Source organism: Microtus oregoni, unplaced genomic scaffold (assembly GCF_018167655.1).
Source record: "Microtus oregoni isolate MIOR12 unplaced genomic scaffold, Mior012 000016F_ref0000370, whole genome shotgun sequence".
Classification (NCBI taxonomy): Eukaryota; Metazoa; Chordata; class Mammalia; order Rodentia; family Cricetidae; genus Microtus; species Microtus oregoni.
Window position 1 is genome coordinate 42,780,807 of NW_024543075.1, and position 72,089 is coordinate 42,852,895.

Consider the following 72,089-nt stretch of genomic DNA (forward strand, 5'->3'; position numbering starts at 1 on the left):
CAGTATTTTACTATGAAATATGTTCCCTAGGCTTTTCATAATTTCATCAATTCTTCTTCTATTCATAATAAAATAATCTAAAAGATCATATGCCAAATTTCATAAGCCTACTTTGTAACTATTGGGTTCATGGTTATACGATCATAGTGATTCCCTTTGTTATTCAGTTAGTGTGACTAGTGGTAAGATTTGATCTGGTGATATTAGTTTAGAAATGGTTGCATCATTATTTTTCAGTGAGAATGGCCTGAATGGATTCTTTAAGGGCTAGAGCAAAGGCTGAGTGAGCAAGAGACTGGCCTGAGACATTTCTTTCCTTCCGTGCATATTAGTCATTTGTCTCGTTGCTGTGACCAAGGCCTAACAAACCTACTTGACAAAAGGAGGATTCCCTTAGGCTCACAGTTTAAAAGGAGCTACACAGTCCATCATGGCAGGCAGAAACATGATGGCAGGAGAGGTCAGGTGACTAAGCACCTCTCACACACAGTCAGAGCACAGAGTGATGGAAAAGTGGAGCCAAACTGCAGGACCTCAAGGCTCACCCCCAGTGACCTACTCCGCTAACAAGGCTCCACCTCCTAAAAATTCTGCAATTCTCCCAAGCAACGCTATCAGCAAGAGATAAAGTGTTTAAACATGGAAACCACAGAGAGCATTTTTCATTCAAAATGCACCACTATCTTGCTATGTTCTGTTTTAAATCACATTGAGCTCAAAATAATTTAGGAGGCATTTTTAGCCCCAGATCACAATATATTACACATATTTTGTGGCTTCTTTATTACACATCTGAAATATTTTCACTCTAAGTTTTATATTTAATCATTACACATAAACCATGTTTCCTTTTTGTCAGTTTTCAAACTATTTATAGAAAGACATATTTAAAATTGTAATTTAAACATGTCTAGGACAATTTGGATGTCAGTTTATGGCCTTGCTTCTTTTTAACTTCCTGCTGTCTAGGAATATATGTTTGTATATTCATTTTAGTATTTATTTGACACCCTCAAGATTTTACTATCCAAAGTAGTATCAACATATCTTCTTTTTCCATAACAAAAGGTTTTTATGTGCATTCTGTTTTTAATATAATATATAAAATGTATGTGTGTGTTTATATACTTTGAGAATTTTGTTCATGTCCACAACATTTTTTATCCTATTCATTTCTAATTCCCACCAATCCAAATCCTCCCAGGCCTACCCATGTACCATGCCAGCATCATGTTTGTTCCTTTTTTTTCACTTTTATTTATAACCCACTGAGTCTAATTAGTGCCATATATATATATATATATATATATATATATATATATATATATATATATATACAGGTTTGGAGTGCTGTCAGAATACCATGGCACACACCCCTGGAGAAAACTAGCTGCTCATCTGTAGCAGCCATCAAAAGTTAATAGTTCTTCAGTAGGAATAGAAGCTAATGAGCCATCTTCCTCCATGCTAGAATTCCTACTGAATCATGTACAGATCTTGGAGCGACAAACACAGCTTGTATGAGCACCTGAGTACAAAGGTCTTAAAGACAAACTTACCTTTGCCTTCCTCTTCCTTGATGCTGTCTGAGCTCACAGAGGGAGGATATGTGAGAAAAAATAACTTATTCTTGGCTGAGAACCGTATGAACACTTATTCCCAGTACCTTGACTAGTTGTGTGTCTATTAACCACAACTAATTGTAGTGACTGTAACATGAAGTCCTTGGGAAAGAAATCCTAAGAAGGACATAGGTTGACTTGATAGACTGTGAAATTGCATCATTTCCAGAACTGAGGAAAATAAATAAGGGCCAATTCCTACTACTGAGTTTGGGAAGACAAAAAGCCTTCCATTAGGAGTTTTCTCTCATATATCAGAAGCCCAGATTTTCCTTCCTGAGACCCAGGTCTTGGCAGAATAAACTTGTTTTGTCTATTGTAGACATTTACCCATATCTACAATTCAGCCTCTCTGGCAATAGAAATATTGGCTTTATTAGTTATATACTATTTCTAGCCTCTGGAATGAAGTGGGAACATGTGCATTCACAAACCAACACAGGCTTTCACGCATGCTGTGTAACTGTAAGTTACTCATACCTAACTGTCAGTTACCTATCCATGAAGCATCACTGAAGCTCACATGTTATTCCACATAGCATCAAATCTCAGCAGGGCTTCTAAGTTCCAGCAAAGAAAGTATAATTGATGGATGCTACTAGTTTTCGCTTGCTCTTACCTAGAACAGAAAGCCTCAGAGCTTCTACTTGAAACTTCATTTAACCTGAGAAGCTTTAATGTGATGCTGTGTGTATAGGAATATAAAATAAGTATAAAAATTAGAAATTTACTGATGAGTAAAATATAAAGAAATTTATCTTTAAAATATATATACAAGTTTGCTGTGTATCAAAAAATGAAAGTTTACATGTAAGGAGATCATTATTTATATAAATAATTAATGTTTGAGTGACTGAGGCTGTAAGAAATGGAGAATACTCAATATTATTCATAGTTGATGAGTATTTTGCTTCATAATCATTAATTCTGAGCATATCATTTTACATAAATGTACAGTAAAAAATAGAAATATAGTTAAAATAATTTTTAAATTTTGAAATTATGTATTAATATGAAGCCAAAATTTATCAGAAAAATATTTAAACTCATTAGAAATCTTTGCTGTTCCCATTGTTTCCAGACCTCACAGGCAGCTGTGTAGCATGACCAGAGTCCTAGAGCTGAGTAACTGGGACCTAGATGCCTCTGGTCTGACAGGGCAATCTAATGTGATGCTAAAACAGAATCATTGCTTCAGTGATGCTTCCTGAAAGGACAATACGATATTTTCCAGAGTACAATATCCAACTTAAATAAAACTCCATTGTACTCTGTGATGGAACCCCTGCTGTCCTTGCTAAGCGTCACCTCCAGTGTCCATGTGTGGGATATATGTTTTCATTCCAATTTTGCCTGCCACTGTGTGTTTAGAGGTTCTAGCTGCAGGGATATAAAAATTTCACCAGAGGTCAAATATTCCTTTTAAACTTTGAGATAGAGATCAGATTGTGTCTTTCTGATATGTTAGCAAACAAACAAATAAAAATAGTTAAATGTTTCTAAACCTAGATTCCACTAAAGCCAGTGATACTAATACTGGCAATGCAAACAAGTCCGGATATGTTGTTGCTACAGAAATCTTATGACCTAATGCCCTAATACCCTAATACCCTTACTCAGTAGTGTCAGTAAATGGACAAAGGCAAAGCCTCAGTTTGCAAATTGCTGTTTAAGTCTGTGTAAAATTCCGAGAAGATTCAGGTGGTGGTGATAAAGTCAAAACAACTGAAGCACACAGCAGTGTAGTGTCCTCCTGTCACCCTCACTGCAGGGACCTTGTGTGTGAATCCTGGAGAAGCTGCCTGTAATTTATCACTGACCCATGCACTAGGTGGTGAATAGCAACCAGTGTAGAACCCATCTATCGCCCTGGCATAGATGTCACTTCTCCAGTGTGGATTATAGGAGACAAGTCTTAACTCAAAACGTTGATGAGGGCTTCTTTTATCTACACTGCACCACCAAAACCAAGGCTAAATGCCTTTTCAGAAGGAGAAACAAATCCAATGACTTGTCAATGGTCATTAAAAATTCCCAGGGCTTTTCTTCACTTCCAGACTATGCTGAGGGGGGGTCTTATTAGCACCAAAGTGCTCTGCAGCATTGACTGTGACTTTGCTGTAACTGAGTGAATTCAGATAGTCAGGTATCTCTATTTCATTCTTACTCTCATAGACTGTTAACTTCAAAGAGCACTCCAAATCAGCTTCTGCACTCAGTAATTCCACTGTTCAATTAACGGGGAGTCAGACCTGGAATAAGAATATCATTACCAAGGTATCACAGGAAAAAAACCTCTGATAATCAAGTCATGATAAAAGGTTAATTTATTAAATATGTATAATACTGAACACAAAATTTAAGAAGTATTTTTAAAATGAAGACTAGAAAGATGGCTCAGTGATTAAGAATAATTGCTGCTACAGCAGAGGACTAGAGTTTGGCTCACAGCACCCAAGTGGGGAAGCTCACAAGGCTACCAGTTATTCTAGCCCTAGAGGAGATAAGTCCCTCTTCCAGTCTCAGTGGACACACATATGCACACACACACACACACACAAACACACACACACACACACACACACACACAGGGGGGGGGGCAGGTGCACACCCACATACACATACATAAGATTTTTTAATGCACTCCTGTAAACATATAAAATATAATTGGACAATGGTGTATATTGACTGGTCTCCAAAAAGTAATTAAAGGGCTCTTTTGGATTTAAAGAAAGCCAGTATTTGGTACTTTAAAGAGAAAGTTACATTAATCATAAAGAAGCAAAAATGAGTGCTCTTAATTATAGTCACACATACAAAACTGTTTGTGGCCAGCTCTCCAGAAGCATCTGAACGTAAAGACAAAAAATAAATAATTTTGTTTAATGAGGCAGAGGTGGCTTCAAAGATATTTAATCATAAACATTGAAATCACAATCACACTGGGAAATGAACTGAGACTTTCTACTGTATGAGGGACTGATGGGCATTTCAGTCCCTCTGAGTATAGAGTAGGGTGACATTATCCCTAGGGCCTTAAATCTACTAAAGGACATCAGAGAGAAAGAGGTACAGTCAGAATTTAAGAATGTGACTGATATCAAGACTGGGGAAACTTTATCATGGCTCAACACTGTTTGGTCTTGAAGTGCAGGCCAGGCGGTTCACACTTTGGTAAGTGCCTGAAAACTATAAGGTTCTTTTTGCAGACCTCAGCAGTCGGGAGTGCCAAGAAGAGCAGCTTACCCTTATCCAACTATAAGTTTTACCATTTAATCCTCACTTCCATATGGAAGCAAGTACACAAAAGATTTGAAAAACTTCTCATGATACAGAATTGACTTCATTAACATCATTCCACTATTAGTATAAAGAATATAGTAGGTTTTCTCATGTTTAACTTCAATTTAATGCTGCCCTTCAGGCTAACCCCACTCTCTGAAAACCTTCTCTGTCTCTTACTGTCGCTGTTTTCCCTAGAGCTCTATGAACAAGAGTTAATTCTGAAAGCTCTTCTGAAGTAAGATAGAGTTAGTAGCATTCTAGCTTCCAATAGAATCTCTAAAATTTATGCTTTTTACTGCAAAATAAATAGACGTTCTGGAAACATAAAATATATTCTAATGAAATTCAGAATTTTAACTGTGTGAATCTTAGCCATATGGACCAAGTAAGCAGAAATTGGGGATTTTTGTCTTTTGTAATAAAAGGATGTTGATAATGACAAGTAAAAATGTTCTCGCACTATATTTCTTGATTGGTTATTAAACATGTAGTTTTATTGTATTAAGAGAACTGATATAAACTAAAAGATTCTAGTTGGGTTTGTTGTAAAAGAATTTAAAACCAGACCTCAAACAGCATTAAAAGACCTAAAGGTTAGAAACTTAAGACCTTGCAAGTCAGTCACTGAATGCCCCAAAGATTACCAAGACTAACTAGGTTAACTATTAACTTTGGGAGTACCGTTTCTGGAGAACAATAAAAGTTATTGGACAAGGAACAAGATCTCTTTTTCAGCAGGAAACACAGGTACAGTCAGGGGGGAAGAAAAAACCTACATCCCTGGATGTATTTCATTTACCTCAACAAAATTAGCATTAAACAACCTTGGAGGGCTCTATCCTGCAGAAAATAAACAACTCAAAGCAACAATTATAAACCAAAATTTCAAGTAATTCTACTTAGCCCTGTGAAGCAAGTAAGCAGAAAACATCTCCACAGGCTCCTTTTGCAGCACATCATCAGTGTTAGTGCTTTCCACTCACGTTCTTCTTTTTCATATCAGCATTAGAAGAATGTCTTGGTAGTTGGAGTACACCAGCCACACAACAGACATAAGCACTGAGACTCTTAATAGATCTGGGTCATTGAATAAGGGAGACACAAAACATTAATTACAACAACTAAATTTCTTTGAAGAAACAATAATTTCACATTGCATATGTACACCAAATATCATATTGTCCCATAAATGTATATGGCTATTATCTAACAATAAATATTAAAATGTTATAAATAGCATGAGAGGATGACAACAAATTGAATGGAAAATAATAAATAGATTGGTAAATGTAAACAAAAACGCATGGTGATTTCAAATGATTCACTTTTAAAGGAAAACAAGAGTAAGTATACTGCTTAATAACTGTGATAAATTAGAAATCAAACACAAATTTTAAAAGAATTGGTAAATATGACAAACTATCAAAATGTATATATGTATGTAATAATAATTAGTGAAAATAAGAGCCATGAATTTTGAAGTAAGAAAGTGTTAGAAGGGAAGAAAGGAAATGAAGATATGTTATAACTATATTATAGTAACACACATTTTAAAATAAACTTTAAAATGTAACGAAAAATTCAGCATGAATAAATGAGAAGTTACAAATGTGCATTGTAATATTCCAATGAAACTAAATGTTTCATGTAGTTAATATACAGAAATACATACTCCTTAAAAAGAAAAAATATAATTAGGAATTAAAATGAAATGTTTAACAAAATTCAATTAAGAAGGCATTCTAAAAGAGTGTTTAATGTGATGACTGACAATATTAAAAATTGAAGAACACAAGACCAATCATTTAAAATGTTCAACATCAAAAAGAATTCATTGAGTTATACATCTCCAACTGAGCACTGCACATTGAAGTGCAGAATACCAATGGTGAAGAGACTATGCTAACCCAGGCTACTAGCACCCAATATAACAGCAAAGGAACACAAGTACCCAATGAATCAATTGAGACATGCCTGTTGGAAGATTGCTTTGTAACCTGCATGTGTGTAATAGACAACATTAAGCACAGAAGCACTAAAGAATCGATCTATCTTAGAAAGTAATGATGTATAAGAGAAAAGAATAGAGGGAAATAATGGGCTTAAATCAGAAAAAATTAAGAGCATTTCTTCATTAAGATTTGCCACCTGACTTGTTCTGCTATGTTTATGTAGATGCTGATATGTACTGCATATTTGGATACTGATACATACTCCTATAGTTTTTCTGAGCTATTTCCCTTCATGTTGGATACATTTCTAAGGATATCTTCTTTTGTCTCTTGGTTAAACAGCACCTTAAAAGTTTCAATACGACAAAGTCAGGCATTTAAGCGCCAAAACACACATCTTTGGAGTTGCTCATCTTGATTCCTACACATGCCACGCTGGCATGTCTATTCTCAACATCTCTGTTACTGAAATTCCTGCTTTCTACTTGGTTGGGTTCCCAGGAATGGAATCTGCACACATTTGGATCTCCATCCCCATATGCCTCCTGTACACTGTAGCCATCCTCGGCAACTGCACTATCCTCTTTTTTATAAGATCAGAGCCTTCTCTGCATGAACCCATGTATTATTTCCTCTCCATGTTAGCTCTCTCTGACCTAGGACTATCCATTTCCTCTCTCCCTACCATGCTCAAGGTTTTCTTGTTCGGTTCTCCAGAAATTTCTCCCAATGTATGTTTTGCCCAGGAGTTTTTCATTCATGAATTTTCGGCTATGGAGTCATCTGTACTTCTCATTATGTCCTTTGACCGCTTTGTGGCCATCTGTAACCCTCTGAGATACACTTCCATCCTTACCAGTGCCAGGGTTCTTCAAATCGGGCTTGCTTTTGCTCTCAAGAATGTTTTGCTGATCCTGCCTTTTCCTGTAACTCTAAAGCGTCTAAGATACTGCAAGAAGAATCTGCTGTCACATTCCTACTGCCTCCACCAGGATGTGATGAAGCTGGCCTGCTTAGACAACAAGTTTAATGCCATCTATGGTTTATTTGTGGCTCTCTCGGGTATCCTGGACATAACATGTATTTTCTTGTCCTACGGACTGATCCTGAGAGCAGTGTTGGGCATTGCATCCCAAAGGGAAAGGCTCAAGGTCCTCAGCACCTGTGTCTCCCACATCTGTGCTGTGCTTGTCTTCTACGTCCCTGTCATCTCCCTCTCTGTTGTCTCCCGTTTTGCCAAACACAGTTCTCCTATAACCAAGATCCTCATGGCTGACATTTTCCTGCTTGTGCCTCCATTGATGAATCCCGTTATATACTGTGTGAAGAGCCAACAGATAAGAAATGTGATACTAGAGAAACTGTGTCAAAAACAAAAATGACAAATATGTTTAATCTCATGTAAATTCAATCAGTGATGTCAGAAAACCAAGAAGAATGAATTAGTAAGGATTCACACTGTATGTTAACTCTTCAGAATCATCTTTCCATGTCTTTACCAGTATCAAAGAATCAGTCTTGTAAATTTCTTGATTCAATATTTAAGACTGAGACATTAATATAAGCATAGAATTTATTTCTACTATTATAAAAATAGAATTATCTGTCTTAATTATGGTATCTCAAAAGTTTTGATCCTTAAAGGAATATTAAATATGTTTACTTGAAAACTGACAATACACATTTGCAAGTAAAATGAGTTGGTGATAAAATATGATGAAGATAGTTTCTTCATTTAAACTAGTCATCCTCAAGATATTGTCTTGAGAATTAAAAATTTAGCTATACAGCTCATAAACCAAAATTAACTGGAAAATGACAAATTTACATATGAAATCACTAAAGCAAACATTAAGAATAAATATTTTGACAGGAGAAGTTATTTTTATTCACTCATTTAACTTTCTTAAACACTTCCTTTCTGAACATTCAAATATAATCATCTGGTCCAAACTCTAGAGACAGACAGCTGTTTGTGTTTAGATATCTATGACATTTACACACAATGAAGAAGACCCTTGAGCAGATTGCTCAGCTTCACTTAAACTCTCTTTCCAACTGTGCCCCTGCTTTCCACTTCCGTTCTCATCTTTACATTGTATAATTTTAATAAGAATTTAAGTTGTTTTAACCAAATCTTTTCATTGCTTATATTTCCTTAGATACATAAGTGAATTACTTATATACTACAAAGTTTCATGATGCCAAGACTCAACAACTAAATAATTGGACTGATAACCACACCCACCAATGGTTCTATGTTCACATTTTTGAGCCCTTTGTTTCAACTCTTGACTAGAGATCCATTGACAAGTCAAATGTCTGAACCACTGTACTTAGGAAAAATCAGTTGAATCACAGGAATGACAGCTCTTCGTTGTTTAGATTTGAGTACAGTGTATAAGTTGTACTAACATCCTAGGCACTCACAGTTGGGCTAAAATCACAAGCTTCCTTTTGAGAGGCTCCATACAGAGCTGGAGGTCCTCCTTTCTGACTCTGGTTTGAGCAAGAATGTCTTCCTCCATGATGGATATTCTTGCTGAATCCTGGTTTTGAGTGGGATCTGTTCTCTGACCATGGGGATGGGAATTGTTGCCCCTGGATTTTGGAAGGATTTTCCTTTCTTTCCAATTGACTCAGATCCTTCCAAGGAAAGTCTAGATAGGCTCTGTTTACACATCATCTTGACCCTTTGTTGACAATGTATCCATAAACTCTGCTGACTTTTCATTTTCATACACTTGTGGGGAATAATCCGAACCTTCAGTGGCCTCCTTAGGGATCTCACCACTACCTACACTGTCACCCTTGCGACACTCCTTCTCACTTTTCTGTTCTTCCTTCCTCCTTTAACTATAAATTTTCCTTCAATTCCCCTTTTCCTTCCACTGCTGCTCCTGATCTGACACCATCCTCCCTTTGTCCATCTCGGACACATTTTCCTCCCCACCTTGGCCCATCAGCTGTCACTACTAGAATATTATAACACTAAGCTCTCTGGAACCCACGAGAGGCTCATGCCTCTCTACAACCAAAACAAAAGTGTCAATCTGATCATTAAAGACACCAGCTAATTGAAACTGAGTACTCATCCGCATTAGCTTTGGAAGCAATCAAACAGTTGCTGGATGTCTTCTCAAACATCACCTAAAAGGTAGTTCAAATCTCCATTTGATTATGCATAGAGACAAAACCTTAAAAGTATTCTCCACAAATTTGGTTAAACAGTATCATTACAGTCAAGCACGATGGTATACCTCTCTAATCTCAGCAGAGATAATCTCTATAACACTCAGGAGAAAAAGAATCAAGAATTCAAGGTTATCCTGTCTCTACAGTATCTTTAAAGTCAGGCTAGGTTACTTAAAACCCTGTCTCAAAATTATATATCATATTTATAAAATTAAAATCTGTATTTTGCTCTTTTAAAAGTCAGTAAAATCATTTTGTCCCATTTTCTCAAAAATGCAATTTGAATTCAAGTATAAAGTATAGTAAATTTAAGATATAACATTTATATAAACAAGTAAGGTTTATACTACATTTTTTACTCAGGATAAAAATTTATAAAATTCCTTTCTGTGTCTATATAAATGTATATATGTATTTATGTATGTTATACATGAGTAATATTTTCTACCACTAGCCATCATTACAAAATTAGTCCAAATACAATAAATGAATTCTATTCCTTTTTACTTATACACAAATAAAGGCATATACAAATTGAATAAGACATTAATGTACATAGCACTAGCAGTTCGGCCTAAAGGGAATGCATGAATATAAGAGGAATAAAGAGGTTACTTAATACTAACTCTTGCCTAATATTAAATAAGCACCCAAGCTTCATACCCAGACAAATCCTTTGCACTTAACTACTTTTGGATTATAATGTTTGCCTAACATGTGTGTACAATAAAAGCAGATAACAGGGAATTACCTGAGAGCATGGCTAAAATTAGTGTCATAATTTGCATGACTCAGTTTACACTTGGTGTCTTACAACTTTCAAATTCTATTATCAAATAAACAGATGTTTACTAAATATCTAGATAGGAACACATACCACAGTGAATTACTTTAATTTTATGTACTTTTACAAACTTATTTTTCATATGATAGACAAAACTAAATAGGTAAAATATGTCTATGTCTCACTTAAAAGTTAAGAAGAATCAGATGTCTCTATCAATTATAAAATTATCAGGTGAATTTTCTAAGGTATTATAAACTGATTCACGACAATTCCTAATTGTCTTATTCCTATGTTTCTCTGTAAAAGAGTGTCTCTGATGGTTAAGAAGTGTAATCAATATATATAAATGGAGATAGTAATATGATAACTCTATATCATAGGTATACAAAGAGTCTGTGCATGTATCTCACATTTATTGTTCTTGTGTAGCCTATAAGAAGCCCTGAGTTTGATCCCCTGTCCCATGTTACCCTGGTGTGGTGGTATACACCTGGAGTCCCAGTACTTCCACTCAGGAGGCAGAAACAAGAAATCAGGAGTTCAAGGTGATCCTGGTCTGCACAGCGAGTGCAAGGTCAGCATGAGTGGATACAGGAGACCCTGCCACAAAGTCCGAAATAAATAGGGTGTGACAGTTGTAGAAAGGATTCAAGGGATGATACCTGGGAGATTCTGGACTGAGGAAAGGAAGGTGGGAGTGATGTAATTCTATTGTAATTAAATGCATTTTTTTAAACTTTTTTTTATTGAGAAAAGAAAAAAAAACAAATTTCCTCCTTCTCCCAGCCTCCAATTTCCCTCCCCCTCCTCCCACCCTTCTCCCCCTCCTCCTACCCTTCTCCCCCTCCCCCCACTCCTCTCCCCCTCCCTCTCCAGCCCAAAGAGCAGTCAGATTTCACTGCTCTGTGGTAAGTCCTAGGTCCTCCCCCCTCCGTCCATTTCTAGGAAGGTGAACATCCAAACTGGCTAGGCTCCCACAAAGCCAGCACATTACGTAGGTTCAAAACCCCGTGCCATTGTCCTTGGCTTCTCATCAGCCCTCATTGTTTGCCATGCTCAGAGAGTCCAGTTTTATCCCATGCTTTTTCAGTCACAGTTCAGCTGGCCTTGGTGAGCTCCCAATAGATCAGTTCCACTGTCTCAGTGGGTGGGTGCTCCCCTCGTGGTCCCGACTTCTTTGCTCATGTTCTCCCTCCTTCTGCTCCTCATCGGGACCTTGGGAGCTCAGTCCAGTGCTCCAGTGTGGGTCTCTGTCTCTGTCTCCATCCATCACCAGATGAAGGTTCTATGATGATATGCAAGATATTTGTCAGTATTGCTCTAGGATAGGATCATTTCAGGTTCCCCATCCTCAGCTGGGAGCCACTCTAGGTTCAAGTCTCTTGCCAACCCTAAGGTGGCTCCCTTAACTAAGAACCGTGCTTCCGTGCTCCCCCATCCAACCTTCCTTCATCCCAATCCTCCCCCTTCCCCAAGCTCCCCCCATTTTCCCCCTCTCCCCCCTCTCTCCCCATCTCCCCTTACCCCCATCCCACCCCACCCACAAGATCTCAATTTTCTCCCCGGCAATTTTGTCTACTTCCCATAGCCAAGAGGACAACTATATGCTTTTCCTTTGGTTCACCTTCTTACTTAGCTTCTTTGGGATCACCAATTGTAGACTCCGTGACCCTTGTTTATGGCTAGAAACCAATTATGAGTGAGTACATCCCATGTTCATCTTTTTGGGTCTGGGTTACCTCACTCAGGATAGTGTTTTCTATTTCCATCCATTTGCATGCAAAATTTGAGAAGTCATTGTTTTTTACCGCAGCATAGTACTCTAATGTGTAGATATTCCACACTTTCTTCATCCAGTCGCCCTCTTATACACAAAGGATATGGAAGCAGAGAGGGAAATCAGAGAAGCTTCACCTTTCACAATAGCCACAAACAGCATAAAATATCTTGAGGTAACGCTAACCAAGGAAGTGAAAGATCTATTTGACAAGAACTTTAAGGCATTGAAGAAAGAAATTGAGGAGTATACCAGAAAATGGAAGGACCTCCCTTGCTCTTGGATTGGGAGGATCAACATAGTAAAAATGGCAATTCTACCAAAGGCAATTTATAGATTCAATGCAATCCCCATCAGGGTCCCATCAAAATTCTTCACAGATCTGGAGAGGACAATAATCAACTTTATATGGAAAAACAAAAAACCCAGGATAGCCAAAACAATCCTATACAATAAAGGATTGTCTGGAGGCATTACCATCCCTGACTTCAAACTCTATTACAGAGCTACAGTGATGAAAACAGTCTAGTACTGGCATAAAAACAGAGAAGTCGACCAATGGAATCGTATAGAAGACCCGAATTTTAACCCACAAACCTATGAACACCTCATTTTTGATAAAGGAGCCAAAAGTATACAATGGAAGAAAGAAAGCATCTTTAACAAATGGTGCTGGCACAACTGGATGTCAACCTGTAGAAGAATGAAAATAGACCCATATCTATCACCATGCACAAAACTCAAGTCCAAATGGATTAAAGACCTCAATATCAGTCAGAACACATTGAACCTGATAGAAGAGAAAGTGGGAAGTACCCTACAGGAGATGGGCACAGGAGATCGCTTCCTATGTGTAACCCCAACAGCACAGACTTTAAGGGCAACATTGAATAAATGGGACCTACTAAAACTGAGAAGCTTCTGTAAAGCAAAGGACACTGTCACCAAGACAAAAAGGCAACCTACTAACTGGGAGAAGATCTTCACCAACCCCACAACAGACAAAGGTCTGATCTCCAAAATATATAGAGAACTCAGGAAACTAGACTTTAAAATGCTAATTAACCCAATTAAAAAATGGGGCACTGAACTGAACAGAGAATTCTCAGCAGAGGAAGTTCAAATGGCCAAAAGACACTTAAGGTCATGCTCAACCTCCTTAGCAATCAGGGAAATGCAAATCAAAACAACTTTGAGATATCATCTTACACCTGTCAGAATGGCTAAAATAAAAAACTCCAATGATAGCCTTTGCTGGAGAGGCTGTGGAGGAAGGGGAAACCTCATCCATTGCTGGTGGGAATGCAATCTTGTGCAACCACTTTGGAAATTGGTGTTTCGGTTTCTCAGGAAATTCGGGATCAACTTACCCCTGGACCCAGCAATACCACTCCTGGGAATATACCCAAGAGATGCCCTATCATATGACAAGAGCATTTGTTCAACTATGTTCATAGCAGTATTATTTGTAATAGCCAGAACCTGGAAACAACCTAGATGCCCTTCAATGGAAGAATTAAATGCATTTTAAAGTAAAGCAAAAACATGCAAGGTGAGTGTGAGGTCTTCTGAAGGAAGAAAAGTATGAGGTGTGAAAGACATGGCTTTGTTAAGGGAAGAAGAAAAGGAAATTTTATTTTAAATTGTAATACTTTTTGAGTGTTCCAGAAAAGGAAGAGAAGAATAAAGTGAAACTTTGATGGGAACTTTTAAAATATAATAGATCTGTAAAAACAAACCTTAAGAAAGAAAATTTACATACTGTCAAGCTGGCTCTATGTTTCTATGAATGACTTGATTAAAACTTAACTGTTGGAAATGGTGCTGGCATTACTGTAACAGTCCCGTAGGTGTCTGCTTAAATACTGACAAATATGGTAACAAATTAAGAGCATGTTTCTACCTCTGTTCACGCCTCTGCTGGTCACATTTCTCTGCCACTTTGCTGCAACCGTGACACCTGATGGCCAATAAAGATTATTACATCTAAAACAATTTACTGAAATCTTATAACAAAGGAAAGTTTATTTGATTAATAAATAAATCAATAAATTTGAAAGTTATATAATTACGGACAATATTACCATCCAGGAATTTAGTAACCTTTTGCTTATATTATGAATAATATTCTGCAAGGCTTATATGGTTTTTCTGATACATCAATTTATTGGATATTGGGACTTACCTTTGGTTTCCTTAAGAAAATGGTTTGATAACAGAGCTAAGAATCAGGCACTTTTAGAAATTGTATAGTTTTTACAGACTAATAATGAACAGCTAGCTGACAGGATTAATACCATCAAAATCAAAAATTAGATGAAAAATTAATACTATTAAAAAGGACAACATTAATTTGACAAACAAAATACAATCCATGTCAAAGGGTGCTGAGAAATTATCTGAAAAATTTCATACTGTTGAATTTGACAATCAAAATCTGTTAGAAAGTTACAATAACTTAGCAAATCGAGTATCTCTTCAGGATGGCAATCTGCATGCCATCCAAATAACATCCAAGGACAAGAAGTTATCCTTAATTGAAAAATTTTATACCTTGGAATCATACGTGCAGAATGAGGACAAGAGGTTATGTGAGCCAAAGAAATCATTAGAAATATTCACAGGTCAAGAGAGTCAGGCTTTATTAAAAAACAGCGGTATGAGAGAAGTTACAAAGGCAGGATTTAGCATCACCAATACCTGTCAGAGTCAGAGATGACTTACCAAGGGTTTTAGCTCCTTACCCTGAAATCACCTCTGACAAATCATAAAGTACTAAGTACTCAAAAGGATCTGAAGAATATAGATGGAAACCTACAGGTATGAACAATCTAAAAGATATTAAGTAGGCAGTAGTATCTTATATCTTGCATTCACCATTTGTTATGAAGATGGTGAAAATGTGGACTACAAGAAATACGGCTACCACACAAGATTGACTTGGTTAGTTTCAGCAGTCCTGGAAGACAAGCCACAACTTCTGTGGAAATGCTTCAAGTGAGAAGAGGCAAAATTTTAGAACAACCTCTCCAAAGGCACCCCACAGGTTGTTTGGGAAAACAACCTAGGCTGTTGCCAAGAGTGTGGCTCACTCTCCACAAACTGACCCAAGGCCCCAGTGCTGAAGATAACACAGCTGTGCCGAAGGCCTGCTTCTGTGGGGGTGGGGTAGCTTGAAATCAAGGATTGAGGAAACCAGCCTTGACCTAGACAATAGGCACTAGTCATGTGTTAATGAAGGGTCACAAATTCCTTTTGTTAGGGATAAGAAGAGTGACACTTTATCAAGCAGAAACTTTCCTCAAACCCCCAAGGAACTGGAGAGCCTCACTCAAATGCCTGATCTTGGAAAAGGAATCCTGAGGAGCAGACTTGGTGTCTTAGTCTTACTATGCAAGCCTGTTCACCTAATAAAGCTCCCTAAAGGGAAGGTCCTGAAGTCTTACTCTTTTCCCATTATACCATACCATTCTGATTTCTCTGTGTTTGTTAACGAGCTCTTGCCCTTAGTGGGCTCAGGCTGAGGATCTGAAATGTAGGCATTTCTTCTTTGGGATCAGGTGTGTCTATGAAATCTCTAACTTTCCTGTTCTTGGTGTAAGTAGGGGATATATTGGAATTTCTGATTTCACAGTGGCAGGGATTTTTTTTTTTTCAAAAGAATTATTTTGTTCAGGGAAGCCAACGTTGTACACATTTCTGTCCTTTACCAAAGCCCACACACAATTCCCCAAAAGGAAAGGCATTGATACTGTGAACCACTAAAAATGAAAGTAAAAAGGTGCTGGAGAAGTGTGGGCTGGAATATTGAAATGCTGGGACTTTGTAAAGCAGCAATGGTCGCCATATGGTCCACACCACTTGTACCTATACAACTCCCTGAACATGGAAATGTCTAGCCGGTGCTTTCACCACTATATTCCTGCCTATTCAGTATAGAAAAGTACTCTGTACACTATCAAAAGAGAAAGTAAACACCAAGTGAACCACACACCTTTTATCTATAACGGTGTTCTACCTGCAAGATATGCTAGGGCCATGACGGCACAAAGCTTGTAGGAGTAACCAACCAATAACTACATTGACATGAGGACCATTCTATGAGATGGAACCCATACTCAGCACTGCTCGGGTGGCCAAGAGTCTAAACTAAGGTAAAATCAAATAATACTTGTCTAAAAAAATAGTGATAAAGTGACTCCTAAAGGTATTCTGCTGTACTCATAGATTGGTGCCTTGTTCAGCTATCATCAGAGAAGCTTCCTCCTGCACCAAATGAGAGCAAGTAGAGACACACAGCCAGACATTACACAGAGAGCAAGAGACCTCAGAACACTCAACCCTAAATGGGATGTCTCCATCAAATCCCTCCCCTCAGAGCACAGGAACACCCCAAAAGAAAAGGCAGAAAGGATTTAAGAGCCAGAAGGGATGGAGGACACCAAAAATAAATAAGGCCCTCTAAATCAACATTGCTAAAGTTCATTTGAGCTCACAGGGACTGAAGTAGCATTCATAGGACCTGCAAAGCTCTATACCAGGTCCTCTGAGGTTAAGGCTTCCTGTTAATGTTTCTACGGGATTCTGGAGTCTGTGTGCAAACCAAGTAATTTCTGATTCCTATACCTTCTCCTGGGGTCTTTTCTTTCTATTGGTCTGTCTTGTCCAACTTCAATGTTATAGTTTTTGTTTTATCTTATTATATTTATTTTGGCATGGTGAGGGACTCAGTGCATCACAAAGACCAAAGGAGAACTTCCTGGGAAGCTGGTCTCTTTGTGATGCTATGAGTGGCTCCATTCCTCACCTAGCCCAGTGTCCACCTCTTACACATCTTGGGTGAGAGGTACACATAATCTCTGTCCTGATATTCTCAGAAAGGAACAGCCATATCGAACTCAGCTTTTGTTTCACCTAAATTAACCTTCTCATCACATCAACCCAGCAATCAGGAACAAGGTTTTTATCCACAGCTGCTTGACTTTATGACCACTCCATCTACTGCCCATAAACATGGGGTCTCATTAGCTTCAATCAGTTCTGTGCATGCTATGTAACAGGAGAATAGGAGAAGTTTTATATACCGAACAACTTCTCTATTCTTTCTGTAGATCAGTTCCTGACCAATGAATGACCTGGTTATCTTCATTCTGGGTCCCTTAGTTTCAGAAAATGAATTCATTGGTAGGATACAGGTGACCCTTAGGTTTTAATTCATTCCCACTTTCTTATTTTATGGTGCTCCTTCATCACTAATACTGCATCATTAAGACCCAAATAATCCTTAGATATCATGTGTTATGTCCCAAATTATTTTTTTTTAAAAATCTGTTTTCCTTAATGGAACAGTTGACAGAGGTTTCTAAATCACCCGGTCCCACAGCCTTTAAGTCCCAAAGAAACACATGGAGGCCTGTAGTAATAGGAGCACAGCGGGGCTGCGTCCCCTGCACCCCGGCCGCCTGGCTAGCTTATGCCCCAAAATAACAACACACAAACTGTATTCTTTTAAACACTGTCTGGCCCATTAGTTTCAGTCTCTTAACCCATTTCTAATAATCTATGTAGCACCATGAGGTGCGCTTACCAGGAAAGATTTAGCATGTCTGACCTGGTGGCTGGCTGCATCACCATCTGCCTCAGAGAGCAGAGCTATCGCTTCTGAGGGCCAGCCAAACAGTTTATTTTTTTAACCAATGACCTTCCTCCCTCAGAAGCCTACATTAATTATAAACTGGTTGGCCTGTTAGCTCAGGCTTCTTATTAACTAATTCTTGCATCTTACATTAACCCATTATTCTTGTGTTAGCTACGTGGCTTGGTACCTTTCATCAACAAAGCATCCTCATCTTGTTTCCTTTCTGACTGAGTAATAACTGTAACTGTATCTTTCCTCTTCCCAGAATTCTCCTGTTCTCATCACCCTGCCTCTACTTCCTGCCTGGTTACCCCACCTCTACCTACTTTCTGCCTGGTTACTGGCCAATCAGCATTTTATTAAAAATAATACCAGTGACAGGCTAAAAGACCATTGTCCCACAGCATGGAACTAAGTCAATTATAGAGTTTTCCAAAAGGAAATCTAACACAGAGAAAAATAAGAAGTCATGTTGTCATTAGCAGAGGCATTTGTCATGCAAACTGAAGAGTCCAAAAATAAGAAAATAAAAATATAGATTCCAAAAATAAAAATGTAAAAATAAAAAATATATAAAGTTATAAGTCTAGGAGAATGAAAGCAGACTGTCAGCAGCTTTCTCAGCAGATCAAGGATCAGTCATTCACAGTGAACTATTTTCTCAGATGCCTGGAAAACCTCCATCAGCTTAGGTCATTTCATTTTACAATTGGCTGTTTTATTTACAAGGCCAGAGCTTCTCCCTGCAAATTGGGAGTAGTGTTCTGGCCATCCTTGATAAACAAAGGATGTGAACTTAGTTAACCTTTAGGAGATAGAGATACTGAACTCTAGGTTAGGCACTGTCTTTGTTATGGAAAACTGGCACCATTAATGGGGAGGAATGGGGCTTCAGTATACACTGTCTGGAGGTGCCAGGAGACACACCGGACAAAGTATAAACACAGATTTGACTAATGAACTCTGATAATGGAGGTTGTAAAGTATGGCAGTCTGTGTCTGAGTTTTACCTTGAGATAGTGTGAAAAGCTTTCTGCCATTTCCTACGTTGTTCTCAGTCTAAGAACCAGTTAATTCTAATTTATTAACCTTCTGGTATTACTAGCAGCCCCTTTTCTGACTAATTGCTAAAGACAACTGTTTTCTTGCAATTAGTGACTTTCGCTGTAATCTCCTCTAAAACATATTTTATGATAGCTGTCTAGTTACCCACTGACGTTAAAACTCACTCCCCTCCTTAGGGTCTATGTTGACTGACCCACGGGGTCAGGGCAAGATTATAAAAATTCCTTTGTTCAGAGCTAATGCTTGGTGCCCCTACTATGAAAAGTGGGTTCAGAAACCGGCCTTTTACCACAGCCTAACAAACACCATCTCTGGCTGTGGTATCAGCTAGCTGATAAGCTTCTGTGCCCTGCGGTGTTTTTTTTATTTTTTATTTTTAAGTTTGCTTTTGTTTTTTCTAGGATCTGGTTTCTGGAATAAAGTTTGCTTTTGGTTTATTAGACTTGGTGGTGTTCTCATCTTTGTGTGACTCCCCTGGACCCAACACAGACTAACTCTCCAACGACAGGAGTGCCTCTTTCAAGAAGTATCTAGCTAAGTTTGGTTGTTCTGTTTCTGTTTCTTTTTCCCTAAGATACAAATAATACTAAACAATAACCAGAGTTGTTTTGAGAATTAAATTGATAGTTTATTTTAAAATATCTTATACTGGGCCTAGCAATTTAATCTCCCAATAAATGGCAACTATCATTGCTATGGTTGTCAATAAAACAGACTGTTGTCGCTGCTGCAGCTGCTGTTATTACTATTGATGATGATGATGTGTTGAGTCTGGTTGTAAGAAATTGCAGTCTTAATGAACCCCCACTTTGAAAAGGAAAGAAAAACAATTGTGTGGGATGGATGATTCCCACACCTTCCAGGCCCAGCAGAGTTCTTTATCAGCAACTCCTTTTGATACATAGAGAGTTAAAGCCTTTTGTATCTGTTCATGCATCAGCTTCAGCTCCAGACTCCGTTATTCCTGTTAAATTCATTAATTTTGCAAAGTATTATTGCAAAAGTCATGCTAATCTGATTGTCTAGTATGAGAAGAGAGGGACACAAGTGTGTCTCTTCAGCACATGGTCTCTGCAGTGTGGGCTTCAGTCTATACTCACCTAGAATCCTGGCAGTTGATGCCAGGACATATAAGAATGTTTGATGGAACGAAAGTATACTATCAGAAAGAGGAGTGTTATTCCAAATATGAGACTCTTGTTCTCAGAAGGTCTTGCTTTCACTGTCAGTAGCAAATCTTGAAATCATCCTAATGTGATCCCTTCAACATTGGTCTCCTCTGTAGATTCTGACTCCAGTCCCCTCCCTGAGTGCTCTGTTAACAGCATGAGAACTGTTTGGGGACTTGTTAGTGACAGCCGAGTCCCCTGAGAAGAAGCTTTGGACACTTTAAAAGGACCAGGCATTTCAAACAGAAACTGCTTACTATTCGTGTAGCTAATCTGCCGTTGAATTTGAGGTCTGAATTGAAGCATGCCATCCGAGCCCTTCTCTCACCAGCTATTATTGCTCAGGTACGTTACAAGCAGAGTCACATGGAGCAGTTAGGAGAAGAGAAAACTGCACTCCTAGATGGTATACTGAGCTCTGCCTCCTAGCCATGTCCCCACACCATGCTAGTCAAGAAGGTTTTGAGGGGTGAGCATGGGACAGGAAACTTAGAGGCATAGTCCAATCTTAGCTACTGTGCATGTTCTTATAAAAGGAATGTTCGCTTTTCTACTTAATCTCTCATCGCTTTACTTGTCAGAATGTAGTTCCTTGATCATTAAAACTGCAAGTGTAATCGATACCTTTCTTACTTAAACTCGTATTATGATAGTTAATGACTACAGTGAATTTTGTAACAACTTGGAATATTCAAGCTCCACACTAGGTTATGGTATTCCTTGAGAGAAATTTTGTAGTTCTTTAATGTTGTAAATGGTAGATACTAAGGAGGAAAGAAGGAAAAGGAATGAATGAGAGGAGACAGAGGAAGAGCAGAATAGGAGAGGAGCAAGGATGAAGAAGAAAGAGAAAGAGAGCACTAACACAGACAGCTTTGTACACATCACCTGCTTCTGCTGTGGCCTAGCTCCCTAGGTAGAAAGAAAGTTTGTTATTGGCTAACAGCTCTTTCCACTTCACATTTGGTAAGAGAATGAGAATGCTGGAAACCAGAGAGGACTGTGTTAGTCAAAGAAAAATAACGAGAACTCTGTTGTGTGACATCACTAAAGATCGATGACAACAGCAAAAGCCAAAAAATATGTACTATAATTAATGATAAAATGCTTCATTAATTTAACAATTGATATATTTGCATATAACGATCCAAAAAAAGAGGCAGGTTCTATTACAGACATGGATGACATCCCTTTGTAGGAGCAAGTTAGAGGAATCAGCTGACGCATTGCTCTGAAGTGACAGTGACCAGTACTAAGAATTATTCCTTTTTATTTCTACTCTGTCCCATCTTTCTCATTTCCTTACAAATTTATGCAGCAAGTCTGTAACTAGGTTCCATGCCCGTGCCAGAGTTGAGAGCTCCAGGGATGAAGCCAACCTGTCCTTTTGGTGTGAGCCAAGATTTCCTCTCCTTTTTCTGTTCCCTGCTCTCCCATGGCATAATTGAATGTAACTAATAACAAAAGTAAAAGATGCAAGGAAAATGTTTTTGGAAATCAAGGTCATACGAGAATAGAATGTCTTGGGTGAAACACCCTCTGTGTCTGAAGATGGAGGGGTGATAAAGATGGCCCCTTGATAGCCCTTATTTCTCAGACTCTGAAATGAATTGGAGTGGGTGGACGAGCATAAACTTTACTGAGAATCTGTACATCTCTCTAACTGGTGGCAGATTTCCATTTTGCCATTTTCTCTTCTGATCAGCATTCTCATTCTCAGGATGATTTTGCACCATGGTCCAGCTACTGGCACTAGGCTTTCCAAATCTCCTATTCATTTCTCTGCTCCTCACTTTCTCCTTCCCCAAGCCTTCACTTCTCTCTTGCATTCATGCTATTTACCCTAGCTTTCTTTCCTTATAGTGATCTTCTTTTTCGTTACGAATTATAAAATAATGGGGTAATTATAAAATTAAATTTTTCATTATTGCTTCTTTAAATTTAAATTATGGGTGGCAAAGATGGAGAGAGAATTATATGCTTTAATTATTTTCCATGTCTTTCTGCATTTCAAAAAAGAAGAGTTTTGAAAGAAAGTTAGGCTATCATTAAATTCCTATACTTTTTTCTTAAAATGTTTCTGATATCACACTACAGATTTCTTTCAATGAAAAAAATCATAAAGAATATTCACTTTTCTCTTAATCTCTAAAATCCAACAAGAACAAATTCTTTCATATCTCCAATTTATAAAAACCTTCTGTGAGTCACTACGGACTTCACACTACAGTATTTTTAAAACAACCTTCTTCATCTTTTATACAATTACCGGCAGTAACCAGATCTTATTTATATTGTCTCATTTTTCCTTGTGATTCTCTACTATATAAATGAATCTAATTTATGTACCATCTTTATTTTAGCATTTCCAGAGCTATGACATAAGCCCCAAACTCTGCTTTCTACGTTGTATCTCCTACCAATTTTTCCATACAGATGGCAGCTGCCCTATAGTATAGACTCTCACTCAAACCAAGAATACACACACATACACACATATTCTAGATACCCCCATTAATGCTTCTAGAAATTCTAGCATCCCTTGTATTCAATATGCCCCAAACTTAACTGCATCTAGCAAATGTGTTTCCTCACTATTACTTTATGTCTTGGTTCATTTACTATTGTGATATAAATCGCCAATTGCCATGCAGACATGTCCAAAATAGGGAATTCACTGTGCACTAAATTTATTTTGAACTGCTTGGTTCTTGTACGACTAATTTTCTGTGCAACAGCAACATCAGTGCAGAGAAACAACAGCATTGACTCTGGATGGAATCATGGTTTGGATTTCATGTTTGGCTCTTTTTGGCCAGGAAACTTAACCGGATCATTTGATCTCTTTGTCACTGTTCCCTCATTGGCATTTGGCTCCTAAGAATAGAACTTCTGTGGCAGAATTAGTGTCATCATTGAATGGCATGCATCTAGTATAATAACATGGAAAACACCAGTTCAAACTTTCTAGGCGGTGATGGATAGTAACTAGTTCCTGTACACTGTGCATAGGACACAACTGCTTTTCAATGCATTGGTTCTGAAGGAATAGCAAAAAAACCCTGTTCAGCCATTACAGGCAACTATGCCAAGATGTCATATCAATCCTAGCCAAGACACATGGCTCACTCTGAGCTGATTTCTAGGCAGTAGAGTCTAGGCAATAGATTTAAGGCTCCCTTTCCTCTGTTCTTTGTGCATAGTTGATGCTCACATTTTCTGCTCCATTTTTAGTAGATAATTCTGCATGGCACTTTTTAGTTTGAGTTTATAGTGCATATGAGGCAATTATGAATGCTTCAGTTATTAAATAGAAAATATTTCTAAAGGATAAATATGCCACAAAGTATTATATGAGGTTATCTCATTGAATATCAGAGAGATCAACACTGGAGGCTAAGTTGCATAGAATCTATAGGCTATAGAGATCCACTATGATCACCCACTCTGCCACTGTAGAAAGCGTACGATAGATGAAGTTCTCCACCTGCATGTTTGTCTTGACTCCCTAGCCCTGAACATTTAGATGACAGGGGATTCAGCACTGTCACTCATTTATGTGGACTATATTTTATGCCTTAGGTTGGCGGATATAAGATCATAAAGCCATGGTCATCTTTTACAACAGCAGTCTCCAAAAGGCCACTTTCTTTCTGACAGGCTTTCAAGGTCTGGAAGAGCTCCATGGCTGGATCTCCATCCCCTTCTTCTCCATCTACTTGACAGTGATTTTAGGGAATCTTACCATTCTCCATGTCATCCGGACAGATGCCACCCTCCATGAGCCCATGTACTATTTCTTGGCCATGCTAGCCCTCACAGACTTGGGGCTCTGCCTCTCCACACTGCCCACCGTGCTGGGAATCTTCTGGTTTGATGCCAGAGAGATCGGCATCCCTGCCTGCTTTACCCAGCTCTTCTTCATTCACTCCTTGTCTTTGGTGGAGTCGTCTGTTCTGCTCTCTATGTCCTTTGACCGCTATGTGGCAATCTGCAACCCACTGCGCTATTCTACTATTCTGACACCCAGAAGGATCGTGAAGATGGGACTGAGCTCAGTGCTGCGAAGTGCACTCCTCATTCTCCCGTTACCATTTCTACTTAAGCGCTTTCATTATTGCCGCTCTCATGTGCTCGCCCATGCCTACTGTCTGCATCTGGAGATCATGAAACTGGCCTGCTCCAGCATCATTGTCAACCATATCTACGGACTCTTTGTTGTGGCCTGCACTGTGGGTGTGGACTCCCTGCTCATCTTCCTCTCATATACCCTCATCCTCCATGCTGTACTAGGCAAAGCCTCCCGCCAGGAGCGCCTCCGTGCCCTCAATACCTGCATCTCTCATATCTGTGCAGTGCTGCTGTTCTACATCCCCATGATCGGCTTATCCCTTGTTCATCGTTTTGGTGAGCATCTTCCCCGCATTGTACACCTTCTGATGTCTTATGTGTATCTGTTGGTACCACCCCTCATGAACCCCATTGTCTACAGCATCAAGACTAAGCAAATACGCCAGCGTATTATGAAGAAGTTTGAGTTTGTAAAGTCACCTAGGTGTTTTCAGTAGAATTGGGTTAAATTGAAGAAAAAGTTTGGCCATATAGGGCACGTTTTTTTTTATAGGTTCAGCTATGTTGTGGGAAAATACTCTAAAATAGTAGGTGTGCAATTGACAGTCTGTGTGGCATTGAGGGAGCTACCCACCTCTCCGTCTCTTTAGTTTTCACAATTGAAAGAACATGGAAATAAATTCCCTTTCCCATGGGGATGCTGCAAAGGTTTAATGAGGAGATTCATGGAAATCTCTAATAGTACTTAGCAAATATATAATTCTCCATGTTTACCGGTTTATAATGTGAGAACGTGAAAACTGTCATGTTTCTTCCTTCAATCCTTGCTGTCTATGGAATCTAACTAGTGGTTCTTTTTAATTTACATTTTGATGCATTTTATTGACTTATTATCATGACAATTTTTATTCATTTGTACATATCTGAACCCAAATCTACAGTGGTGAATTTTCGTGAGGGTATCTTTTATTTGCACAGGCACACTCACACTACTGTTGTTCTTACTGTTTCTATGTTTGTATGTTTTGTGCGCCTTGCTTATTTGTATTTGGTATGTATGTTGTTGCTGTCCAGTTTGTGTCAGTTTGTTTATTATCACGTTTGTCTAGATAAATAAGCAACAAACTATGGTATTTCGTATACTGACACAGAACAAAGTATCGCCTTCATAAACTTCACTTAAAGTCATGAGAACTATAAAGGTTTGGTTCAACAATCTTCTTCTGTCCAGTGCCTTAATTCCAGATGCAATAAAGGAAGCTATTGTAATGGAAACAAAAAGATGTAACATTTCATTATGAAGAGAAAGTAGATAAATAACAACACTATAAGAAGGTTTACCACATTTAAAGCATGATTAGTTTTAGGTTCTGGTCCTCTGTTGTAGGGAAGGCGACAAAATATAGAACTATGAAAGTAGATATGCTTGTATGGTATCCATAAGCACATGTAGCAACATAAATATAGAGCCTACACACTTAAAATATATAGATTCCTATGAACACACATCCTAAGGGATTTCACCCTTCATGTGGCCCAAATACTTTCTAGTCAATCATCATTTAATTACTGCAAATGCTTGGTGAATTCAGCTTGTCTTTATTTATACTGACTGTTCCTTCAGTTCTCATGAAGGCCAAAGACCATCAAGTGATCACTTCCCACCATTTGAGATATATTGCATCCTCATAAATATCAGAATTCCATAGATAGGACAGCTTTGAATCAGAAGTTTGTTAGTCCTCCCTGACCAACAAGCAAACACCCATCTTTCTGCCTACAGCAGCTTCACATGAGCTTAGCTCTGACACAGCTGTCAACTCCAAAAAAGGTCTTACAACATTGACGTATTTTTGCTATGTTTGCTACCCCTATTCTCATGCCTTTATTCTTACACAGAGTGACCTGCATGGTAGTACCTAGTAGCTACTTCTTTTTCCTCTTTTTAACAGTTCTGGAGCTAGAACTCAGGTCTTTGTGTATATTATGGCCTCTGGCACTGATCTTCATATCTAATCTTTCTATACTGCTCTTGAGGTATATGGGAACTCTAACTCCACAAATTAATTAATTTATTATTATTTTCACCATGTCTTGTTTTGAATGGCTCTGAATTTTTAATCTTTTAGTGGAAGTTATTAATCTTAATTCTAATTAAAAGATATGCTTGTAATTTTAAAATGATCATAATATTCATCTAATAAAATGTCAAAAATAATCATTTTATTGTAATTTTCTCAAATTATTTTTATTTAACAACATCTACAACCATGAAAGGCATTATTTCCTTTCCAGTTATTACATAAGCCTTTTAGAGACAATAAGCAGTGAGATCAACTATTGTAATCAATATTACATATATCTAATAAAATAGTGCTTAGAAACATACCCAAATCTGCCTTATTTAAAAAGCTGTACTTCTTATAACTGGGCACTTTAGGTTTAGTGAACTCTAGTTACTCCACATCATATTCTATTTTTAACTTACAAAAACTTTATGGAGACTTAAGGTTGACAGAATAAGCTTGTCTGTGTTATAAATTATTCTGTATGTTCTTTCTGATAAAGATTGTTAAAAGTGAATCAAAAATTAATCACACTTCTTTTTTTCTGTCTCTTTATCTCCATTTCTTTTTTCCCCTCCCACTGTATAATGTGGCATTCAAACTTAGACAAAATATTTCTAAGACTAATTTTATTATTCAAGAGCTCAGGTTTAGAGCTGATGAAGTATTATCACAGGGAGTGAAGAATAAAATGTATTATTTTATTGTACAAAAAACATTTTTGCTATAAAATATGTTAAATATATAAATAAGTAGTTGTCAGAACTGAGGATAAATAAGTATTGTAGGTTGAATCATTTCTAACTTGCAAGAATCGAGTATGGAACTATATTTAGACACAAGGTCATGAGATAAAATGGAGTCAATAAAGTAGGGCCAACATCTAATAAACAATGTACTGTAAGAAGTGATTTGAAGACTTAAAGAGAAGACAGGGTTGCATGAGCACAGGGTGAAATGTAAGGACCATTGTTAGTAGATAATCCATGCAAACCTAGAAGGGAAGATCAGAGCTGTATATACCCTATTCTTGGATGTTGATACCTTCCAGACTGTGGGGAAAAGAACCTGCTGCTGTAAAGCTCCCTAATCTGCAGTGTTTAGTTATGTCATCCTTCTACTAACATAGCAGACAATTGGGTTTGGAAGTAACTCCAGACTAAATGTGAAGATACTATTTTTTATAAAGAAAATTTTATTATTTTATAAAAAAGTTTGAAATCGGAGTTAAAACAAATCACAAAGATAAAGATACACAAAACACCCAAGTCTTTGTAATAATCTTTAATGTTGAGTTTTCTGATTCACTGTGGTAAGGGTGAGGCTAAGTCATTTGCCTGATTGCAAGCATGAGAGTTAGTTCTAATCTAGATCACCAGAGGACTGTAACTTGAACACACACTGATTCATAACACCCTCGTACAAACAGTGTGCTCAATCAAAAATCTAGTGGACTGTGTCACTGAGGAACCTTTCTGCCAAATCACCAGATGGGAATAAAATGCAGCAAAATTGGGGACTATGAGAAATCCCTTCATATTCACTCCAAAAAATGGATACAATTAGTTGAGTAATTACTTAACATTGAAATTGCATCTACTCCTCTCTTTATAATGGTTTCTTCATAATCTTTCCCAGAGCCAGATAATAAAGGGTTACTCCTTTATATCTGTGAATCATCATATAAAAATTTTGGTTTTCTTTGTTTGGATTTGATCCCCAATATTGGATCCAGGTCTTCATATAAGCTAAGAATGAATTCTACAACTGAAATACTACTGCCAACTTCTTTACAGTTTTGAGATAATCACCTTAATGTATTTATTATATCACTTCACTCCCCCCCACACACAAGTGCACTCCCTACTATGTCAATTCAGTGTTGTTCATATGTCCATGTGTTTAGGCCTGATCACTGCATTTGGATAATTTATCAGGTTGATCATACATGGAGAAAACTTTCTACGTCCTCCACCTCTCCCCCCTGAAATTCCTAAGGACAGAACTTTGTGGACTGTTCCAAAACACATTGGCATGTCAATTTATGTGTTCACTAGTTAGATCTTTTTTTAGGCAACCATATCATCAATGTTTCATAGGTTCTGCATCCATGATAGGCCTAGAAGACACAATCTACCAAAAAAAAAAAAAACAAAAACAAAAAACTTTGCCTCTTAGAATCTTTCTATCCCTGTCTTTTGAGCTTTGAGTGTAGGGGTTATGTTATCAGTTGGGGCTAGACACTTCACACTTACTTATTCTATGCATTTTTTCCAGTTATAGATCTATGTAGCAGCCTCCAACTGCTTCAAAAGAAGCTCTTTTGTTAAGAGGCGATAGCCATACTTACATGCAGGTATAAGGATATATTTAGAATACAGAAAGAAGCTGTATTTATTTAGGAAAACAGCAGTAGTAGGTTATTCTCTAGGGTCTCTGACCTCTCCAGCCATGGGTAATTGGCTAGCTTTACAGTGCATGAGTATTGTGTACTGATTAGACTCCTAGTCCAATTAGACAGCTATTGGTTAATCCCACTATTGAACCATTGTGAGGATCTTCTGGGGTGGTCGTTGTTGTGCTTTATAAACTTTACCGCTGGACAAGACTATTCATTACTTTTTTCCTTTGACAACTTTTACAGCATCTTCTTATACATGAGAGCTAGCCCTCAAGGAAGAGTCTTTCAGGTCAATACAAGTTCAATTCCTCCAAGTATGTCCAATATTTGTGGTGTCTTCAGCAACAGGGACTTTAGTCACATTCTAGGAGGCAATATTGTTTGGGGTTCCTTGGAACCCTCTGGTCACTACTAAAGGGAGACCTCCCTTTTCTGGCACTGGGTAGCTGTCAGTTTATAGATCTTGGGTGGGACATTATCAACTATGTGATTTTATATGTATAATGTGATTTTAAACAAGCTTATAGAATAATTTTTCCTCCTATTCAAAGATCCTTGATGTTATTTATCCCTCCTACCTCACTCTCCTGTGTTACTCTTTACCACTCTTCAGTTAAGTCCCTCTCCTATTTTGCCCCTTTATAGCAAAACATTTTTTATAAATATCATATGTGTGTGCTTATCTATCCTTAGCACACACCATGTTTAATGTATTCAAGTTGAACTGTGCCCTATCATACATAAAATATTACCAGCAGCACCTATTCTGCTTTGCTGGAGTAGCAGAGTATGTGTAAAACTTCTCCATATCCTGTAGGGTTTGGTTCCAAGTGCCTGGGACACACCGAGATGCTTACCTCACAAGAGCCCCCAACTCTCTTTCCTTTTCCTTCCAGAGTCTGAGATAATGAGGCCCAAGAGCCCAGTCTCAGCAGGGAGCAGATTAAAAGCAAGTGAAAATGTCTCAGTGGTACCTCAGTTGCTAAAAATTGGGGATTTCTGTATCCATTCTCCAGTCTCTCTGTAAGCTTATGGCTCCTAGCTTCAGCTTCCTTCTTCCTTGGTATGAGCTCTGCAGCCTCTGGACTGAGCCTTGGTATTGTGACGAGTCAGTTCAATAGACAGTTGTTTAGCGTTCAGCTATGGCACCAAGAGACTCTGGAAGACTCACTCTGGCCTTGATTTTGACCACAGAATACTGACAAGGATGTCTCCTGAACATGACAGTTGCAGCAACCAGCCTTCCTGACTGTGTGGAATCACAGGTCTGATATCAAAGCATTCTCAGAAACAAACAGCAGCTTTCTCCACTCCCCCAGCTTCCTGCCCAGGAAGTTGCCTTTTATACGGTAATAGCAGAAATAGTGATGAGAAAGGAGAGACAAATTGAGACGGTAAAACCGAGGTACTGCGAGGAGATGAACTAGCTACTGAGTTCAGCATCTACCACTTCAACCACCAACAAGGTTAATGCACCTGAGGGAATTGTCTAAGAAAGAGAAGTACAGGTTTCCAGGAAGCTAACTGACCTGGAAGAAAATCTTTTCTGTGACATAAAATGATAACTCTCTGAGCCACTACAGAGTAGCAATAATAGACATCATCGTAGTTGCTAAATTTCATTCAGAAAGAGATTTCCAAGCAGAAAAACTATAGAAAAGATCATAGGTTAAATCTATTTCCACTTCCAACCTTGCCTATAGCAACTGTTCTGGTAATGATAGAGAACAATAAGCCCTCCCTCTGACGGGAAGTTTATACTCTGACAGTCATTTCTTGAGCTCTTAAGAGTTACTTTACTAAGTCTCAATCCCTGCCAAACCCCAAGTCAGCCAAAAGATGCTCATTCTGAAGTTAATGTATTTTGGCTTCATTTTCTGGATTTTATTTTATTTCTATTCACCCTGCTCCAACGTACCCTTATCTTGTTTGCTGATTTCTATTCAGTGCTACCCACTTACAATTAAAAGAACAATTTCTAATTCCAGAGCATATCTAGCTTCAGCTTGTAACAAATAGAAGGTAGGAATGGGAAAGTTCCGATATATCCGTGTGTCCTGTGTTATTTAACCTCCACTCACTCCAGGCTGCTAAGCATCTACCTGGAAATGTTCACTGAAAAAAAAAATGGTTTTGTTTTTTTTTTCAGCTTTCACCATGAACATTTTAGTTCTAGAGATCTGAGTTCCATTGCTTTTCTGGGCAGATATGTGATGTAGGGTTTGATAGGGTCATAATACTATGTATGTGAATTTCCAAAAATTAATGGCTTAAGAATTCTAAATGAAGAAAATTTGCAACTAAGAAAAAGAAACCAAACAATGTATTTTTGATGTTAAAATAGAACAGAATCAGAAGAAAGAAATATAATCCCTGATGAACATCTAATTTTTGCCAAGAGCAGTCTACAAATAATCTCCATGGAACCTTAGAAAGTTTTGTTAAGTTGCCTTACTTTTTCAGATTATACATTGTTTGGTTTCTTTGTAAAGGTCTGTTAGACTCTTTGCTTTATGCTAACTGCTGTTGTTTGTCTCTAACTTGTCATTCTGTAACAGAAAGCACTACAGCTATTCAGAACTCACTCTAAAAGAAAGTGTTGCTCCATCCCATTTTTCTCTAAAATCCCAGAAACAGCTGTAACTTTCTCTAAGTTACTAATCACTAACTCAAAAAAAGTTAACTTTCAATCAGAAAGGAAAATATATTGATCACCTGTCATATTTCACAGAGGTGAATAAAGCAAAGCCCCACTCTGCCTAAGCTTCTATTTCATAGGCATTAGGAATGGGATATCGCTACAGTAGAAGTCAAGGAACCTACTGGAAATAGACCTGTGCTCAATGGCTGAACTCCTACGTGGTTATTTTTCTGTCTACCAGCATCACTGGATTTTGTTATATAGACTTTCAAACACTCAGTGTGCAAGAAGGGGCAAAGTCATATTCTAACACATAGGTCCACATCACTCAAATTCCTGAATTTATAGTTTATCCAGATACTGACTGAGTGAAGGCCTCTGGTTTCACACTGTAGAAGTCAGGCATAGTCTGGCAAACCCTGCCACACACCCTCCAGGTCTACCTAGAGTCCTGTGAATTGAGCAGGATTTATGGACTAGAGCTGATGAGACTTCCATGTTAGCAAGAGCAGAAAGCAGAAACAAGTGAAGGACTGTATGTAACATAACCTCTATACAATGGCTGAAACTGCAACAGAGAAGAGACAAGAAGTAAAACCATCAAAATACTGGAAAGAAAGCATAGTGACATAAGTGAAGGAAACAGAAGATCAGAGAAAAGTGGAAACCTTAGTAAAAGACCTGACAGAAAAGGTGGGTAGGGCTTGCCTGATGGTGCGTTCAGAGGATGCAGGCTCAACAGAAGTGTGGAAAAGGAAACTTACCACTTATTCTGGAAGAGCAGAGAAGTTCCTAGAACCAAGGAGGTGGGCCGCTGTAAACTCCGCCTCCAAAATATTCATGGTCTTCATGGTAAAATACCACAACACTAAGGGAAGGAACTGACTTTTCCCTGTTTCATAACCCTTTCCCCTAGGCACTTCCAGTTCCCCACGCATAAGAAAAATTCCAGAGGCACAATTGCAGAGTCCTGATGGAAAGATACTCAAGATCACCTCAGCTCAAGGAAAAGACCAGATAGTCTGGGACATAACAATGTCATAATTCAAAAAGTAAAAATCCATGGGTTAAGAAGGTTGATCTGAAAGCCAGAGCAGGCAGAGAGAAAGAAAGGGGAGAGGAGTTTCATCAACACAAAAGCCTCTCTACTCCAGCTCTTAGGCTAATAAAGTCTACTTACTACTGCGTCTTTGTTACTCACCAAAACTGTGAGACTGCAAACTATTTCTTCAAATAGGTGATGATAAACTGAGGAGGGTGGTTCATGCCCATAATTTCAGCACTGGAGTGGTGGGGCGAGAAGATGAGGAATCATTGTCATCATCAACTACACAGCGAGTTTGAGGCCAACCTGGTACACATGAGATCCTGTCTTAATCAAAAGAAGAAACCAGAAAAAGACTGAAATAATCTCTTGAGGGAGCTATACAGTTCCAGAATTATTTGGTTCTAATTTTTTTTTTGTTCTGAATTTTGGTTTTGCCAGTTTCAATCCATCACTAACGTTTCTACAATTCATTTCAGGATTTTGGACAGATTCCAACTGACCTATTTCTCCATTTGCAATGACACCAGGACCCCTAGGAAATGGCAGCATGTCCTCTACTTTCTTACTGAGTGGCATCCCTGGGCTGGAACACATGCACATCTGGATCTCCCTCCCACTGTGCCTCCTGTATCTGGTTTCTATCCTGGGCAACTGCACAATTCTTTTTATCATCAAGACAGAGCCCTCCCTCCACGAGCCTATGTACCTCTTCCTGTCCATGCTGGCTCTGACTGACCTGGGTCTGTCTCTCTGCACCCTTCCTACCGTGCTCGGCATCTTTTGGGTGGGGGCACGAGACATTGATCATGACGCTTGCTTTGCCCAACTCTTTTTCATCCACTGCTTGTCTTTCTTGGAATCCTCTGTGCTTCTCTCTATGGCCTTTGATCGCTTTGTGGCCATCTGCCGCCCTTTGCACTATGCTTCCATTCTCACGCACACAGTGATTGGCAGAATAGGCCTGGCCTCTCTGGGCCGCAGCCTTGCGCTCATTTTCCCGTTGCCCTTTATGCTCAAGCGATTTCCTTATTGTGGCTCCCTAGTCCTCTCGCATTCCTACTGTCTCCACCAAGAGGTGATGAAATTGGCCTGCGCAGACATCAAGGCCAACAGCATCTACGGCATGTTCGTCATTGTCTCTACAGTGGGGGTGGACTCCCTGCTCATCCTCCTGTCCTACGCACTCATCCTGCACACAGTGCTGTCCATTGCCTCCAGGGCTGAGAGACTCAAAGCTCTCAACACATGTGTTTCTCACATCTGTGCTGTACTTCTGTTCTATACTCCCATGATTGGCTTGTCTGTAATCCACCGCTTTGGAAAGCAGGCACCCCATCTGGTGCAAGTGGTCATGGGCTTTGTGTATCTTCTCATCCCTCCTGTGATGAACCCCATTGTTTACAGTGTCAAGACCAAACAGATCCGGGATAGAATAACTCATGCCTTTTGTAACTAGATTAGTTCATAATTTGCTCTTCCTGCCAAGGCTTGAAATAGAGAAGATAATTTTTTGTTTAATCAAGAAATATAGAAGACTGAATAAATCACATCTCTAACATAATTATCTTGTTACAGGTGATGTTGATTAATATAATTCATAGTTGTGTGGTAAATCATATTGCCCCATTCTGTCAGCAGAAATATGGCTAATCATACTTTCCACACAAGAAATGGAAGAGATGAAAGCTACTATTCTCTCCCCCTATTCACTTATTTATACATTTATTTGTAAACGTTCTGCTTGGAGCCTTCTTGTGGAGCCCAGACACCACACTGAGAAGACCAAGTCCCATGGGCTGATCACATGCACATGTTCCACCTAAAAAGCTCATATCAGAGCGCTAGTTAAGTCGGTGTCAACACCAGTGAGTGGACATAATTCAGATTATCCCAGCTCTTATTTTCAGTGGACAATGAGTGACAGAATCAATTCTACTGTGAACCCAATCCTAATACATGTTAGTAAAGAAAAGAATTTTTGAGAGGCTAGATTTTGGATCAGTTTTTAATTTTGTTGCTCAAACTAAAGTGTGATTAAATAGCAACAGAAATGAGACATGATCTTCAATCAGATGATATTTCAGGAAAGAGAGGATAAAGACATCTTTCTTTGGGGTGACAGCAGCCTTAGAAGACACGTGGGAGCTGACGATGGCAGAGGGGCGGGCTAATATCTCCCAAGCTGCTGGAACAGCATGTCCAAAGCTGAGAAGAGATGAACAAGAAATAGTGTGTCCAGAGAATTAACTGGATTGATTTTTATTTTTAATTTTTATTTATTAACCTGTGTTTGAGAATTAAAGTGTAAATATGCACACATACACACTCATTCCTATGTATACAAAGGATATCAGATCCCTCAGAACTGACATTTAGGGTGTTTATGGGATGTCTATCTTGTTACTTATGTGTTGAAATCCAAATTCAACTTATCATAATTAAGTAGTTAAGTGCTGTTTACCACTGAACCATTTCTCCAGGCATTTTTGTTAACGTTGTTGTTGCTGTTGTTGTTCCCTTGTATATCTAGGAAGATTGAGGACAAGGGTAGGGAAGGAGAAAGTGGCCAATCATAGATAATATCATAAAAGTCATAAATAAACACACCAATTAAAGTGTTCCTTACACCCCCTCATATGTGCATCATGATTATACCAAAACATTGCTAGATATTAAAAGTAACTTTCTGGGAAATACATATTAATGTACTCTACAACAGTGCCTATGGATGTCTATGGGTGTACTCTAAGCAACATCATGTGTGGAACTTAAGACCATAAGTGCATAGAAAACTATGAGATGGAACATTCAAAGTGGTTTAGATCATAGGTGTCTATAAACACACAAACTTTACAGAAACATGAAGCCTGAGGTTTCTGAGGTTTGTGGGTAATTCTACCATTGAACTCCATGTTTGTGGCGTGGGCTTGTAATTCCAGTACCATGAGAACAGACAGTCCTGGCCTCTGATACCTTTTAATGAATTAAAGAGTTACACGGATAAGTCATGTTTAGAAGACTTTAGCTTCTGTGTAACTTGGGTAAATTGCATTAATGTATTTGACAAAATTGCGTTGAGATGCTTTGAGTTCAATTTTCTGTTAAAACATAGCTAACAATTTTCATCTTGCAAAACTGTTTCCATCATTTACAGGACAAATTTCAAAAATTAGATCTTAAGAGTTCTCGACAAAGACATAGACAAGATAATGCATGTTAATTTAATTTAGCTATTTCACAATGAATATACTATCTAAAACAATAATATACTATATATATATATAAAATTTTTTCCTTAGAAAAATAAGAGTACACTTAGGCTGCTAAGTTTGAAAATTAAAGAAAAGAAAGTTTCAAAGGAAATTCTTAGCAGATTTCTTTGACTTACAACAAAACTTCAGTTTCTTTTATTTATTAAACAAACACAAGCTAAGGAAGCATAAAGTCAAACATAGCATAGAAAATGTATGATAAACAAGTAAGACAGGCCAGAAATGACCCGGAGAAAAAGGGCCAGAGTTGAATTTCCAGAGTGGCATTTATAAATGAGTGGACCTGGCACATTTTATTTAGAATTTATTTAGAATGCCCTCTAGCTTCAGTCTAGCACATCATGTTGATATGATCCAGGTAAGATGGAAGAAGTCGTATTCTAAATAAAGCAAGAATTCCCTTAAAAAAAAAAGGCCAAAATACAGCAAATAGTACTATTGTAATTTTTGCTAAGAACTGTTCAAGGCTGGGGTTCTAACTCACTGGCAGTCTTCCTTAGTTTTTGTGAGACCCTAGGTGATCCCTAATACTATGAAAGACAAAATGAGGAAAAGTGATAGGGATAACATGGGGAGGACAGCCCATGAACTTGCGCTACAGCCAGGAACTCATGGATCAGCACTTGAAGAAGTATAGGTTTGATATATTGAGGGGCTATTCCCATCAACCAGTTTCCCTGGATTTAGGAACATAACAGTGGACAAAGCAGACAAAACTCTGTCCTTGTGAACTTCTGGTAGGGTTAGGCCATCAGCAAACATGAAAATGAAGAAAGATCATACTATGATAGAGACAGAAAATCTTATATGGAAAAGAAGGGTAAGATAGGCCCTGGAAGGTTGCAGTTTTATAAGGGGTCAAGGAAAGTTTCACTGAGAAGGAAATGTTTCAGAGATATGTGGCATGAGGCTATTGAAGGAGGGGAGAGGGTTCCAGATTGCTAGAAGAGTATGTGGAAAATCTAAATTTTGAATGGGTTTGTGTCAAGAATACCACTGCATATAGCACCGTTAGAAGGAAGAGCATAACAAGAAAGGAAGAGAGGTACTGTTTCTTTACGATGCAAATAAGTCATTGACAGGTTTTGAATTTCAATCATAATGAGATGGGAAGTCACTGAAAATTGCTGTCTTGGATATGATACATAAAGAATTGCCTTTGGGGGGAAACGGGAGGTTATTGTAACAATCCAGGAAATTCTGGTTGGGATCAAAGGGTAATAAAGCAGCATAGGTAAATGATTATATATTCTAAGTAAACATGATGAATTTAGTTGAAAAGTTGGCATTAAGAAGTTTGCATGTCATTATGGAGGAATATTGTTCTTTATCAACCCATGTACAAGAATCTCTATGGCTCCTAGAAGGAAAACTGAAGGTGAAGGAAGCAGAGAGGATAGAAGGAATGGAGAATATCGTAAGCCCCTACATTATTCCTTTAGTTCAACATGGAATTAATTTCTAATTCATATATAACTAACTGCTTTGTAATAACCATGACTTGGAAAATATATCTAAGCAATTGAAAGAAGTCTTTCTCACCTGTCTGTGAGGAATGGGAGGGCCCATTCAGCTTGTGACATTACATGCAGGTGAAAACATGTTCTGTAAAGGTGTGGTGCCTTAAGTCCTTCCTGTGGCTCAGAATCACCTTGACAGACCCTATTCAGTTCAGCTTTCAAACCAGGCCTGCCATAAACACATGACTGGGTGGACAGACAGTTCTCTACCCTGATAGAAGGGTGTGGACTATCTTAAGGGGGGAGGCTAAAGTCTTTCTTGTTCATATGCCATCACTCTTTCATCTCTTTCATAAGCTTTAGATTCACTTAGAAGATGAAAGTGTTTTATGGTATTCCTGGGTAGTTTCTAGACAATTTCTGTCAGTTTCTGAAATAGCAGTTATTTCTTTAACAGTATTAAGATGATTTGGATTTATTTAAAGTTTCTTTTGCAATCAGTCACACTCACACTCAGGGTTTTTCCAAATGATATACTATTGTAATAGATTAAACACATGTGTAATACTTGACCTTTCTTCCATCTTTCTTCTACTGAATTGGAAAATTAATGCAATTAGTTAAAAAAAGTTCAATAGCCTCTTTTCAATAAATTATTTTAGTTTCATTTTGTTGTGTTATCTTTCTGAAAGATGCCATGTGTGTTAATATGAATTTATTAGCATTATCATGATTTTCACAAACTCACTAATCCATTTTTAGTGTAAGTTTCAATTTTCAATAATCATTCCCATGATTCCCTTCTACAGGGTGAAAGAGAAAAAATAAGCCAAGGAAATACATGTATAGTAAGCAGAAAAGCACACTCTCCAGTGCTTTGAGCACTCTAGCTCCAGGAATTGTGAGTATGCTGATGCTCTGCAGAAATAATTACAGCTACAGCTGTTGAGAGTAGGGTATTATTTTGATGAACACAAATGCTTAGAATGTTTTCTGACAGTGGCCGGTGTTGGAAACATGGCTATGGACTGTGTTGAGTGCATGTTGAGATGCGATGCTGTTTGTTTCAAGAAGGAAGGAAGGGTCCATGAACCCTAAAATGCAGGTGATTTCTAGAACCTGGGAAAGGTGAGGAAAGATACTATTTTCAGTGGCCTCAGAAAGAAATATGGGCTTGTCTACTTTTGATTTTAACCTTGTAAGACTCGTGCGAGTATTTTGAATTAAGTGACTAATGGATGAAATCATGTCTATTGTATTAACCGTTTAATGGATGATGTTTTGTTATGCAGTAAGAGACAACAAATATAGCATGGCAGAGTTTACTACAAGGAGAGGCCAAGGTGTAAACTAACTAGATGTGAAGTGCATTTATGCTGCTGTGCAGAAGAGCAAGACAGACAATGTTAACATAGAGAAGAGAAGAACATCCATAAGTGATATGGATGACTGTGTGGAGACCTGCCATTGTGGTATAAATTACTGAGAACTATTTTAAGATTTAAAATGAAGACTAATTTTGAGTATGAACTAAGAATATAGCAATGGGCATCAATGAGTGAAGAAGCACATTAGAGATGCCCCTCAGTAAAGGAGGTCTTCATAGTTTGATAACTGAACCATGTATACAAGCTTGCTTCCACATCTACACACAAGTGTTGTTGTTGCCTTCCAAAAGGGACCCATGCCAAATTTTATTAGTAACTAGTAAGCAGCACACCAGCCTCATGTTTCAAGATTTCTCTAGGATACTATATTTAATATTCAGTCACCCAAGACAAATTCTCAAAAAGAATTTAGACCCATCATCTAAACTTCTAGCATCTTTGAAAAGTTTGTGTGAGTTCATAACAGAATTGTGGCCTCAGCACCCTAGTTAGAATTTCATGACAAGCTTAACACCTAGCTTTCCTTCCAACTGAATTTCAAGTACAGAATCAACCTTTTAATCATTCTTTAAAATAGTTCTTATTTTCATGAAAAACGTTAATAAATAAGTTTTGATGAAGGAGTATATTGGTACCAAATTCTGTGACCTATAGAAATCTAATTTTAAGAACTACATTTTATGTGAAAGGCACAAATACTGTGACATAAAAGACTAAACAGTAACACCACAGGGTTAAAAATGATTTCTTAGGCACTTTCGTGAATGTGTCAAACAAAGTTACATGTTTATTTTATAACAACAAAAATGAGAACAAACCAACAACAGCAAAAACTGCATCTTTCTGCTCTCTTTACCATCCTGGAACTAACACTTCACAGCAGGAGTGTTGAGTAATACCTTGTTTCTCCCAGATTCAATTTATCTTGCACATGGTTCAGACATGTTGCTGTCCTTCAGCCCAAAAGACTTTCAAATGTGATGGAGGAAGGTCATTGGTTAAAAAATAAAGAAACTGCCTTGGCCCATTTTATTTGTTAGAACATAGGTGGGTGGAGTAAACAGAACAGAATGCTGGGAGGAAAAGAAAGTGAGCTCAGAGACACCATGCTCCCCTCTCCCGGGCAGATGCGATAGCTCTGCTCTCTGAGGCGAACGCGATGAAACAAGCCGCCAGGTCAGACATGCTGAATCTTTCCCGGTAAGACAGGTGCTAAACAGATTATTAGAGATGGGTTGATCGGGATATCAGAATTAGCCAGTAAGGGCTAGAGCTAATGGGCCAAGCAGTGTTTAAAAGAATACAGTGTCTGTGTAATTATTTCGAGGCATAAGCTAGCAGGCAGCCAGGGCCCCGCCGCTCCCACTACTACACAAATGTATCTAGGTTCAACTCTTTTTAGATACTCCTAAACTCCTATCTGTTATTTTACCTAAAACTCATTCATTGTTTGCCAAATTAATACTATGTGCTCTGCTAATTTGTTTTCCTTTATGGCACAAATATTATGCACTACAGAAATATTTTATAAATATTAACTGAACAATAACATGTCTACTAAAATCTTAAAAATTCTTTAAAGACTGATTTAACAGTTCAATCACATGAATGTTTCTATTTAAACTCCTTTTCAAATGTTAGTTAAGCCTCTCTAAATCATACTGTATCTCTCCATGGTTTCCTCTACCCTTATTCAAAATATTCACAACTCCACATTCTATACTTCACAGAACTTCAGTGTCCTGCTCGGATGCCTAACTAGATTATAACCACTATGACACTGAGTACCAGTAAGTACCTACTGGCAGATAATGTATTGCAAATTCTATCTCATACATAAGTTAACCATCTTTCCCAAGACCTTCTCCCTAATTTGCCGAGTCTTTATGCAGTACACAATGGGGTTTACCAATGGTGGCACCAATAAAAACATATCTGCAATAAGGATTACAATTAGGGGGCTTTTGTGCTTGGCAAAGCGATGGATGGCAGCCAGAGTGATAATGGGCACATAGAAGATGAGCACAGCACAGATGTGGGAGACGCAGGTATTTAGGGCCTTGAGCCTTTCTGCCAGAGATGCAATGCTGAGTACTGTCTTCAAGATCAGCAGGTAAGATACAACAATCAAGGCAAAGTCCAGCATGGTACAGAGAGCCACAAAGAAGCCATAGATGAAACTGACCTTGTTATCAGAGTAGGCCAGTTTCATGACATCCTGATGAAGGCAGTATGAATGAGAGAGGAGATTCTTCTGACAGTATTTCAATCGCCTTAGAGTGAAAGGAAACGGAAGCACTAAAACTGTGCTCCTGAAGGCTAACGTTAGTCCCATCTTAGCAACTCTGCTGCCAGTGAGGATAGAACTGTATCTTAAGGGATTGTGAATGGCAAGAAAGCGGTCCAAAGACATAATTAGAAGCACAGAGGATTCCATGACAGTGAACCCATGGATAAAGAACTCTTGAGCAAAGCAGGCGTTGGGTGAGATTTCCATAGCATTGAGAAAGAAGATCCTAAACATGGTAGGAAGGGAAGAGAAGGACAAGCCCATATTAGAGACAGCCAACATGGTAAGGAAATAATACATGGGCTCATGAAGGGAAGACTCTGTCTTGATGACAAAAATGATAATGTAGTTACCCGTGATGGCAATGAGGTACATGAGGAAGATGGGGATGGAGATCCACGTGTGAGCATATTCCAGTCCTGGGATCCCAATTAGAAGAAAATGCTTGACTTCGGAGTTGTTAAGAACAGACATGTGGATGTGGGGAACTAGAAGCTCGTTAATTATATCTGAAACCATGTGAGAAAACAAAACAATCATTCTTTTAGGTGATATTCAGTTTTACAGAAATGAGTTTTATATGTTGCATTAAAGCATATGCGTATTTAGCATATGCAGCTACAGCGTTCTTCCAAAGTTACTGTACGTCCTTCATGTTTATATCCCCCAGTGGAACAAAATTACAACTTTTTTAAATTGCTGGCAATTCAACTGTTTTTTTTTATCAGTTTAAAATATTTCCAGAATCCTTTGCACTGCTTTCCCCACACAACCTTAAATAATTTCCATGTTAGCTTTACAACAAATCCCTGAATTTCACAGAAGAAAATCTGAAACAATAGTCTACTAAAATGCTCATTGATCACTGAAAATAGTTTGGAAAGCAATAACTGCTAGAAAGCAAGTTTAATTAATTAATGTTTTACTCTTAAGAGGTAGGTTTTCATTATGCACATAATATACATGAATAAATACATTAGGAACTACTAAGAATAAAAATAAGAAAGTGGTCCAAGCATAATTGCCACAGCTTTAATTGTTATTAATTTATTTATTCTATCTGACTGATCTGACCCTCATTTTATATCAGTAAATTTTATCTAATCTCTTTAAATTTTTATGTTATATATATTTGTGAAGAATCAAAGACACATCTAAATTTATAACATTACAACTATTTTTAAATATTAACAATTGTTTGCACACTGGTTTCATATATATATGTGTGTGTGTATATGTATATATACACACACATATATATATATATATATATATATATATATATATATATATATAAAATAAAACAGTGAGGGAGAACCAAGGAAAGGCCAGCGCAACAAGGACGGGTTAATTAACCTTCATTTAATAATACTTCAGGACTGCTATAGAATAATTTTACAGCCCCCAAACACTAGATTAAGAGGCATTGGTATCTGGGACTGTGAGAACAAATGAGATCATCAAAGATAAAAAAAAATGAACAAAATACAAATTTGAATCTCACAGAACCTTGGGAGTTGCAAGATTTTTGAGAGTGTCATATATTAGAAACAGAGAGTTGGAAGATTAGTTTAATGGATGTTGTAGGTTCCCAGGAAGACGGAATGTTTGAGAAGAATAATACATAATCAAGCATTTCCCAGAGCACTTAGAATGTCTATAGTTTAGTTAAGAAACAAGAGCTCAAATGATTTGCATGAATATCTGGACATAAAGCTCAGCCAGTCAGCTTAACTCTATAAATCTAGGACACCCAATGTATAATCCTGTACCTTGAATATTGTACATAAGAATTTCTACTCAGAGATATTTTAGCAGTGTGATGTGGTCTCTAACACAATGCCGATAATCAGCAATAGCAGTTATTTTCACAAACATTCCAAAAAAAATGACTAGCCTTTCTTTATTACATCACATATTTGACTGATCAGATGCTGTTGTTTTCATTGACCATAAAGGTTACTTTTATTTAAAATTTTATCAAGTAAATGAGATGTTATGAGTGTCAGAATATTAATAAATAGCCTGGTGATTAATCTTTCTACTTGACCATCAGATCATCCAACACACACACACACACACACAAACACACACACTCACATGCATACATGCACACTGATACACATAAACACATGTGCACACAAGTATAAACTCACAAATCACACAATACACTTATTCACACAAATATCCCTACACACACAGACATAGGCCAAAGTTGCTTCCTCTTGTTCCATAATTATTTATCCAGATATAAGGTGCTAAACAAAGCCTTAATTTTTAGTTTTAATGGAATAATTGGCTCCTGGTCCGTACCAGAACTGGAAGCTCCCTTCTCTGAAAGATAAGAGCAAGAGCCTCTGCTTTGTCCTTGGCCTTATCTAGATCAGTATCTCCTGTTTGTTCTGGAGTACAGGCCACTGGAAACACAGGGAAGTCCAGGGGGAACCGGCCAGTGCACTTATGAAGAACATGGTGGGTTACAGGTTAACTCCTTGGTTTCCAGGTTTCAGGAGGAAATAAGGACAGGTTAACAACAACTGGATGGTTACATATATGAAAGGTAAGCAGTGGGAATTAAAATGACATTCACATAAGCTCCCTTGTCACCTAATATTTATCCTTTCTTGTTCTCCTTTCTTTATGTCATAGTGCACCTACATGTGCATTTGCTTAATGTAGACAACCTATCTCTTTCTCTCTCAGTCACACACACACACACACACACACACACACACACACTATAGAGCAGGATCCATATATGAGGGAGAATATGGGGTTTTCTTCTTTCTGAGACCGTATGACCTCACTTAATATAGATCCTAAGTTCGTAGTTTTCCTATAAATTATGTGGCTTCATCTTTCTTCAGAGTTGTGTAATATTCCATTTTACATATGTGCCACATATTCTTTTTATTTATTTTTTTAATGTGAAAGCATTGGCTGAACCATACCCTCATCCACATTTTGGTGATTTTTCATGTAAATTCCAAAGTAACTGCTGCATAGTCATGATACATACTGATTTCCTGATATCTTGAAATACTATAAAATGACAACTATTTTAAATAAATTTTGTTTTATAACCTGTTTTTGGGCATGTTGGTATTACCGATGAGATGCATCGTTTATCATTTTTATTCTCTTGTCTTTGGTTGTTTTGCCCTTTCATTCTCTCTCCCTCCTTCCCTCCCTACCTCTCTCCCTCTGGACAGGGTCTCACTCTGCACCCAGGTTGGCCTTGTACTCATGACCTCCCTGCTTTGGTTGCTGAGTGTAGGGATTATACGTGTGTTCCAGCTTCAGCTGCCTCTTTTATGCTCCTTCAATATTTCAGATTTTTTATTTTTTTATTGATTTTATTGAACTACATAGTTTTCTCTTCTCCCCTCCCTTCTTTTCTCCTCCCCTTCAACCCTCTCCCATGGTCCCCATACTCCCAATTTACTCAGATCTTGTCTTTTTATACTTCCCATGTAGATTAGGTCCATATAGGTTTCTCTTAGGGTCCTCATTGTTGTCTAGGTTCTCTGGGATTGTGATTTGTAGGATAAAGAAAAAGGACTACATTATTAGTAAGAGTTATAAAAGATGTAAAGAATATGACATTTAAAAAATACCTGGAATTTTCATTAACTGATCCAAAATTCCTGTTATAAACTAAAAGGTTTTGTGGGTTTTTAATATTTTGTATTTCAAGTTACGATATAGTCAAGTGTACCTAATGATCTAGAAATAGTTTTCAAATAATCAAAAGTATTCTTATGTTAGTAGCAAAAGATCATGTGTTTGTATCTGTGTGAGATATACATATACATGGTTCCATATTTGAACAAGATGAGAAGCTAACTAAAGATGATTAGGTCTCTCAAATAATTTTGTTTCCCATTCTACCTTTATTTATGATTATTCACTGCTATACGAAGTCAAAATATAACTAAGATAATTCAATACTTTGAAAAATTATACATAAATTAGAAAAAAATAGTTGTCAACAAATTTTAATGTTTTGCTATTTAAGCTAAACTTGCAAATAATTTTTGTTCTAAAGATCAATTTTGACAAGGTTATTTTTTAATGATTAAATATTCCTGGTTTTATGCCCCAAAGCAGTTTGCTGGAGTTATTATTGTTGGATATCTGAACATGAATGACACTCCTGGCTTACCTGGAGCAAAACCTTTTGCGCCTCTTCCTAGGCTACAATTCTCAATTGTTACTTAGTAGCTCCAAATATTCTCTAGTTACATCACAATACTTAGTTTCAACTTTTAATTTGTGTTTTGTCTTAAAGAATCAGACAGGTCATATTTACTACTGTATCTCCAATGATTGGCTAAAATCATAATCAGATTGAGAAAGAGACACATATGCAGAAAAGATCTAATTCTTCACAAATTGTGGTGGGGATTAAACTGACAGTCTTTTGGGTGATGGATTTACCACCGACTATATTCTCAGACCTTAGTATTCTAAGGCTTCACTACAGTGTATGCTCAGGATGACCTTGATTTCACTGTGTAGCTCAGGTCAGCCTCTAACTGTTATATCCTAATTTCTGAGTCTCTAATTCTACATCCTTATAGTAGGCCTGAACCACCACACTCATATTAGAAAATCCATACTGGTACAACTGAGAGACAGATTGATTAATCTTAAACTCAATGAATTTGCTCCTAAAAATAATTCACATTCTATTATACTATAGAGAAATGATATTGCCATAAAATAATCAAAAAAGAATGTTTATGCCTCTCTCTTTTTTTTTTTCGAGACAGGGTTTCTCTGTAGCTTTGGAGCCTGTCCTGGAACTAGCTCTTGTAGACCAGGCTGGGCTTGAACTCACAGAGACCTGCCTGCCTCTGCCTCCTTCAGCAAATCCTACCGGCCTGCATCACCACAACCGGCACCTCTCTTAATCTTTTATCTGAGTTCAGAAATTCAAATCCTTATCAAGTAGACTATTTTTTCACTAAAAGAGTAAATAGACTTAAAAAATATTTTCCTCTCAGTCTTTTTATAGATTCCATACATTTCCTATCAAGCTTACAATATTAATTCTTTTAGAATTTGTCCAAGGAATTCTAAAACTGAATTTATAAAAGTATATCAGTGAATAAACAATAATAACAAATAGATACTGGGTTTATGTGATGACATTTATTTATTTTTTATTATTAATTAATTTATTTTTAAATGATATTTTCTCATTTTACATGCCTATCCCAGTCCCACTCCCTCCTCTCCTCCCACTCCTCCTACCTTCCCCACCCTGCTCCACCCCCATCCACTCCTCAGAGAGGGTAAGGCTTTCCGTGGGTAGTCAAAGTCTAGCACATCACTTTGAGGCAAGACCAATGCCCTCTCCTCTACATTTAGGCCAAGCAAGGTATCCCTCCAAAGACAATGGGATCCAAAGCCAGTTCAAGCACTAGGGATAAATCCTGGTCTCACTCCCCCACAGTCTGCTCCAACCACACATCTGTCATCCACATTCAGAGGGCCCGGTTTGGTCCTATGCAGGTTTGCCCACTGCCAGTCCAGCTAAAATTTCTGTGTTTCCTTAATAAATCAATGAAGAAAACAAGCAGAAAACTTCAAACATTATTAAATACTATAAAGTTTAACACACTGAGAAATATCACAACATGATACAAAATAGACTGACTAGTCAAATAACACTGGGAAGACAATGACAATCTAAGACTAGTAAGTGTAGGTTTGATATTTCCTCACAAGGACCCAAAATATCTTGAGATAACTAAAATTTATTTAGATTATGAACATAAACTGAGCTGGGTGGTGGTGGCACATGTCTTTCATCCCAGCACTTGGGAGGCAGAGGAAGGTGGATCTCTGTGAGTTCAAGGCCAACCTGGTCTACAGTGCGAGTTCCAGGATTCAGTGTGAGCATCTGAAAGAGGAGGAGTTTATCATTACTCCTGTTCTACAGTAAGAAGTTATAGCTTTAAAAATTGATCTAAAAAACTTTTCAAATACCTATATTTCTAAAGTATTTAGTCTTTGAATCTAAGCCCAGAATTCATAAATCCAAAGTATGCAACTTTACACACTATATTGGACTTTCAATAATTATGTCTCCTTCTAAAATTAAGATTTCAATTTCTAAGAGTCTAATGATATATAATGAGATATAATATCAGATACATGTTTGTGAGAACTTATTTAGAGAATTACTGAAGTATTAAAAGTAGCAACTAGTAACATAAATTTTGATTATATATTTGCCATACAGTATTAACTAAATGTTGTTCACTAAATTAAATGTTATGGGTTAGGGATTACCTAAAGGTAAAGTCTTGATATCAAAGTTTTCACAGCCTTGTGGAAAGAGCATTAAATTAATAATTAAATTTACTGATGGAATGTGGAAACTTTAAGAACACATAAATGAGTAACAAACGACTAACTCTGATGGAACACGAGCCTGCTGAAATAGCTAACGCACTTGAGTGTGTTGCTTAAAGGTAACTAATACAAATAATTTCAGCCATGAGTGATGGACTATTGCTTGGCAGTGGCTGTCTGAAAAGATAGATACGGTGTGCTAAGCAAATCAGAGTCCCTCTCCACCAGTGCTTCTGCAGCGCTGTGGAGGACTCCAGAAAACTCAGACACCAGAGATTAGGACTGATGCTCTTTACTTTCCAAGGAATCAGGTGGCTCAGGTCAGACTATCTGTTGTTTTCCTGTGTTCAGACGTGGATTATTCTAGGTGGAAATAAAGTTTCCTAATTCCATAAGTGGAAGAAGATTTTAGAAAATTCTAATGTCTTCCCAACACCACACCAAAGGCTGTTTTGTTACAAAAAAATATCCTTAGTTAAGGTGATCTCAAGATGCCAGAATTAAGCAGGACTACAGTCACTGTGTAACACTGCCGAGTCTAGAGCAGTGGGGGACAGAAATAGTCAGGCAGAAGGCATCAAACACTTTCAAACACAGGCGAGTGTCTTGAAGCAGAGTCTAGGCATGCAGCAGCAATGAAAGGCAGTATGTAACTTGATACATTATACTAAAGGGAAATATGTAAGCAATTTAAATAGGAAAGGCATCGTCTTTGCTAAGAAAATTAAATGGGTTAACAAATGAAGAGTGCCCGTGCAAGGAAGCAGGACTCTGATTTGAACTGAAAACAGCATTCAAGCCTTTTCTAGACTTTTTAATTATGTGTGTCTATGTCTGTGTCTTTGTACATATGAGTGACTTTTCCTCTAACCAGCAGGAGTGGGGGAAAAAACTTCCTCACTCCCTGGAGAATGCGAACCTCAGTGAGGACAAAGAAGGGCTTACTTAGTAAAACACAAAATATAAACATTGCCATTTGTTCTGCTCTGACTGTTCCTGCTTTACAGTGAGATAGCAATTCTACCGAAAGGATTTTGAGTAGTCTTCAATCACATTGTGTGTGTGTGTGTGTGTGTGCAAGCATACACGCATATGTGCCATGGTATTGACCCAGGTAAGAGAGCAATTTACGGGAGTCAGTTCTCTCCTCCCCAGGATTGGTTCAGGGGATCAAATCCAGGTCTTCAGACTAAAAGCAAGTGTGTCTACTCATGGTGCCACCTCAGGGGTTAGGAAAATATCATTCTGCACATGAGAGTCCATATAAGTGTTTCAAACATCATCATTTTACACATTTGCTCACAAATTGACTTTGAAATGTGCTTTTTAAAACTCTTATAAACTCAAGGTTATATGGACTTTCTCCTGTAACTCAGTTGGGATTTGCTTATTAATCATAATACCTGGAGATAACACTTAACCAATTATCTTCCCTTTTAACCTTAATTCATGTACTAGAAAACTGTCTCCTTCTTTCCCACATTTCTCTGAGGCTCCTCACACTATAGTCCCTTGAACTCTTGATTCGGAGTAGCCGGTATATAGCCCGTCGAATAACCTTGGTCTTCAAGCTGTAAATGATTGGATTCAGCACAGGAGGCAAGAGTAGATACATATTGGCCAAAACACTACAGATCACTCTGGGGGTAGAACTGAAGAGACGGTGTGCCAAAGACAGTGTGATCATTGGCACATAAAAAATGGTCACAGCACAGATGTGGCAGACACATGTGCTGAGAGCTTTCTGTTGCTTTTTGGGGGCCACAATGCTCAGAACAGTACGAAGGATCAAGATGTAGGAGAAAAGAATGAACAATAAATCAGTACCATTCAGGTAGAGCTGAAGAAACATTCCCCAAAAACTGCTGATCCAGGGGTTGGTGTATGTGAATTTGATCACATCTGGATGGAAACAAAATGGGTGGGAAAGCTCTTGGCCTCCCTGGAAGGACACACTGTTCACAACTATAATAGAGGGAAACATGAAAACCACTTGTCTTATACAGATGATCAGTCCAATCACCAAGCTCATCGTGTCTGTGAGGAAAGTAGCATACTTCAGAGGGCTACAGATGGCTAGGTAGCGGTCAAAGGCCATAGCCACCAACACTGACGACTCCAGGAATGAGAAGCTATGCACAAAGAACATTTGAATGAGGCAAGTTTTAATGCTGATCTCCCGGGCATGAAACCAAAGAACGCCAAGGACAGTGGGAAGCGTTGTGATGGTCAGACCCAGGTCAACAACAGAGAGCATGGAGAGAAAATAGTACATGGGCTTGTGGAGACTCCGTTCAATGATAATAGCAAACAAGATAATACTGTTTCCCAAGAGTGCAATGGTGTAGAGACCACAAACAGGAATGGAGATCCAGACATGAGCAAGTTCCAGTCCAGGAAATGCAGTAAGAAGAAAACTGGAAGAGGAGGATGTAGTGTTATTGAAGATCAGCATGACGAGTTGAAATATACTCTGAAAAGAAAAGCAATACCATTGTATGTCATCAGATTCTTCTTGCAATTCCCCAAGCATTTATATATCTTTCTCAAATAACACAACTATATTCTGCATTTAGAATTCCCCAAATCTCCATAATATGAATTAAAACCTCTAATCCAATTTCTACAGCACCTTGAACCATTCTTGCTAGAGTCTGGCCTTATTTTCCTCCCTCTGCTCCCTCTAGCTATAACTGTCACTCGAATTTTAGACTCCAAATATCTTCAAAAGCTCATGTGTTGAATTCTTGGTCCCAAGAACACACTGTTTATAGTCGAGCTTTTGAAAATTGATTGACTCATAAAATGTCTGAAGTCATGAGTGTATTAATCCACTTGGATCAATAAGATATAAAGAAGTTTAGGAAAATTTAGGTAATAAGATCTACTTGAAGGAAGGTAGTCACGAAGGATATGCCATGGAGGGATGCAGCTTGATTCCTGCCTCTTCCTGTCTTTCTCTGTCCCATCGTTGATATCAAATGAGCCATTTTTCTTCATCTTGGGCTTGTGTACTGCCTTGCCACAGATATAAGCAAACAAGTCAAGTATCATTGAAGGCGTCATAAGACTAAATAAATCTTTCCCCTGCATAAATTATTTATCTTAGGTTCATTCTCACCTTATTTTCAAGATTAATCCTACCTTGAAATAAAATCTTATAGACATCTATCATGTAATGTAGACTATGAAATAGCAATAGCCATAGTTGTAACCTGATAGGACTTTGTGTTGAGTCGTTAAGCTGCCGCTGAGGTTTTCTAGAGATAGCACTCGAATAGGAGTGAAGCACCTCAGTGCCACACTGCTTTGGTGATACAGCATGATGCCTCTGAAAGTGTATGTTTTGAGATGTTGCCGAGCAGTTGAATCATTGGTCGCCCTTTCCTCTACTCTCCTAGTCTATTGCTAGTATCATCGACTCTTTGTTTCAGTTCCTACAACTGAAAGAATTCCAGTAAGTCTTCCTTTGCCCACCTCTCCTATTTGTAAGCTGTCCCCACTGCTCTCCACTTCTGTTTCTGTGTGTGACTTTCCAGCCCCACTAAACCACCCAGCCTCTGTTCTCTCCTCCTTAGTACACCTTTGCACTGTTGTTTCTATGTCTTTCCTTTAAGATCCAGCGTGTGACTTTAAACTCACTTACTGCAAGTATACTGTTTTAAAGAGCCCTGTCAAGACTTGAACATTATTCTAGAAGCATTCTCATTTTCTCTACATGGACAACTAACCAGAAAAAAAGATTAGTGCTTTCTAGTTGCATGCACAAGTCTATATCTGACCAACCATACTAGAGGTAACATTGGCCCATACAAGGGACAGGAAACAATGACTTGGTTATGATCCACACTATTCTATTCTTTAGTAATCCAAAGGCTTAAATCACTGCCTCCAGCACTAACAGCGACAGACCCCAACCTCCGTGGTTCTCAGACACTACATAAAATTTCATTTGTCAATACTCTATATTTATTTTACAATCCACAACATACTTAGACAACATCAGAGCATGCTAAACTGAAAATTCTCCTTTGCTACTAAAAACTGTACCACAATGCTTGGGCATTGGATTAATTTTTTAATTATAAGGCAGAAATGAAACTGAAAATTGGTATACGCAAGTGCCATTCTTTCAATCTGGAGTGTTTTTTGATACTTATGGCAGGTGTGTCTTACATCTTTCAGTGCTAGCTAGTGATACACAATATGGAACAACAGAAAGCTTTGATTAATAATATCAATTGCAGAATAATTATGCTTCTAGCTCATTTTCTCTTTCTTTATTGTCTCCCTGTACTCTGTCTCTTTGTCTCGATTTTTATGAGTATTTAACACTATCCCTCTGTTTCTTCAACCACATTTTCCATCTTCCAAGATTTTCGTGAGTTTTCTTTGATCTCCCTCCTCCCATCTCTAACTCTTTCATTTTTTCCCTTCAATCCTTCCCCATATGCACACTCCACTTACCTGGTCACATCTCTTGAGTCTCTTCACATAGCAGAGATAAACCAGTTGCCAAGGAGGAGACTATATAGGGAGTCTCATAGAGTCACCAGACAGCAGTAATCTTGATTACTGAAGTACACTAGATGAAAACAAGAGTGATGAGATCAATATGAAATGTTCCCCCCAAAGCCCTCAGGCATAACTTAACACACAGCTTTCGGGCTCAAACAAACCCCATCTATCAAAGCTGAGAGCAAAGGCCTAGCCCTGGAGGCTGACTGTAATAAGTGTCTACGGAAACAACCTGCCTGTGTCAGATAACTGCATCTATTTCTCTTCACCCAGCTCTGGCTACAGATTATCAGCCAAAGAAGCACCCTAAATGTCAGAGATTAATTAGGACTCTCTTCTATGATGCTAATACACCTTTTGTCTAACAGGTTCTAATGTCTCACCAACATTTCCCTGATCCTTCCTCTAATACTGGAACACTTCCTGAGAATCCATAATACTCCACTCATGCCCAATTTCTACTAAGTTTATAACTATAAGCAACTTAATATTTGATGAGTACAGAAACTATACTATACTTTTATATACATTGTTATATGCATTTGTCATTAACCTAGTGGGTTCGGAGGTATTCTTCATTTTGTCACATCTGAGGGAATTAAAGACCACAGAAGGTTTGAGTAACTTTATGTAAAAGCTAGCAATTTACAGAGCAGGAATTTAAGTGCATACCCTATTACAAGGTTCTGGAGCTTACTCAATCAGCTTTGACACCCTCTTCATTAAACTGTTTTATCCACATCAAGTAAAGTTTCAATGCTTCATTCTCAATTGACCCATTCTTTAGATCTCCTGATTCCAGTTGCAAGAACACATTCAATTTAAGTCTTATTTTGACAAGGATTCAACTTTCTATAGCTGGCAATAAATTAATAATCTTTACAATAACTAATTTTCCCTGGATTTTGCTTCTTTTAAACATTTTCATAGTTTCTTGCATGATAAATGCATAATAAAAAGTTGTATCACAATAAGTACCTAGAGATGAGTAATTTCACATATTGCGCATTAGGAAAAGTCCCAATTTGTGTGCAAATACATGATTCCCCACAAATGCTGAGATTTCAAACAAGACTTAAAATGTTGATTCCAGAAAAGAAAGGAAATATATTTTTAAAAAAAATCTGTCTCATCTGTCTGAATAAAGTAGCAGCTTTTTATATGCAAGCTACAATTTGATTGATGAAGGAATCAGGGAAACAGCACCTTTCACAATAGCCCAAATAATATGAACTGTCTTGTTTATATTATACCCTAAAAAAACAAATGAAAGACTTGTATGAAAAAATTCCAGCCTTTGAAGAAAAGAGTTAAAAAGGATATCAGAAGATGGGAGGATCTCCCATGCTCGTGGATCAGTAGGACTACCCTAATAAAATCAGCACTTGGGAGGCAGAGGCAGAAGGATCTCTGTGAGTTCAAGGCCAGCCTGATCTACAGAATGAATTCCAGGACAGGCTCCAAAGCTACACAGAGAAACCTTGCCTCAAAAAACAAAAACAAAAATAAAACCCCACAAAAATATCCTTTCTACCTAAAACAATCTACAAATTCAATACAATTACATCAAAATTCTAACAGAATTTATTCACAGATCTTGGAAGGATAATTCTCAGCTTCACATAGAAATTCAGAAAACACAGGATAGCCAAACAAACCTGAATAACCAAAGACCTGAGGAAGATATCATCATCCCCAAACTGAGACTGCTCTGAGGAATTATAGTAATAAAAAGGGTTTGGCAGCGGCATAAGAACAAACACATAAAAGTGTGGAAATGCAGCTTCTAGCTCAGTGTATGCACTGTCCTTTGCTCATGCAATTTCTTTTAAACATTTTGTCTCTTGGTTATAACTCCTGCCACACCACAAGCTTTATAGTATCCATGGAAACAGATAAATGAAGACACGAGAAAACAAAGAGCCACATTCACCACTGAATGCAGCGTGGTTATAATGGACTGACGCCAGCTCAAATGTGGAATAGGTTTGACTGCATGGAAAAGACAGAGAGGGTGGAAACTACTCTCTTAATATTCCACACCACAGTAGGATGGTTATAACTTAAAATAATATTTTATCTGCTTTGTGAAAATCTGGAAGAGAGACAACTTAAAGCCTTCATACCAATTGTAAAGGGTTGCTGCTTCCAGCCCTTACCTAATCAGCATACACTAGGGCATGTGTTGAAGTAGCCCATTAAATCCCATTAGTGTGCCAATGAAGACATATTAATCAGATTCTGAAAACTGTTATAAAGAAAAGATAACTAAATTGGAGATGTTAATCTATTATTTGACTTTCTTCAGAATCGTGTATGGAGCCTCCTGGGAACGTCTAATTGCCGTACCTAGTTTACCGTACCAAGGGCACCTAGCGGCAGTGTTCCCTGTGTTCTTAGTTCCTATAGACAAGCAGGAGCCATGTGCACATATACTTGACTGGACAATGATCAAGCAGTGGTCAGAGCCAGGTAAGATGCGAGGACCAGGTAGATCAAGCACAATGGGCAGAGACTGTTGAAAAGTGAGATGGAAGGAAGAGAAAGAACAGGGAACACAGAAAGGAGTGGGGAGGCAGGCGCATCGTAGTAAAGGAATGCAAATCAAAGATCAGAGACATTTAGATGACGGGTTTGGAGGAAGAAACACAAATTAAAGATCATGGGAGCTAAATGATAAATCTGCAACTCGTTTGCAAGCAATCTTTTTTTCCCAGGGGAAAACATCAAAAACTAGATATGGACTAGATATGGGGTAGAGTTCCTCTGTGGGCCACACGGAGACACTATATACTTTATTTTCTCACACTGTCTTTAAATTTGGCTGATATAAATACCCCCTTTTATTTTAAAAGGACATTTTTATTTATTCTTTGAAGATTTCATATATACTGTATCTTCATCATTTACATCCCAAATCCCTTTCCTATTCCCTCTGGGACCCTTAAATCTTTCCTTCTTTGCCTTCATATCTTTCTTTTTTTCTTTTTTTTATTATTTTTATTGAGCTCTACATTTTTCTCTTCTCCCCTCCAATTATTACATGTACTCACCCATAAGTGGTTTTTAAACATAAAGCAAAGAAAACCAGCCCACAAACCACAATCCCAGAGAACCTAGACAACAACGAGGACCCTAAGAGAGACATACACAGATCTAACCTATATGGGAAGTAGAAAAAGACAAGATCTGAGTAAATTGGGAGCATAGGGACCTTGGAAGAGGGTTTATATAAATACTTCTAGAGTATTTTTAAAGGAGATTTTTAATTTTTTTTTAATTTGACCCCAGTTCTGCCTTTTTATAGAGACCCCATGCTTTGCATTCCCTTCCCACTTGTATAAGGGCTGTGCCTACTTTGCAGCATATAAAATCAGTCCTGCTATTACAAACCATCACAGAAGCAACTAAAAATGGGCAAAACAGAGATGTTTTTAAATCATGGGGTTAACAGGTGGTGAGCTCATAGGCAGAATGATCATCCAGTTTCCTGCAGCTCTGGCTACATCACACTAGGCTCTGTTTTCTTCAGCCATGTGTTTTCTCCTTGGCGAAAACTTCCAGATGCTGAGATCTACATCCAGTGCTGTTTCTTCCTGTCTCTAATGCCTTCAGAATCAAGGAAATCACAAACAATTATCAAGAGAAAAAAAGCCTGATGTAGATCAAGCAGTTGCATCGGCACCTTTTCTAAATGGTTGGATTTAATTTGACATATTGGGGAGGGATTTGGGTTCCATGTTTTAATGGCTGCCCATGTGATGCTAATGTTGATGAGATTCACAAGTACTAATTGTGTATTTTAAATATTTAAGTATATATATAGAATACTAATTATATATATTTATAATATATATATATATATATAGTCAAAGAACATGAGTGCTCTATATATCTAGTTCATGAGTGTATGTCAATGCAAACAAAGTCAAAGCTCTGAAATTCTGAAGCTCATTCCGTTATATCATAGTCTGATTATGCTGTCCTTGGGATTTTTTTGCTTTCTTAACCCTGATTTTATTTTTCTAAAAACTTTTACTGTAGCATTTAGAATTTTATAGATGTTTTATACAGCAGTTTTAAGTTAATCCTAAGAACAACATAAATATGTTCCATTTACTTCTGTAGTATTATTAAAATGTGTATTTGCCTCCAATATAGCAACCCAAATGTAAAGATTTATGAAGTAGTGACATTTTATGTTTTTAAAACTTGTCAGTGTACCTGGGGTATAGGTCAGTAATAAAACATGTTTTTAAGATGCATAATGCTTGCATTCAGTGGCCAGCTAGAGGAAACAAGGCAGGCAGACAGGAAGGAAGGAAGGAAGGAAGGAAGGAAGGAAGGAAGGAAGGAGAAAGAAGATAGCAGAGAAGAAAGTAAAAATAATTCAATTAATAAACATTCACTTGGGATATAATAGATTCTTTTCTCAACTGATAAGTTACTAACATAATTTTTTTACTATATTTTGGAAATCCTCATGTCTTGAGATATACATTTTTATACATTTCCAATGGGATACTTTGTTGATTGATGTAACTTCATATTGCAAAGAGAAACAGAAAATTAGAGGGTCTTCTTTTTGTTATTATCAATATTATACAAAATATATCTGCACAATTGTGTCATGTTTCTTCCTTTAAGCTACTACAATAGCCACATCACTCATAAATTTCTTAATATTGATGGCTTTACTCAAAAGACAAAGTTTGCAATTAAATGAAATAGTCTTTATTTTGCATTGTATAGGTCTTAATGACTAAATTTGTTATGAGTAGAATGGTTTAAATTTTGGCACTTTCCTTTATTATTATTATTTTTTTATTGAGCTCTACATTTTTCTCTGCTCCCCTCCCTACCTCTCCCCTCTCTCCCCTTCAACCCTCTCCTAAGGTTCCCATGCTCCCAATTTACTCAGGAGATCTTGTCTTTTTCTACTTCCCATGTAGATTAGATCCATGTATGTCTCTCTTGGTGTCCTCATTGTTGTCTAAGTTCTCTCAGAGTGTGATTTGTGGGCTGGCTTTCTTTGCTTTATGTTTAAAAACCACTTTTGAGTGATTAAATGTGATAATTGTCTTTCTGGGTGACCTCACTCAAAATGATGTTTTCTAGCTCCATTTCCCTGAAAAATTCAAGATGTCGTTATTTTTTTTCTGCTGTGTGGTACTTCATTGTGTAAATGTACCACATTTTCCTCATCCATTCTTTAGTTGAAGGGCATTTAGGATGTTTCCAGTTTCTGGCTATGACAAAAAATGCTGCTATGAACATAGTTGAACCCATGTCTTTGTGGCACAATTGAGCATCCTTTGGATATATACCCAAAGTGGTATTATTGGGTCTTGAGAAAGGTTGTTTCCTAATTTTCTGAGAAATCGAAATGTTGGCACTTTTCAATTTCAACCCATGTAAGGTTATAACCCAATGCCTATTACCCCTACAGGTACATTTTCATACTTATAGGCACTATTGCCCTCTGCTTCATTCTATTGTTATCAGTGATACTCTTCTTAAAAGGCCCTGGAAAACAGCCATTGTATCAACGATAAAATCTAGGAATGAGTGAATAAATAATATAGCTAAATCATTGTGGAACTAAAAGACAGAAAGATTAAATTCCTTTATTAGTATATGATAGTCTGCCACTCTCTATTATGGAAATTCTGGTAATATGACAATTTGAATTCAAATCAGAAATAGATATATTGACCAAAGAAAAACCCCGACCATATATTATCTAATAGTTTCTTTCTTCTTTTCTTCCAGAAGAGACATTGCAAATATTAACTACTAGCTTCCTATTTTCATGGCATAGATATTGATATAATATACTTGAAAATTTGTATGAATTGAAGATACTAAAGGGGAGAAAAAATGGTGTGATTTTTGTGCCAGCAAAGTGTGTAATAGTTGAATGATTCTACCTTGAAAGCAAAGATGGTCTAAGACTCTGGGAAACCTTTAATGAAATTTCTACTTGTAAGGAATATAACTCACTTATAAAAACACTAATATTAACTGCAGAATAGAGAACTCACTTGAGGAAAACCTTAGTGGATATAAGTGATCAGTAAGAGAACCTTAAAGAAAAATTCCACTCAGCTGCCTAGTCCTCAGAAAGACAGAAGGTTGCAATGATTATATGTTTTATAAATTTTTTTGCAAATAGGTTTATTTTAGGTTTCAAGAATGGTACCTATATTATGGTGTTAAATAAAATGCAGGTGGCATATTCCTGTATGTTTTACACATGGTTGCATATGGGCTGGTAAATTTTATGCTATGTGCTTTGCTATATTAAAATAAGGTGAAGGAAACTTCCATTTACTTTTTAAATTTGTAACAGGAAATGTTAATTTGAAAATTTTTTATCCAACAAAAAGTTATTGTCCACAGAGTTCATTGTGAATACACTGGAGACAATGTGAGGCAGATCAAATATGAATATATGTTTTGACTGTTTGTATGTATATACTCATATAGGCATACATATGAATATATGCTTGGACTGTTTGTATGTATATACTCATATAGGCACACATATGAATATATGCTTGGACTGTTTGTATGTATATACTCATATAGGCATACATATGAATATATACTTGGACTGTTTGTATGTATATACTCATATAGGCACACATATGAATATATGCTTGGGCTGTTTGTATATATATATGCATATGAATATGTGTGTATGAGTTTGTATGGAGGTAGGCTTGTGAAATTAAATGTCAGTGTGGAACTAAGTGTTTAGTAGTTTTAAATTATTATTTTTAGCTCATTTCTCTAGGTTAACAAGAAGTTGCATGTTTGCTTTTCTTTTAAACCTTGATAATTGTCAAAAGAAGAGATATTTAAGTTCTTTAATGTGCAAATATGGAATATTTAGTCTCATTTTCATTTTCCAGGTGAACAAATAAGCCCAGGAACAGGCACCTTACCACATAGAAACTTCGGAGGGGAGATAAAGGCAATGTAATATAAAAGATGTGCAGACGTTTTTAAGCATATTCTTTCATCTATTGTTTTATTTATGCAACCATAAAGCTATTTGATTCATGTGAGACTATATTTCAATTTTGGAGTGTGAACTAGTGAAAGAGTTAGCTTACTTAGTGGTGAGAACACTATGAAAAACTTGAATGGATCACATGCCAGTCGCCCAGTTTTCATTCTGACAGGCATCCCAGGGATGTCAGACAAGAACCCACAGATGGCCTTTCCCCTGGGATTTCTCTACATACTCACCATCCTGGAAAATGGTACCATCCTAGCGGTTGTCAAGGTGGAGCAGAGCCTCCATGACCTATGTAGTACTTCCTCTGCATCTCGGCTCTGACTGATGTTAGTCTCTCCATGTCTACTTTGCCCTCTATGATCAGCATCTTCTGGTTCAATGCCCCTGAGATTCCCTTTGATGCATGTGTAACACAGATGTTCTTCATTCATGGATTTGGAGTAGTAGGATCTGGAGTCCTAGTGTTTATGGCCTTCGGCAGATTTGTGGCCATCTGAGAACCTCTGCATTATGTGTCAATCCTCACTCATGGTGTTAGTGGAAAGATTGGACTAGTTGCCTTTGCTCGGGCAGTCTGTGTGGTCTTCCTGTGCCTTTTCTGACTATCATTCTGTCATTCCAATGTCTTATCATTCATACTGTCTGCACCAGGTTATAATGCACCTAGCCTGTGCCAGCACCATGTCCACAGCCTCTACGGCCTTATCGTCCTCATGTCAGGGCTCGATGCTTCCATCGTTCTCTTCCTGAAGACAGTGCTGGGCATTGCCTCAGAGCCCAGAGGCTCAAAGCCCTCAACACCAGTCTCTCTCTCATCTGTGCTGAGCTTCTCTTTTATATTCCTCTCATCGGTACCACCATGATCTACAGATTTGGGAAACACTTACCATCAATTGTGCACATGCTCATAGCCAATATCTACCTTCTCCCTGCTGTGCTAAGCCCCATTATCTACAGTGTGAAGGACAAGCAAATAAGACCTCAGGTCATGAGAATGTTTCCGGGGAGAAAGAGCAGAGCCTAGTCAAATGGAATCATAAGTAAAATAAAAATTAAGTTAACACTAGAGTAATTCATATTTCCACTTTCAGCAGCTATGATACAATCAAATTTTAAAATCTGATTAGAATATAGTGTAGGAGTGAACAAGGCTATAGGCAAAGATAAAACACATCATTTTTGTCAGGGTTGTATTCAATTTAGAAAGCATGTATTTATATATCTGCCATCATAAATTAAATTTAATTTGGTGATATTATACTTTTGTCTACAAAAGTGGGGATAAGCAACAATCATTATTGTTTACAGATAACCCTGATGAGTGTTTTCTTTGTCCTTTCTGTTGGGTCTTTGAATATTTATTCTTTCAATGTTAAGCAATATTTGATGTATTAGTTAAGCAATAGTTGCATCAAGAATGATTTAATAATTCCCACAATGCTACTGAATAACTAGATTATAAAACATTATATTTAAATAGAGAAAAAACTGCTATAATATCGTAACACAACAATTCAATTACCTTTATGTATAGGTATTTATGTTTCCAAAGGGTTCTGAGATAAAATTAAATCAGACACATTGTTCCTAGTACATACCTTTTCTTTAAAAATATATAATTTTCCTTTACATATTTAATACAATCATACAGAATTCTTTCAACCTAGCAAGACTGCTGACAATATTACTGTGTACTGAGGTTTTGATAAAAGTTGACAGAATAAAGTGTAAGTCTAGTGGAGATACTGGATGTAAGTGAAGGGTTTGAAATGCAGAGATGGCATTTTCAGAAGAACATGTCACATGCTCTTGTGTTTATGCTAATATCTGTCTTAACAGTACTTCAGTATCACGTAACTAAGTTTTAGGCCATTTAACCATAAATTAATATGTATTTAACACTAAGAAATACCAGTAATTATGCTGGACCCCAAGGATACAAAGAAACATACCCGATTTTCTGCTCAATTCTGTAATGTTTCTCTATAAACAAGTGCACTCAGACGATTTCAATGCAAACAAGATCATATTAGAATTATGCATTTAATGTGTAGTTAACTAATCCAGCTACATCATTTACCTGTTATCTCACTGAATTCTTCAATCGTTGAAAGAGTTGTGACAAGCATTTTCTACAGAAGAAAAATGAGATCCAGAGCAATAACTTGTCAAGGTCTCACCACTTCTAAGTGGCATAGCTGGATTCAAATGCTGACCTACTTCCCTGAAACCTGTGAACTGAGATTTGACCCATGCCTCAGGGTTTCCAGGACTAACAAGCATATTCCAAAGAGAAAAAAGGACCTTCTGGCCTTTCGATAGATGGCAGAGAAGCAAGAGCAGTCACACTGCTGAAGCTTAAACAAGAGCTTCACCTAGACAAGATAAACTAGACAGAGTCGGTTAAGGGTAATCCTGAAGGCATTACGATGGCACCAAATTTATCTAACAATTCCTGATTCATAAAGATTTTAATAGTATGTGTTTGGAGGTTATTAAGCATTATTCTACATTAAGCCATGACTCAATATTGATGCAATATAAATGGGAAACAAGCCTCAAATGTCAGGAATCATTATAATCTATTGATCTAAGAGAAAAAAATAATAGAACTTTACTTGCATTTATTTATCTCATCTTTCAAAACTGCATTTTTATGTTGTCATGTATGATATACATTGCTATAATACTGTTTTATATAATTTTTAATGATTATGTATAAAATATAGTTGTATTTAGAGATGTACTTGTTTTATTCAAAACCAACTTTAGTAATTTAACAGGAATAAAACCTATTTACATTGTATCTAAGCAACAGTTGCTCAGGAAATACATTTGTAGTGTTCAGACTCTGTGAAAACAGGGGCTTCTGCTGCCCTTCCTATTTTGTCTGTCCTTTTATTCTTCAATGGGACTATGAGAAAATAAAATCAAATCTCAAAATTTTCTGCAAGCCTCTGTATGTGTTCTCTGTAGCTCACAACACAAGCATCCACCTAAGTTCTTTGTAGCTCATCACACGATCCTTCTCTAGGCTCAGCGTTGCCTCCATTAATGTCTTCACAGTTCATATCTCCTTCCATGTAACAACTCAACTATTTCTTCTGAACTCTCTTTGAACTTGATTTCTTTGGGTAAAATTCAAGCATCTACAATTTCATTTAGTCTTGTTTAGTAAGTTCAGAACCTTTCCTTTTTCTACCCTCTGTTCCTTTTCCAGCATGTCTATGTCTCCATGTCCCGTGCTAGCTTTCCCCTTTCTTTCATTTCCTACATATGCATTTGTCTCCTTCCCTGTCTTTCTAAAATTTTAATTAAATTAAAACTCCATAGAACCATAAATTGATGGTTGAAGATGCAGAGACCCACAGCCAAATCCTAGGCAGAGCCAGAGTACCTCAAGAGAAGGTTCTATAGTTTGTATAGCTTGTATAGTTTGATGTTCTTATGGGACTTCCAACAGTAAAAGTGGGGTGTCCCTGACTATTTTGCTGGTATGTGGAACTCTTTTCTTTATTGTATCATGTTAGACCATGTTTGGTGAATATCCCTGGGAGGCCTGCTTGTTCTTTTTTTTTTTTTTTAAGGGAAAAAGAGGAAGAGTTAATCTGAGGGAAAAGAGAGGACTAGAAAGGACAAGGAGTGGAGGGAGTGAAAACTTTGGCTCCTATGAAATGTATGAGAAAATAAAAGATAAAAAGTGAATTTAGCAGTAAGTTTTGAGGATGATAAATACCATATAAAAATTGGTAAGGGATAATAAGGCTGATTGTGGTATTTAAATCTTAATTCCAATGTTATTGCCCTGGACCGAGTCACCATTTATTTTAACAGAATCTATAAGTACTTCATACTTCCTTATAGTAGCATTTCTTTCTCTCTTGTGAGACTGAGACACTTAGAAGAGCATTGAAATAGTGTTGAATTTTCTTCTTTGGGTATGTCAGATCATTAAATAAAAATTAATCCATTCACTATGAGTTTTAATCCATATACTACTCTACCAAGCAGAGATTTAAATCTTTCTGTCATGTCAGGCCATAGTGGTAGCATTAGTGTTAGGGGAGTAACCAATCTTGCTGGATATAAAGCCCACTCCACAAGATAAAACCTTTATATCTGGGGAAAAAAACACCTAAGGCTGAGGCTGTTTGAACATAGCCTCCAGGTGAGAGCCTAGTACTGTTATTCTGATAAATGAACATAGTACTAAAGTGTCACCTACATTTTTATCTTTATAGCCACAGGCTAGTGAGTGTGAGTGTATCTCCCAGTACTCACCAGAGAAACTTCTCTCTCTCTCTCTCTCTCTCTCTCTCTCTCTCTCTCTCTCTTTCTCTGTAATTATTACAGATTTCTGACTCTGACCAGGGAAACAGTTAAGCTACCTATAGGTTCTTTATGTTTCCTTCAGCTGCTCCAAATCTAATGCCCCGTTCTCATCCCCAGCTCTAGAGCAGACAACCAACAGTGGCTACCTTCTTCTTGTGCCCCATTTCCAGTGGATCCCTCGGGGCTCCCTCTTCTAACCTCCATCCCCCCCACTGCTTGCTTTACCCCAGCCCCCAACTCCAAAAGATACTCCCTTGGAACCCACAGGCTACTCCAGTAGGTAGGCAAACTGAAAATCTTCACCTCTCTCTGCATTCCTCAAAGCCCAATCTCACAGTCTTATTCTGAGCTCTATAGAAGACATTCTGCTGTGACCTCTCCTCACTCAGTGCTCCATTACCAGGGGAATAAGTAGACCCTGGTGTAATGCCCTGCTTTGCTCCCTGCTGTGCACAAGGTCAGCACACCACCAGTTCATCCACATTCCTAAATTCAGAAGCTCCATTCCTAAGCTCAAATCCAGAAAAAAAATTCAGCACGAATCCCTAGTAGACCAATCAAGATCCTAGAATAATTTCCTACCAGACAACACACAGTCACTACATTCTGGAAAACCAGAGAGGAAACTGAAACCAAAAACAAAACACCCACCCAGCCATCAAAGACAAGACCAGATATCAACACCTACAATTACACTCTTCCAGATTCCTAGACACTAGCTTAAAAACATAATTAATAAAAAAATAACACAATCAATAGCAGTTGAGACAATATGTCTCCATGAGACAAACAATTCTACCACAGCAAGACAAGTATTCTAACACAGCTTAGTCACAAGAAAAGACCTTCAAAGAGCATTTATGAATATGACAGAGATTCTTAAAGAGGTAATGAATAAACCCTTAAAGAACGCAAACACTGGAAGGACATGAATAAAACAGTTCAAGACCTGAAATGTAAATAGAGTCAATAAAGAATACTCAACTGAGGAAAATCTGAAAATAAAAAAGTTAGGAACTGAACAGAAACCACAGAGACAAGCCTTAACAGAATAATGGAAATAGCATTGAAGACATGATAGAAGAAATGGATACATTGGTCAAAGGAAATGTTAAATCTAAAATACTCCTGGCACGAAACATCCAGGAAATCTGTGACACTATGAAAAGACCAAATCTAGGAGAATTGCCATTTTTACTATGTTGATCCTCCCAATCCAAGAGCAAGGGAGGTCCTTCCATTTTCTGGTATCCTCTTCAATTTCTTTCTTCAAAGACTTAAAGTTCTTGTCAAATAGATCTTTCACTTTCTTGGTCAGAGTTACCCCAAGATATTTTATGCTATTTGTGGCTATCGTGAAAGGTGATACTTCTCTGAATTCCCTCTCTGCATCCTTATCCTTAGTGTATAGGAGGGCAACTGATTTTTTGTAGTTGATCTTGTATCCTGCCATATCACTAAAGGTGTTTATCAGCTGTAGGAGTTCTTTGGTAGAGTTTTTGGGGATGCTTGTGTACACTATCATATTATCTGCAAATAACGAAAGTTTAACTTCTTCCTTTCCAATTCAAATTCCCTTGATCCCCTTATTGCTATTGCTAGAACTTCAAGCACTATATTGAAGAGGTATGGAGAGAGTGGACAGCCTTGTCGTGTTCCTGATTTTAGTGGCATGGCTTTGGGTATCTCTCCATTTAATTTGATGTTAGCTGTCAGTTTGCTGTAAATAGCTTTTATTATATTTAGATATGACCCTTGTATCCCTAATCTTTTGGATGCAAATGGATGGAAATAGAAAACACTATCCTGAGTGAGGTAACCCATACCCAAAAAGATGAATGTGGGATGTACTCACTCATAATTGGTTTTTAGCCATAAATATAGGACATTGAGCCTATAATTAGCGATCCTAGATAAGCTAAATAAGAAGGTGAACCCAAAGAAAAACATACAGTTATCCTCCTGGATATTGGAAGTAGACAAGATTTATGGGCAAAAAATTGGGAACTGGGGGGTGGGGTGGGATGGGAGAAAGGGGAGATGGGGAGAGAAAAGTGAGAAGGGGAGGATGGGAGGAGCGTGGGGGAATGGGATGGTTTGAATAATGGAAGGATGTATATGGGAGCAGGGAAGTATATATCTTAATTAAGGGAGCCATTTTAGGGTTGGCAAGAGACTTGACTGTAGAGGGGTTCCCAGGGGTCCAGAGAGATGTACCCAACTAGGTCCTTGGGCAGCTGAGGAGATCCTATAGCCATACTAATGAATATCTTGCATATCACCATAGAAACTTCATCTGGCAATGGATGGAGATAGAGACAGAGACCCACAATGGAGCAAGGGACTGAGCTCCCAAGGTCCAAATGAGGAACAGAAGGAGGGAGAAGATGAGCAAGGAAGTCAAGACCGCGAGGGGGGCACCCACCCACTGAGACGGTGGGGCTGATCTTTTGGGAGATCACCAAGGCCAGCTGGACTGTGACTGAAAATGCATGGGATAAAACTGGACTCTCCGAATATGGTGGACAATGAGGGCTGCTCAGAAGCCAAGGACAATGGCACTGAGTTTTGACCCTATTGCATGTACTGGCTTTGTGGGAGTCTAGCCAGTTTGGATTCTCACCTTCCTAGACCTGGATGGAGGGGGGAGAAACTTGGACTGCCCACAGGGCAGGGAACCCTGACTGCTCTTTGGACTGGAGAGGGAGGGGGAGGGGAGGGGGGAATGGGGGGAGAGGGAAAAGGGAGGCAGGGAGGAGGCGGAAATTTTTAATAAAATAATTTAATAAAAAAAAGAAAAGAAAAGACCAAATCTAAAAATAATGGAAATAGAGGAAGAAGAAGAAACCCAGGTCAAAGGGACAGAAAATATTTTCAATGAACTCATAACAAGTATTCCTAACGTAAAGAAGATGTCTATCTAAGTACAAGAGGCATACAGAATACAAAAAAGACTGAACTAATAAAAAATAACTCCCCTCACCACATAATAATCAAAACAATAAACAAAGAAAGGACATCACAAGCAAGGAGGGAAAGACCAAGTAATAGTTAATGGAAAATCTATTAGAATTACATTTAACTTCTCAATGGACACTCTAATGGCCAGAAGGACCATTAGAAATCTACATGTTTTAAGAGACCACAGATATCAATCCAGAATACTAAACCCAATAAAACATTCTATGACAATAGGATGAGAAAATAAAACATCTTATAAAGAAACCAAATTTAAGTAATGTTGTAGAAGGTCCTTTTGTCTTTGGGTTGCTTTAATTGTTTAATAAAGAAACTATCTTGGCCTGGTAGGGCAAAACTTAGATAGGCAGAGAAGACAGAACTGAATTGTGGGAGAAAGAAAGCAGAGTAGAGAGACGCCATGGATGCTCCAGAGACAGACATTGGGAGTTTTACCTGATAAGTCACCGCCACATGACAATACACAGATTATGAGTTAAAGTAATACAAGAGTTAGCCAATAAGAAGCTAGAGCTAATGGGCCAAGCAGTGATTTAATTAATACAGTTTCTATGTGGTTATTTCCGGTGTAAGCTATCCGGGTGACTGGGACAAACAAGCAGGCCTCTCCTTGCAACAAAGTAGTATCTATCTACAAATGTATCCATACAGAAGGCACTGAAAGGAAAATTCTAACCTAAAAGGGTTAAATACAACCAAGTAAACAGGGATTAAATAATCCCAGATCAGCAAATCAAAACAAAAGAAAACACACACACACACACACACACACACACACGCACATACATCATCATCAACAATAACAAAGTAACAGGAACAAACAATCACTGTTCATCAGCCTCTTTTAATATCAGTGGTATGTATTCCCCAATAAAAAGATACAGACTAATAGAATGAATGCAACCAGAAACACACCTTAACATTAATGATAGACATCACCTTGAGGTTAAAGGATAAAAAAAAATATTCTAAGAAAATGGGCCTAAGAAGCAACTGTTTTGCTATCGAAACAAAACCATTCAGAAGAGATGAGGAAGTACACTAAATACTCATCAAAGGAAAATCTATAATGAGGACATTACAATTTTTAATATCTATGCCTTCAACACAAGGGTACCCATGTTTGTAAAAGAAACACTACTATAGCTTAAATTGCATATTGACCCTTATATACCAATATTGTGTGAAAAATGAGTCAAGACAGAAATTAAAGACTTTCTAGGATTGAATGAAAATAAATATACAATGTAATCAAAATTATGCGACTCAAAGTGTAAATCTATTCAAAAAGAGTAAATGGTAAGAAATAATCAAACTCAGTACTGAAATTAATAAAATAGAAAGAAATAAGAATACAAAGAGACAATGAAACAAGTTGATTATTTGAAAAAATCAATAAGATTGACAAACCTCTGCCTAAATTAACTAAAAGGTGGAAAGAGAATATCAAAATTTTAAAAATTAGAAATGAAAAGGGAAAAAAAAACAACAGACACTGAAGAAATTCGGAGATTCATAAAGACATACTTTAAAAACCTGTACTCCACCAAATTGGAAAATCTAAAATAAATGTGCAATTTTCATGATGAATACCATTTACCAAAGTTAAATCAAGACCTGATAAGAAATTTAAACAAACCTAAAAACCCCAGTGACATAAAAGTAGTCAGAAAAAGTCTCCCAAACAAAAAAAGTCCAAGTCTAGATAGTTTTAGCACATAATTCTACCAGACTTTCAAAGAAGTGTTAATGACAATATTATATTCCTCAAATCATTCCACAAAATAGAAATTTAAGGAACATTATCCTGATACTCAAATCACAAAAGTACACAGCAAAGAACAGATATTATAAACTCATTTTCCTTATGATTATAGTTGAAAAATTCTCAATAACATACTTGCAAACTGGTTCCAAGAATGTGTCAAAAAGATTGTCTATCATGGGCAAGTGGGATTCATTCCACAGTTGCAGGTTCAATACACATAAACTAATAAATGTAATCCAACCTATAAACAAACTTGGAAAAAAAGACACATGATCTTGTCCTTAGAGTAGTAGTAGGCCTTGACAAAATCCAACACCTAGTTATGATAAAAGTCCGTGATTAAGGATGCAAGGGACATACATTACAGCAAGCCCATAGAAACATCAAATTAAATAGAGATAAACTCAAAGCAATTCCACTAAAATTAAGGATAAGACAAGGTTGCTCACTCTCTCCATACCTATTTAATATAGTTCTTGAGGTCTTAGCTAGAACATAAGATAATTGAAGGAGAACAAGAGTATATAAATTGGAAAGAAGGAAGTGAACATATATTTGTTTTTAGATGTTATGATAGAATGCATAAGTGACCCTAAAATTTTCACTAGGGAACTCCTACAGCTGATAAATACTTCCAACAAAGTAGCTGAATACAAAAGTAACTTACAAAAATCGGTATCTCTCCTACATACAAATGGCAAACAGACTGACAAAGAAATCAGGGAGACAACACACCTTTCACAATAACATGAAAACTCTTGGGGTAACTTTAACCAAGCAAGTGGAAGAGTTATGTAATTAAAAACTTCAAGTCTTTGAAGAAAAAAAATTGAAGAAGATATCAGGAGATGGAAAGATCTTCCATGCTCATGGATGGATAGGATTAGTATAGTAAAAATGGCCAACTTATCAAAAGCAATCTACAGATTCAATGAAACCCCCATCAAAATTCCAACACAATTTTTCACAGATTTTGGAAGGTCAATTCTTAGCTTCATATGGAAAAACAGAAAAGCAAAGCCAGCTGAAACAATTCTGAACAACAAAAGAACTGCTGGAGGTCTCACCGTTCCCGATTTCAAGATATACTCCACAGGTGTAATAATAAAACCAACATGATAGTGGTACAAAAACAAGCACACCTATTGATGAAACTGATTTGAAGACCCACACCTATGGTCACCTGACTTTTGATAAAGAAGCCAGGAATAAACACTGGGGAAAAAAAACATCTTCAACAAATAAATGGTGCTAGTCAAACTAGATTGCTGATGTAGAAGAATGCAAATAGAGCCATACTTATCATTCTGTGCAAAACTCATCTCCAAATGGATCAATTACCTCAGCATAAAGCAGATACACTGAGCCTGATAGAAGAGAAAGTGGGGAATATTCTTGGACTCACTGGCTTAGGAGATTTTCTGAACAGAACACTGTTAGCACAGGCACTAAGATCAGCAAATAATAAATGGGACCTAAGAAAACTGAAAAGATTCAGCAAAGCAAATGACATCATCATTTCAACAATACAGTAACCTAGAGAATGGGAAAAACATTTTATCAACTCTATAATTGATAGAGAACTAATATTCAAGGTATTTAAAGCACTCAGGAAACTAGGTACCTTGACTGATAACCAAGCTTCTTTTTAATCACTTCTTTTTCATTCCCAGTTTACAGCCTTCCAAACACTGCTCACTCAGAACAACCCTATTATTACTCAACATGTACAATAAAATCTTTATTCAAAATACTCAAAACATTCATATTATACAAAATATACATATTCAAAAATATACATCTCAGCTAACCTTCAAATGTTATCTCTCTGTTTACCATGACTCTCATATTCTTGGGCAAGTCTGCATGGCCTACGAAATCAATCACATTGCGACTTGTTTTTTCTCTTGGAATTAGTACTGGCTTGAGAAACATGCCATGATCCTCAGATGAGCTAACATGCAAAATTATCTAGCACTGAGCCTTTTACTTAGTAGTCTATGAAGGTTCTTATCTTCCATGGTGCTCAATGTTCTTGAAAACTTATTTTTACATAGTACTTTGTAGTTCACAAATACCACTAATAATGGCTTCTTATTAAACTGTTGTTTAGTTTAATTCACAATTACTGTAGATGCCAAGAAATATTGTTTCCATATTCAATACTTGAAACTATGCCTAAAGAAAATTAACGTAAGACCTGGTGTCATCCAGGACAGCTAGGAAAAGACACCTTCAAATGGTTGATACCATGTTGTGCAATAGAACTGTACTTTGATTTACATTTATATTATTAATTATAAAATTTGGCCATTTTCTGTTTTAAAATTAATTTAATAGTGTGTTCTTCCCTTTCTCTTGTTATTTAATAATTTTTTCTTATCTACTACATTCATGCAAGTAATCCATAACAGAAATCCCTTAAATTACTACGTTAGATAAAATTCATTACAGTAACTATAGCTTAAAAGGCAACAATCCTTGTCTTATTTTTGACCAATAAATTATTTTCAAAATAGAATAGGTAATAATCTCTGCTTTCATCTAGTGTATAGCAAGTCTTAACTGAATGTTTACAGAGAAATACAGTTCATATGTATGTTACCTTTTCTGTATTAAGTAAAAGATAATTTGGCACAGCAAAATAAAGTATTTATCTTCTGAGCAGGAAAGTATGTCTTTTCACAATTCAACTCACACAGAAAACTTTAAAAAATAAACATTCTTTATTTTCATAGTTAGATTTAAGTTTTTACAGAATTATTTCTCTCTCAAACTGGTAAGTTTTAACCCTCTGAAGTAATTTTAGTTCTAACAAATATCTGGATAATCTTTTTTCGTATCTCCTTGGTCTTGACAGTGTAAACTATGGGGTTTAGCACAGGGGGGACAAGAAGGTAGGCATTGGCCATAAGCGCATGAGTCAGTGGTGACAAGTGCTTTCCAAAGCGATGGATGACTGATACCCCAATCAATGGCACATAGAAAATAAGTACAGCACAGATGTGTGAAACACAAGTGTTGAGAGCCTTCAGCCGGCCCTCCCCGGAGGCAATGGCCATCACCGTACGGAGAATGAACACATAGGAGAAGAGGATAGAGAGGGAGTCAGAACCCTTGGTAAAGATGACAGCTATGAGGCCATAGAGACTGTTGACACGCGTGCTGGCGCAGGCAAGGCGCATGACATCTTGATGGAGGCAGAAGGAGTGAGAAAGAATGTTGGAGCGATAAAACGGAAGCCTCTTGATGAGGAAAGGCACAGGGAAGACCACACAGACTGCTCTTGTCAAGATCAGTATCCCTATTTTACAGACCACACCATTGGTTAAAATGGTGCTGTATCTGAGAGGACTCCAGATGGCTATAAGACGATCAATGGCCATTGCGACTAGCACTCCTGACTCGATGGCTGAGAAGGTGTGAATGAAGTACATCTGAGTAAGACAACCATCAAAAGTGATGAATTTGTAGTTAAACCAGAATATGCCGAGCATAGAGGGCAGAGTACAGAGGGTGAGCCCCATATCCGCAAACGCCAGCATACACAGAAAGTAGTACATAGGAATGTGCAGAGATGACTCAGATTTGATTGTAGAGATGATAATACCATTGCCAAAGAGAGCAGTGGCATATATGGCACCCAGTGGGAATGCCATCCAATAGTACTTCTGCTCAAGTCCGGGGATTCCAGTTAAGACAAAGTAAGGGTGCTGGAATTGGGAGTGGTTATGGTCTGCCATGAAGCCAACATACAGGCAATGAGAGGAACTTTGAGAATCCTGAGAAGCTGTTTCCTAAAAATAAATGGTGGGGTTTATTGGTGTGTTACAATCTGACCTCCCTAGGAATGCAGCCTTTTTATTTCCTCATGAGTGTGAGTGTGGAGTCCCGGAAATTATCACTCTAAGGAAGATCCTGTTTGAAGACATTTCTAATGGTCCATGGAAAAATGACTCACTCAGGAATATA

At 37.6% G+C, this 72,089-nt stretch overlaps 6 protein-coding genes and 1 pseudogene across 6 annotated transcripts; 4 read left to right on the plus strand and 3 right to left on the minus strand.

The window, feature by feature from the left end:
- The first annotated feature begins 7,299 nt into the window (after positions 1 to 7,299).
- On the plus strand, positions 7,300 to 8,241 carry LOC121457420 (olfactory receptor 51A4-like). Its single transcript, XM_041666086.1, has one exon. It carries the CDS (start codon positions 7,300 to 7,302, stop codon positions 8,239 to 8,241), a length of 942 nt encoding a protein of 313 aa, XP_041522020.1.
- A 15,857-nt stretch (positions 8,242 to 24,098) lies between these two features.
- On the plus strand, positions 24,099 to 25,058 carry LOC121457421 (olfactory receptor 51G1). The gene has a single exon (XM_041666087.1). It carries the CDS (start codon positions 24,099 to 24,101, stop codon positions 25,056 to 25,058), a length of 960 nt encoding a protein of 319 aa, XP_041522021.1.
- Positions 25,059 to 33,234: 8,176 nt separating this feature from the next.
- On the plus strand, positions 33,235 to 34,173 carry LOC121457796 (olfactory receptor 51G2). Its single transcript, XM_041666802.1, has one exon. The coding sequence runs from the start codon at positions 33,235 to 33,237 to the stop codon at positions 34,171 to 34,173; it is 939 nt and encodes a 312-aa protein (XP_041522736.1).
- Positions 34,174 to 40,662: 6,489 nt separating this feature from the next.
- Positions 40,663 to 41,601, minus strand: LOC121458103 (olfactory receptor 51A7). Its single transcript, XM_041667228.1, has one exon. The coding sequence runs from the start codon at positions 41,599 to 41,601 to the stop codon at positions 40,663 to 40,665; it is 939 nt and encodes a 312-aa protein (XP_041523162.1).
- Positions 41,602 to 48,940: 7,339 nt separating this feature from the next.
- Positions 48,941 to 49,951, minus strand: LOC121457469 (olfactory receptor 51T1). The gene has a single exon (XM_041666156.1). The coding sequence runs from the start codon at positions 49,946 to 49,948 to the stop codon at positions 48,941 to 48,943; it is 1,008 nt and encodes a 335-aa protein (XP_041522090.1). The 5' UTR covers positions 49,949 to 49,951.
- Positions 49,952 to 59,328: 9,377 nt separating this feature from the next.
- Positions 59,329 to 60,062, plus strand: LOC121457423 (annotated as a pseudogene).
- Positions 60,063 to 70,903: 10,841 nt separating this feature from the next.
- On the minus strand, positions 70,904 to 71,860 carry LOC121457337 (olfactory receptor 51H1-like). The gene has a single exon (XM_041665987.1). The coding sequence runs from the start codon at positions 71,858 to 71,860 to the stop codon at positions 70,904 to 70,906; it is 957 nt and encodes a 318-aa protein (XP_041521921.1).
- Positions 71,861 to 72,089: the final 229 nt, after the last annotated feature.

Excerpts from the sequence above, each read along its gene's own strand:
- LOC121457420 (XM_041666086.1), top strand. The coding sequence starts at position 7,300 with ATGTCTATTCTCAACATCTCTGTTACTGAAATTCCTGCTTTCTACTTG.
- LOC121457796 (XM_041666802.1), top strand. The coding sequence starts at position 33,235 with ATGACACCAGGACCCCTAGGAAATGGCAGCATGTCCTCTACTTTCTTA.
- LOC121457421 (XM_041666087.1), top strand. The coding sequence starts at position 24,099 with ATGGTCATCTTTTACAACAGCAGTCTCCAAAAGGCCACTTTCTTTCTG.
- LOC121458103 (XM_041667228.1), bottom strand. The coding sequence starts at position 41,601 with ATGTCTGTTCTTAACAACTCCGAAGTCAAGCATTTTCTTCTAATTGGG.
- LOC121457469 (XM_041666156.1), bottom strand. The coding sequence starts at position 49,948 with ATGCTGATCTTCAATAACACTACATCCTCCTCTTCCAGTTTTCTTCTT.
- LOC121457337 (XM_041665987.1), bottom strand. The coding sequence starts at position 71,860 with ATGGCAGACCATAACCACTCCCAATTCCAGCACCCTTACTTTGTCTTA.